Raw genomic sequence first — 72,089 nt, 5'->3', positions numbered from 1 at the left:
CTCCTATTATACTGAAAGACACAGAATGACGATCACTAAATTCACGCATTTTAGTTTTAAATGGAAGATTTGTCAGACACATTAAAGATTACTCATCATTTATTGCAATGAGGCTCATTCCCCCCCAGAAAGATTTTTTTTGGATTATCTCAGCGAGCTTACCTTACATTTTCCTAACTCTCACTGCCTCATATTTGTCAAGTTCATTCATTACTTGATTATGTTTTGGTTTCTCTCATTTTTGTCAAGTTCATGCATTACTTGATCATGTTTTGGTTTCTTGATTAGTTCAACAAGGTTCTTTGAGTGGCAAGGGTGAGAACTTCCTCTTTTTTTTGGACATTTCGATTATTGCTATGTACAAGAAGTTTTGAACAGATTCTCACAATAATTCGATCATTATGACTTAATGCAACATCATGAGCTTCTGTGAGGGAGGCACCGCATACCTAGCTAGGTACGATTGGGGGTAGGGGACCACAAGCCGTACCTAGCTAGGTATGCGGTGCCTCCCTCACAGAAGCTCATGATGTTATGAATTGTATGAAAAACACTGAAAAAGTATCCCTTTTCCTACATGAGTAAATCTTTTTGTGATTTTCGTTGACAGGTGGTTGCAGCAAGCAGCGAAGATTGCAGCAAGCAAGCGGGCGAGGACTGAAATCGCGCACATAGATTTGCTCCATGTATAAGCCACATTTTCAGGGTCAGCAACGACAACCACAAGGGTGCGCAAGTTTTGAGATGGCACCAAATGACACGCAGGCTGTGGGATTGTGCCCAAGCATGGACATGAGACGAATCATGAGCTGCAGATGCTACATTTGGTTTTGTGACTCCTCGTAAGCAAAGCGTCTCTAGCTTGCATGCAGCTAGGGTCCAAAGGGGCTCATTTATTTCACCGTTTCACAGGTAGCACACACGCAAAGCAAGAGATGGGAGGACATTCGGGATCTTGTGAGCAAGACCAAAATGGCCATGGGAAAATCACGTTGTGTGGGCTCCGACTTCTACGTGTAGTGGGCCATGGCGGGACCAAGGACAGTGAGCCAGTGTGCGCTGATTTGCAGCAACAAGAGCCACCGAGAGTGAGTGGTCCACTGGTTCAGCCTGCGTGTGTTGATATTAGGCCATTGGGAGCAAGCCAAAAAAAATGGTATCATGACGGGCTTCAAAAGTGAAAATTGACAGGGCATCCGAAGAATGTGAGAGATGAGGTGGGGTCCAAAAATATCATGGTTGTGTGTGTATATAGAGAGATTTTGTTGCACCATTATTGGCTCAATAGATTCCACAAGATTCCTCATGCCAAGCCTAAGGCTGCTGTTGCTGGCAATCATTATAAAAGCAACAATATAGAATCGAACTCTTCCTTGCACCATCCCTTAGGATAGACTTGTGCACTAGCTTGCCTTCTCTTTCCCCCTTGCCCAATGACGGCCCTACTTTGTTTTGCAGCTCCTTTCCCTTCAATGGGCATCCTCAAAGATTCGTGCCAATTTTGGATTTTTAATGATTGGCCTCCCTACCTACTCTGCCGTAACCAGCTGCTGATCGGCCATATTATTATCATAAAAGAAACACATTTGCCATCCTTCTCCCTGCCCTTGCGCTCTTCACTTGTCATGTGTAGGGCTACCCTTGCCACAACAGTCATGCGCACAATCTGGGCAGGACCATCGCCACTATTTCTTGCGTGTTTTTTTGCCCTTAGGGTTGCATCCATGCATCGTATCTTTAAAAGATTCGGCCTATTTCACGAATAAAAATGATTGGCCCCTTGTACTAGATTGAGTTAAAAAAAAATCTTTTAGAAAGCCAAAAAACCCTCCCTAAAGACCCTCGTCCGAGGGTTTTTTTATTTTAACTCAATATTTTTTAACTCTCTTAGCAACCTTGTATTCATTACAAAATCATTTTTTTCAAAAAAGCTTTCGAAGCACTTTGCATTCACTACCAAATCGTTTTTGAAACAAGGTGAAGAATCACGATGGCCTGCACAAGGTTAAATGATTGTGGAATGAAAATATTGAAGGTGTTGATAGGGAATCATGATGTATGTAGAGGAGTGATCTGACCAGTACATGAAATTTGTTCCTATTTCATAAGTAGAGATTGTGGAGGTAATTCAGATGTGGTCCAGGGATGATCCATGGATAGTTGTAACATCTGTCATTAATTGTTTGATGTCCCATTTGTTTAGTGTGGAGGACAAAGAATTGTATGAATTGTTTCGAGCATCAATGTCAATGTTGAAGTCACCCAAGATAATGATTGCAATTGATGCCTCATGATTTTGGAGAATTAGAGATGATGGATCGACCAAATTTGATAGGGGTGTTGCAGGGGAAGTGTAAAGAGAAGCGACCTCAATGATTATGGTATTCGTGATCCTAATATTTGCATGCAATATCTCTACTCGTGGACGAGAGACATGGCTAGATTTCAAGTGGCAAAGATTTTATCGATGGAGTAGCGAGACGCCCATATTTGCATTAAATTGGTGTTGCAAGTAGCCTGATATGGCATGTGGCAAGCTAGTTGCTAGTCGTGTTTCTTGCAAGCAGAGCAGGTGTGATGCCATTAGCATGGAATTTTCCATAATTTTTCTAATGTGTTTATTGAAAGACACGACATTTAGTGATTCAATGATGATATGTGTGTTTGAGTAATCTTCCAATGTCTTTTGGCTGGAGATCCACTTGGCTTGTACTTGTAAGCGATTTAATTCTTTGAGCACGATTTGGTCAATCTTGATATGGGAAGGTTGTATTCTTTCAAGTAGGTGAAGGTTTGAAGGGTCTCGGACACGTGATAGTACTGTGTATGTAAGGCCATGTGTTCGTATGTGTTTGGGATTGAAAGCTAGTTTTTGCAATGTGAGCCCTTGTGAACAGTGGATTGTTCTTGCACTAGCTGGTTGTAGTGAGAATTGCAATCGTGACATTGTAATTTTTACCAATCTGAAACTCACGCACCACATGTTCTATTGGAGTCCATTCTCTTGGAATGTTGGATGAGTATAATGTTCAATTTTCTTAGCATTTTTTCTTTCGAATGACTGGGTTTGCAAAATCAACCCAGAGGATTGTTTTGTTTATTGTTTTTGTGCTTATACTCACCTTTGGTGCCATTAACCAATCCATCGAGAATGTCCAAGTTTCCTGCACATAGCTCGACAACCATGCATGTTTTTAAGCTTAGAGTGGAGTGCAGCCCTCGAGCCAATTTGGAATCTGCTAGAATATTTATTGTTTTGTTGCATGAGGTGTTTCTTTTATCCATGGCAATGAAAATTTGTGCTTCTCCCTCTATTTGGTTGAATACTTGGAGGTTGTGGGTGTCCTTGTTTTTATTGCAATAAAATAGATGAGAAACTTGGTGGCTGTTTGGAACACATCTATAGTAGTTTTTGTTAAGGTATTCTAAATCAGCATCACTATGTTGCCCAACTCAAAGTCTATCAAGGATGTTTATGAATGTTGGATTGCTTTGTCGCATAACTATTGTGAGTTCGTAGCACTTTGGATATGTATGCCAATATGCAGGACACACAATTTCTAATAGTGTAAACTTTTTTGCAAAGATCCATTTATCCTTTATAGGTCTTGCTTGGCATAGGTCGCCACAAAGAATGACATCCAATGCACCAAATGGTTTATCATGGACTCGTTTAATTGCACGCTAGGGTGAATCAGCCATGGAGAACACGCTAGATCCGATTAAAGACACTTCATCAAGAAATACAACTTTTAGATCTTTGTATAGGAGGGAAAGTGCATCTAATTTTCGGTGCTTAAACTTGTTTGTGAAGATGCAGCTAGGGGCAAGTGAAGAGCAGAGTGGATAGTTGTGCCGCCGATATTGAAAGCTGTCTTTTTTGTGTAAGCCATTAGCAATGTCGTTGGGAAATCTGGATTTGGTGGAATTTTATGGTTATAGAATCTTTGCAGTCCTTCTACTAGTAACAACAAAGTGAAATTTTTGCATGTTCCCGCTCCTCTTGTGAGGAACAAATGTATTGCTTTGTTAGGATGAATTCATTTTTTGAGCATTACATCATCACGTATGTGGGGTTGTTGGGGGTTATGTTTGTCAATGCCTGCATAGTAGTCATCATTTTTCATTGCGAGGTACTTAAGTTGTGCAGATGCATTTGCATTTTAGAGCGTTGTGGCATGTTTAAGTCATTGAGAATATCGACTTGACCCGATTCTTGTTGATCGTTATTTGTTGAGTTAGTTGTGGTTGGAGAGAGAATGTGTTGTTTTGTTAGTTTTTCTATTAGCGTGCTATCTTTATTGAAATTTTTTTCGTTTTGTTTTATGATTTGTGAATATTCATCTTAAGTGTTCCTCCATGAAAAGATTCCTTTATATGTTGGTCCTCATTTGTGATCCAAGGGAGGTATAGCAAGCATTGTTCTCTATAGTACTCTTCTCGGCTTTTGAGTATATTATATCTTACAGATCATATGATCTTACCCTTACGTACTGTTTTGTATGTTTGTCCATCTTGTTTTATTGTTGATGCCTATTCAGCCAAGCATAGATGGTGGAGGCTTTCTGGTCTTTCAGATTAATTATCAAAAATAGTTTGAAAGAATGTGTCTTTGCTAGATGGCTCAAGGTTTTTCAAGGAGGATTTTCTTTTAAGGACCAATGTACGTTGATCGGAAGAGTTAGTGTTTATGTACATGAAGTCACGAGTTGCACTATGGAGTGGCAAATATAGTGTTATATAAATTGCTTAGTGTGCACTAATTTGTTAGGTGTTTAGAATAGTGTTGCCTATCTTGCACAATCTCTCAATAGTTGTTGCATTATTATCCACGCATATGTGGAACTAGGATTTAGTTCCTTGGATTAGTGTACTGTCCATTTTTGTCATGTATGATGTGTAGTATCTTGCTGCACCATGTGCATTCAAGACAAATGGAATGTCAGTATTTGCATACCATATTGTTGCAATTGTAGCATTGAAATTGTTGTGTACATGTCGTTTCAAGAAGATTGTTTGCAGTGCAGAGCATATCAGTTATTGTCAATGTGTATTCTTCGATCAAAAGATATTTGAAAGCTTTGTAACCATTTATCGAAAGGAATGTCATTATTTGAACTAGCAGTATCGAGGTTGTTTTTTATCCGTTTCAAAGTTTTTTTGCTGCTAGATTCGTTTTGTTGATCACTGGAAGTGGGTCTTAAAATAACTGTGAAAGGCATGGGAAACCTTGGAAAACCAAAATGAAAAGATTTTCCTTCTTTAAGGCAAGTTTTTATGTCTCGATGTCGCTGTACTTCATGAAGCTCTAATAGGAGTTTAGAGCTATCTGTACTTATGTGTTTATCCACAAATGTAGTGATGGTGCTATTTGTGTCATGATTGAATAAAGGAGCCTCTTCAACCCATAGAAGTCCATGATCATGTTGACTACCACGACTTTGAAACTTTGTGACAAAGAAGTAGTCGATGATTTTTCCGCAGATAGTACTATCATCGAGTAGTAGTCTTTTCATGGATGTGAAGCGGTTAAGATAAAATCGAGATGTTGTTATTGGATCTCCGCAGATTAGACATCTGTGGAAGGAGCTATCACTTTCGTTGTGCTCTCGTTCAAGTGTGAATATTTGTTGCAATGCATTGAGAATGTGTTTCCAGCTTTTTTCGGCTGAAGAGAATGTAATGAAGAAAGTTTGTGGACCTAATTGTCGAATCATAGCAAAAACGCAGTTTTTCAATGTTTGTGTCTCATCAAACTTCGCCACCGCACAATGGTACTCCGTCAAGTTTTGCCTTACGAAGATGTATCCAAATGAAGGATATTATTTTTTGTGTCATGATTTTCACAGACTTGAAGAATAAGTTTTCAATAGTGAGAGAAAAACGTCTATCTTTTGTGCATAAGCTCCCATTTAGCTATTGTTTAGTAATTGTTTGCTAAGTGATGATGATACTTTCTAGGATCTCCAAAGAAGATCGCAGGAAAGTTGAGCTCTTCACAAAACTCATCAGTAAATAAGCCAAGTGGGGTGTTGCCCTTTGATGGTGCAACATGTAGAATTTTATCGTTGTAATCAACTACTTGTTCAATGGTATTGATGCTTTGTAGCATAACATCGATGTAAGTATTGTCCTCATCCTCAATCTCATGCATGTTCTTTTGCAAGGAAATTGATGTTTTTGAGATTTGTTGCAAGTGTGTATGCAATTTATCATTCTCTTTTTTATATAGAGAGGTATTAAGAAGAGCATGTGTGGCCTTTAATGTCAATAATGGTCTCACGAGTCCGGACAAGTAGCAATGCAATGTTGGGGGATATGTGTTCGGTACGTGAGCCGGGCAGGCGCCGGGCCTCTGGCCGTGGGAGGTGTAAGAGAGAGAGAACAAGAACAAGAGTCTGGAAATCACCGTAATCATCAATTAATTGAATATTACTTTGAGTACAATGTAGTCCTTAGCCAAGGCGGGCTGTTAACAGCGCCGTCACTTGGATCAGCTACTAACTAGGAGTTTACTCTCTCGCTTTTACAGGATTAACTGGGCCGTTAACGACACCGGACTTAACAAAATGCTAAATCAATCTCTAGCTAATGACGGTGATGGTAAGTATCTCTTGTCGCTTTATCTGCTTCAAGTTCCATTAGATTTTGCAAGCTTCAAGTAAGTTCACTGCCTCAATTATTATCGATTATCTTGCAACTTCCTGCTCTTTATGCTCTGCACTTTAACTTCCTCCTGCTCTTCAATTGCTATTCGAAACTTTATCCCTTGCTGGGTCGATACACTTGCTTTCCTCTTCCAAGCTCATGTCAGCTTCATGCAATGCTCCGAGATCCTCTCCTTCTCAAGCACCAGAGAGCGAGAGCGCCTTTAGCTTTCTTTCTTATGTCCGAGAGCAATTTCTCGAGAGAGAGAAAGAAAGATATTTGCTCCTCCTTCATAGCCCTGCCTTCGTTCTCTTCTATACCATTTGCCAAGCTTGCCCTCGTTCAACTCCTTTTTCCGCTTCCCTCTTCTCCCTTCCTCCTTTGTTAGCCGAGGATGAGAGCGAGAGAGAGCAAGCTTTTCTTGTTTGCGAGCCCACGACAAGAGCGAAGAGAGTGAGAGCCAAGCTCTCCGGTTCCCCTCTTTCAAGCCGAGGTTACTTCCTTCTCCTCCTCGACTTGCTCTCAAGCATGAGAGAGAGAGAGAGAGAGAGATCTTCTCTTGCCCAAGCTTTGAGAGAGATAGAGCTCGAGATTGCCTTCGCTTCCCATGCTTTCCAACCTAAAACTTCCCCCTTCTTCTTCCCTTCGCTTGCTCCCCCCTTGAGCCCTAAGAAAACCCTTGGTTTCCTTCCCTTTCTGCTCGTTACTTCCTCCTTATGCCTTTGCTTTCTTCGCTTCATAACCTTTTTCATTGGTAACCCCCGATTTTTAGAAATAGGTCCCCTAATTATGCAACGACGGCACCGTCGTTGTGGGAACGGCGCCGATGACGTGGCAAGGCCTGGGTTTGACAAGCTCAAAAATTGACGAAAACGGCTCCAAAGTCGATCACCCTAGGCTGCTGCTCAATTTTTTCTTCATAAGCACGCTCATTCGACCCCCCTGGAGCCCTTTGCGAGCTCGCCTTTCCTATTTTCTGCGCCTCTGGCCTCTGGCCGCTGCTTGCACGCTTTTTTTTCTTTTGTTCCTTTGCTTTCCCACTTATTCACTCCCCCTTTTAATTTAGGGTGACCTCGGCCTGTTGGCCATTCTCTTGGGTGGCCTATGCTTCAAGGCTTGGCTTGGTTGGGCTCCACATTAGGCATACATATCGCTTTAGTGCATTGGTAAGTTTCCCAATGGCGGCATCCGGGTACACTTTACTGGCCATGCAATGGGTTAGCCCACATTAAGCATACATACCGGCAAGGCATTGACAGCATTTGGCACACTTACCGGCCATGCAGTGTCGGCTAAGGCATTGTCAAGCACAACATTTCGTATACATTTGGGCCAAAGCAGTGCCTAGCACGACATCTGGTATATAATGACAATGTCATCGTAAATTTTACTGCACATACCAGTATCTCGTATAACTCCAAAATTACCCAGCTAGCAGCCGGCAATTGTCATCGACCTCAAGCCTTATTATCTGATCAAGCGGAAATATGCCTGGCGATTTGTAAATCCCTGTAGACCTCTCGAGCTGCATAAAATGCATACAAACCCTACTGAGGCTATAAAAAATCGCAGATGGCACTCCGATCAAGCAGACCGAACTGGTACGGATCCGGTCCCCAGTGAATCTTTAAAGCCTAATATCTTGACGATCGGAACTCCGATCATTGATCCGAAAAGACCGATGCGCTCCACGAAGTTAGTACTTCAGGCCCATGCATTCATTTCAGTTCTTCCACCTCAGCTGCAATTGCCCAATCTGTTACGGATCTGCAATCGACTCAAATTTCAATATGCCATAACTTCTTCATCGTAGCTCGAATCCACGAGCCGTAAAGACAGGCCGGTAGAGCACTTCAAGCACTACAATTCTAGATCATAAACTCTCATATGTGCTCCCTTCAAGAATAATCATTTTTGACATCATTAAGACATTTGTTGGCCCTTTTAAGCCGCATCTGGCATACATTAATCATTAAACTTGGCCTGTTAACAAGCCCTCAACACTGATCATTAATCAAGTAGGATTCAAATAATCTTAGCTTGAATTTCTCCACTCTTTTTCTTATCATGGAAGCGAAGCTGCACGACATCCACTCCCTTTGAGCCTGCACAGCCTCCGGTCTGTGCCAACAACACTTCAATCTGCTACAGGTACCTTAAGGCTCCTTACCATCATCAGACTCACTTAACTGGTAAACATATGAAAAATGAAATAAGTCTTATACCCTATCATCAATGTTTTAGCTTAATCATTAGGTAGCTTCCCATCAAAAATATTTGAACTGTATTTGCCGTATCTTCAAAGAATTCAATCATGAATAACTTGTTTAGTGAACGCCGCCAGACTCAAGTGCTCCAGTTAATGATGCAGACGGATTGACCATTAAGCTCTCTTTAAGGAACCCCGTCAAGCTCAAGTATGCCTTACTCTGTCTACACACGGAATGGCCGTCAAGTCCTTTACTTCAAGTTTTGGTAGCAGAACCAACTTAAAAGATGTGAAGATACTTCATCAATTGTCCAAAGAAGTCAGTTGGAAGCCAACCATGTAATCTTATTAACTGCATAACCACAACTATTCTGATTTAGCATAGATCTAGAAAACAAAAATCTGGTACCATGCAACCTGCTACAACAGATAACTGGTACTCTTCAAATCAATAACTTGCACTTTAGTAGCCCCCAGGATCAAACGAGAACCCAATCATTTGTCCCATTGTGAGAATTCCTTTAAAAAATTTGCACCATCCTCCAGGATCATAGGGAAAATACAATGATTTCCAATCATTACAGCATAAACATACATTAACCCACAAATCTTCATACAAACCGCCTAGATCATATGGCATATAAGTCAATTGCCCAGGATCATGCATATACATGTCACCTCCTGGGTCAAAAGCTAGCTCAAAATCCCCTACATCATAAGGTAACATTAGATCCCATATAGCATCAGGTAGCACTAAATACTGCCATATCCTCTGTGCAGCTGGCTCATCCAATTGTCGATCATCAATCACAGGCAAAAGCATTGGCAGTTCACCTTCACTCTCACTAGTATTGGAATCCCAATCATGCATATCTAAATACATCAAGTCTCTGATAAAATCCTCTTCATTAGGCTCAAAAGATGCATCTGAAAACAATTCTCTATCTCGTAGAGGCTCAAAATCAAGTAGTGCATCATCTAACAGCTGCATAAGTTCATCATCTGTTGAATCTGAACAAACTGGCTCATGCATGATTCTGGATTGATTGGTATCCTTAGCATCTGTATTTGAGAACCCTTCCAAAGCTTCGTCTAGTAAGAACATAAGGTCTAGGTCTACCGCTTGAGAAGGTTTCTCAATCCTGTACATCTCAGGTTGCTGCACTAAACGAGGATTTCCACATATGACATGCATACTAAATACATCTGTTGTAAACAGATCTTTAAGCCTTTCATCCTCATCCAAATATCTTTTCACTTCTGTAGCACAAAGTTTAGCATGCACATTGAAAATTTTATCTACTGCCCTGTCTGTATCATCGGCACAATGAAACCAATCATATTCATCAACAAGAGACTGCACTTCACTATGCACTCCCCTCTAAATCAAGATCATCAAGTTCATGATAATCTTGCCATAGTGTCAGCCCTCTGTCACAAATTCTTAATAAAGAAGAAGTTTGCTCCTCCTCTAAATCACCAGCAAATTTAGGATCAGTCTGCCATATCGGTAGCTCTAGGTCACAGAAACTTTTCAAAGAAGGAGTCTGCACCCCCTCTGATTCATTATCATCACATTCAAGACCAATTTTTCACTTCTGTAGCTTTACTTCACAAAAACTTAAAAATGAAGGATTCTGCACCCCCTCTAAATCAGCATTTTGGAATCTTCAAGCACATACTCTTGCTTAGTCAAGTCCTCGAAATCTAGTACATCCAAATTTGGTAAATTTGGTATATCAAAAACCATGGTCCTGCTGCTCTCAACAGCAGCCCTGCTTTGACCTATAACATCTATATCATTAATCAACTCTTTGGCAAAACCTGTACCAGTATCTTCAATTATCTCTATGGTAGAATCTGCACCAGAAACATTTTTCTCTAATTCTGGTTCATTAGCAAAAGTATCAGCTATAACTGAATCTTCTTGCATGTCTACTTGAATTTGGATGCACTCATTTACCTGCAAAATTTCTTCTTGAGCTTTAGCCACTTCACTGCTTTGATCCCCTGATTTCTTTTCTTCAGGTACTACATGCATAGGTTCTTTCAAAAATTCACCCTCTGTAGTTTGAGGTTGTAGAGACTCACCCTCAAGGACTTCGACTTCATGCAAGGCATCTACAAAACCCAACTTTGCATACACAGCTTTGACTATGTCTTCATCATTCGCATGTAAGAAGGTAGCATCGTGCATAATAAACTCATCAATCACAGCTTCTAACTTTTATCGTACTTGTCCTCGGATATCTGCGTAGTCCAGTAGACTTGAACTCTGTTCTTGATAGATTTCATACTCCTCATAACGTTGTCATGCTGTGACACGTACATAGTGGGAACGCATGCTACAAGATCTATCTTGTAACTTTTTAGATACATAATTATCCTTCCTATAATTTACATATGCATATTTAAGTATAATAATAAGCCTTCTATCTCATCCTATTATTTTTCTCAAGGGTAACCTATCCTTACTTTACCATCAGAAAATACTATGGGAATAGCTCAATAGCTCTACCTCTTTAACTTGGGGCAAAAAGCATTGATTCTTTATTTCTACTATCTCATTATAATCTCACACCCTAGCTAGATCCTATATCTAGGGTAGACTCCAATATATATATATTCTATGTATTTTTTATACTTTTCTTATATTTCTTTTTAAATAGCTACTAGGAGGGAATCAAATCCTAGTGGGACACTAGGTGGCATGATTTCAAAGATACACTTATTTTAATGCATTATTGCAAGCATGATTACAAAACTTTGTCAAGGAGCAATGTCATGCTTTCATATGGCATGAGGTGTCCTTTGGAATTAAATGAAAGTCTAGGCTAAGGGGACCACGGAAAGACTTTTGCTGCCAGAAATGGACCCTATCTTGATGAATTTCTTACACAAGGTTCCAATCCGAATTGGAAAATGATTTTAAAATAAACATCGTAGCTAATGAGCTGAAGTTTCTTCCCATATTTTTACTTTTTTATTTGGAGCCACGGTTGAGGAGATATGATCAAAATATTGGACCCCAATCTGTCCACATCATGCAGGGACATCTGATTTCCAACTTTTCCAATTCCTATTCACACTGGCTCCTCTCTTCTTGTGTAAACCCTTGGGGGTTCCCTTCTCCTTTAAAAGGGGACCTCTTCTTCTTTGAAAAGGAACTCAAGAATTCAATCCATTGATGAGAGGAATTCTTGAGAGAGTGAGTAGTAATGCCTAATTGTACTTAGCTCCACTAACATAAGCCCAAGCCTACACTTTCTCCTAGAGGAAGACTAGCCATTCTTGTCCGCTATCCTTGGAAGATCAACTCTAATAAAAGAAGGTTTTGTACTTGGCGTATCAATCAACGTTGAATTTTCCCCTCTTCTTCTCTCTCCCATCAATAATGGTGCCGAAGGGTTTCAAGTAAGATGTGTTCTACATTGATGTTTTCTTGATTTCTTGTTGTTTTCATTTTCATCTCTAATCCAACATATATATATGTATCTAATCTCATCTCCTTAACCAAACCTATCTCTCTCATTCTTAGTAATTCATCCTCTCTAGGTTCTCTTTGCTACAGGTACATCTCTCCCGGCAGTATCCTTATTGCCTACGGACAAGAATAGGGCTTGGGAGGGAAACTTCTCATCTCTTCACTTCTCTCATATCTACATTTCTCACATACTATCCTAGATGAATAACCCACATGATGATCATTTCTATCACTTTCACTCTGTACGATCTATTAGAATTAACGTATGGATTAGCCGAAAAATACACTTTCAACAACGTATAGTGTTTCTCTTTGGCCCAAAAAGGCTTAATGAAATACTTCTATCACCGGATCCTATCATACTACCTTTCATAGACTATAACATTTCTTTTGACGTAAGCGTAGTTATCTTGCTATGAACCAAGAGGATTTGTACACACAATTAATCTCAATCACTAGACAAAATATATATATTATGGTAAGCACAAAACTACAATTCCAAAGAACAATTCGTAGCCTATTTGGTCAGCCAAGATTGAATGCCATTAACTCATCTATTAACCCTTTCATATTACCTATGATACGATATGACCATAGCCTTGATGTTTTCATTTTCGTATTGTTTTGACATTTTCTTTTGTGTTCTTTCTTTGTGTGTGTGAGTGCAAGAGAGAAAGAGTGAGTCTTCTTTGATTGCACTTATTTCCAAACCCTAGTCTTCATGACATCTATGGTTTAACTCCTTCATATAGTTTTTGTTGAGTTCTCCCACAAACTCTCACAGCCATAAGCCCGGTGCTTTCCTGGCAAGACCGCAAATTTCTCGACATATTTTTGGTGAACCCGACGCGAAACTGCCAGGGTGAGATTTTGTGGATAACCATGGGTGATCATGTTGAGCAACAGAGTATGCATTTTGACCCAGCAACAATGCAAATGTTTCAAGCATTTGCAATGTTCATGCAACAACAACATGCCATTGAAAGAAGGGAGATTTCAGCAACGAAGGCCATACAAGCAGTCGTCAATAGAATGGATCAGTTCAATGGCAAAGATGTAACCAAGTACTTACGCGAGTATGTGAAGGAGATGGAGCTGCATTGCGTGTCAGAAGGTGAGATGATTCAAAGATTTGAGCTAGTTGTTGCTCCAGAAATTAGAGAGCATGTTAGGGTAATTAAAGATGGGCATGGGAGAAATTGGAAAGAACTCAAAGTAGCTTTAAAAGAGGAATATTTCGTGGAGGACTCTGACAGAGTGACCAAAAGGACATTCTTAGAATGGGTAGTCAAGCCAAAGCAAGGACTATCAATAACAGAGCTACTTAGGGAATTTGAGCGGCGCTATACACAACTCACCAGGACAGAAAGGGCCACACTAGATGTAGAGAAGACAGATCTTTTCTTACAAGCTGCAGGTAAAGAGTTTCAAGAAAATTTGGAGCTTCTTCTTGAAGATAAAGATGCTGAGCAAGGACTAAAGACCAACTGGAATGAGGTTGAAGGTGCTGTCTCACTGCTTGCCAAACGACAAAGAAGAAGGGACAAGATGGTAGTAAACACTACAAGTCCTTCCACCTCAACTTCTGACAAAATGGTAAAGCCATGGTAGATGAGTCCATGGTAGATGAGCTTGTGAAGGGAATGCGTGACTTGAAGGTGAAGTTTTGAAATCTTGAAGAAAAAGGCCAACCATAAGGGCCACTTCCTAGGCAAAGACAACAGCCCAAAGAAGGGTTTGTTAATAGATGTATTTGGTGTGATAATACAGACCATGTAAGAAGGGATTGTGATGATTTTAGTGATGATTTGTCAAAAGATGTTGTCTTTTTTAAGGATGGTAAATTTCACTTAAGAGAGACAGGTCTACCTTTGAGAACTAACTTTGGGAAGGGGGGAATGCAAACCTTAGTTGAAGATATGGCAACTAACCGTGCTAGCTCTTCAGTTGAGGCAGCTACTTATGGAGTAAAAAATGAGCATTTTTGTGATGAAGAGGTGATTGACCATCATGGTCAAATTTGGCCAAATTTCATGCAATTAGCTAAAAAGGGAAAGCTTACAAAAGAGATTATACATGAAGGAGGTGATTGCATACGTCTAGAAACAGGATGGAATGATCTAGTGGACTCATTGTCAGTGCATGCCTACATTACAAAATGCCAACAAAATGAGGCAGTTGTAGAAGACAAGCGCAGACGTGAGAATGCTGATGAAGGACCATCAAGAAAAGCTTCTAGAAGTGGGGGAAGAAGCGACTCAATGCCTTCTCAAACACCCTCAACACAAGGAGCATCTCCACCTGAAGTACTCATGGAGGAGTCTACAACAAGAAAGAAGAAAGAGCCAACGAAAGGTAAGACAAAAGGCCCAACTTATAAACTACAATCTAATATTGAGGTTGCTACAGATTTAAAGAAAGTCTTGGAGGAAAGGATCTTGAATAGCAAGATTGAGTTTACTCTGGGAGAAGTTCTTGGCATTGCAAAGCATGAATTCCATGAGGAGATTATTGACATCATCAAGAGGAAGAGGCAAACCCTTGCTAAAGTTTCTCGTCCACAGGTTGAAGGGGAAAACTCAAAGACACAAGGGATGCAACTGCAAAATAAGGAGAATGATGGAGTTGTGGTAGGATTCTACCAATCTAGTGGGAGAGTGAAGCAAGTGCATTTCTCAAATGATGATGAAGAAGTTAAAGATATTCCTAAGAGTTACTATTCACGAAGTCATTGGGGAAGGGCTACTATAGAAACTTTGGTCAAGGTAGGTGATCTTGAAGAGCCATTTGTTGCCTTGATTGACCTTGGTTCAAAAATAAACATAATGCCAAAGAGTCTCTACAACAAGTGCAAATGGCTGATGGACACAGATCATGGCTGGATGGTAAAAGTGGCAAACAATTCATCCGGCAAATTGTATGCAGCATGTCCAGGTGTGAAGGTAATAATAGGTGATGTAAAGATTGACCAAAACTTCTTTGTACAGGATACATCTTCATATCATCTCATCCTTGGACAGCCCTACATCGTGGGAGTTCGAATGGAAACAAAGGTAATGGATGATGGTTCAGCATATGCTAGGATACGTAGTAAAGATGGTAAACGAGCTGTCCAAATTCTCACAGTTTGTGTGAACCATGAAAGAAATTCTGACAAACTCAGAGAACATCCTCTACCAAAGGTGAGCAAAGAGTTTCACGATCATAGAGAAATGATAGGTTTTGGCCAAGTACCATTGTAAAGCGAGATTGCAGTGGTATAGAAAGAAAAAGGGTCTCGCCTGATCCAAAAATAGGTGAAGCGTTTTCAACGAGCTCCTTGGTAACAAAGAATGGATCAGTATGTTTTACAAAACTTGAAGATTTGAAGAGATGTGAGAGGCAATATGTGCATCATGTACAAATAGGCATGAAAAAGAGTGGGTTGCTAGATCCTACTGAAAATGTTTTGGGTTTGTGTGAACAAGTTTCTTTTGTAGATACTATGGGTGAGCTTGATGCAATAATGGGGTCTAATTTGCATTTTGAAAATGAAGTTGTGGAATTTTTCTCTATGGAAATGTATCAAGTAATAGAAGCCTTTAGAGAAAGCCAAACAGTTAGCCCAGAAGTCCATGTTGAAACTAAATACAAGAGTGTAGCAAAGAAGGTGAAACCAGTAGCTTCACCCTTACCACCCAACAACAGGGAAAAGATTGAATAGGCTTCTTTACAACCAAGTTTGAGGAATCCGAAAAAGATTGGGCATACCTTCACAAAGGAGTCTTTCCAAGACTTGCAGATTGGTCGCAAGGAGTTTCTAACACAGGAGGAGACAAAGTGCTTCAAAGAAATTCTTGTAAAGCATGGTAAGGCTTTTGCATTTGAGCCACATGAGATAGGATGTGTTGATCCTTCTATTGTAGCTCCTATGGTAATTTTTACAGTACCTCATGTGCCTTGGAATCTGCGGCCTATTCCGGTTCCAAAGGCTCATTTGCCAAAGTTAGTAGAGCTACCGAATGAGAAAATCAAAATGGGAATCTTGGAGCCTTCTTGTGCTCCATACTCAAACAGGTGGTTCACAGTTCCGAAGAAGAATGGTTCTCTACGCTTCATCCAAGATATGCAACCAGTGAACAAGGTGACAATTAGAAATGTAGGTACAGGTCCAATTGTGGATGAGTTTGCAGAGGCATTTGCAGGGAGGGCAATCTACTCAATGGGGGATCTCTACTCAGGGTATGATCAATTTCAGCTTGCAATTGAAAGCAGAGACTTGACAACCATGAGGACACCTTTGGGTTTTGTAAGGATGTGTACATTGCCACAGGGAGCAACCAACTCGGTTGCACATATGATGAATGGGATGAATAAGGTCGTACGTGAATTTATTCCTCAAATCACAATGCCTTTCATTGATGATTTGCCTATCAAAGGATGTGCAGAAACTGACAAAGATGAAGCTTTGGATCTCAAGGGATGTCGCAGGTTTGTGGTAAATCACATCAATGATTGTGATAAAATTTTGTCTATGCTGGAAGAAATGAATCTTACATTGTCAGGGAAAAAGTATATGTTTGGTGTCAATGAAGTGCTTATTGTGGGGCACATGTGCAGGCCATATGGTAGGAAACCTTGTCCAACAAAGGTAGATGCCATCCAAATAATGAAAGAAACGTGCACTAGCATCACTGAGGTTAGAAGGTTTCTGGGAGCATGTGTCTTCTATGTTATTTGGATTCCACATTATGCACATGTAGCTGATTAGAAAGAATCAGAAGTTTAAATGGACAGAAGCACATGTAAAATCCATGAAAGAGCTAAAGGAGTTGCTCCAGTTGGCAACAACTTTGAGAAAGGTAGACTATGAGTGTCAAAGGCCAGTAATTGGACATTAGACACCAGTCCTACAGGGATTGGATGGGCAATAGGGCAAGATGACAAAGAAGGACACAGGTATGTGGTAAGATTTGGAGCAAAGGTGCTAAGTGCTCGCCAAAGAAACTATCCACAGCTAAAGAGAGAGTTATGGGATATGGTTACAGCCTTGAAAAGTGGGAAAGAGTACCTAATTGGTGCATGTGTGGTTGTAGAAAGATATTGTCTACCACTTCTTGGGATGATTACAAGCTGCTCAACTCCAGACATTGCTATGTTGCGGTGGATTGCCTACATTAAGTCCTTAAATCGTGAGTTTAAGCACATTGCAGGTAAAGACAATACAGTGGCAGATATGCTATCAAGGGCAAGGTATGAAGATGAGTCACAAATGATTGACGAGGGAGATGATGTAGGCACAAAGTTCTATTCTATCTCTCATGTCAAAGGTAACAATGTCTGCATGACTAATCTACTTGAATCATTCTTGAAAGAGCTTTATGAAGGTGATTGGCTTCTTATTGGAAGCTACTTGAGTACTCTAACAAAACATGATGATTGGTCTGAACAAGAATTCAAGAGGATACGCAGGAAAGCATATGGGTACTTTTTGAGGGATGGTTACTTGTGGAAGCATCCTAAACAAAAGGGTGCTACACCACAAAGGGTTATATGTAAAAAAGAGACTCAGGTAAAGCTCATGCAACAGTTACATGAGAGTCTATGGGATGGACACAGGGGTGTATGGGCAACCTTCTCCAAGTTGAAAGAAAAATACTGGTGGAAGGGTATGTATAAAGATGTATCTCAGTTTGTAGAGACATGTGTAACTTGTCAAGTGTATTCAAATGTTCGACATCGTGATGGATTGCACCCTACATATCCACTAGCCATGCACTATAAATGGGTTGTGGATCTAGTCACAATGCCTCTAGGACTCTGGCAGATGAGATACTTGGTTCTTACACGAGAGGACCTAACTAACCAGGTTGAAGGAAGAGCATTAAGAGCTAAAACCACAGAAGCTATTTGAAAATTCCTTCTTGATGAGATGATTTTCCCTTATGGTTGTGTGGGAAAAATCACTGCAGATAGAGGTGAACTGGATGCCGAAGAATCAAGGGAGTTCTTTTCTTTTCCTATCATCAAAGCTTTGGCCAAGGCTTCAAAGGAAGAGTTGGTGAGTGGCCAAAACTGTTACCATATGATTTATGGGCTGATCGTACAACACATAGCTCAGTAACTGGCTACATGCCTGCGGAGCTAATGTATGGTCAAAAGCCAGTGATGCCGATTGAAGATACAATTCCCACATGGAATGTACTACCTTGGCAAGAGGGGCTTAGCAGGGAAGATCTCCTTGCACTGCGTATAAGGCATCTAGAGAGAAGACCTAGAGACATTGAAGCTGCAAAAGAAGGGGATAAAAAATGCACGGTTGAAAAATAAGGAATACTTTGATAAGCGACATCGACTCAGGTGCAAAGCAATTGACAAAGGTGACTGGGTTTTGGTGTATGATAGTAGCCTTGATAACCAGCACACAGTCATGCGTAAGTTTTCAAAAAGATGGTTTGGACCGTATGTTGTAAAGCATGTGCATGAAAATGCTACTTACAGCTTGTCTGAACTAGATGGTACCGAAGTAAAGATTCCCATTGCAACAAAAAGCATCAAAATGTTTAAGAGAACAGGAGACAATGATCCAGAAGATGTTGATGAGAAAGAAGAGCAAACCACAGGTAAAGATCAAAGTGAAGATGAATATTTGGAATCATCCAGTGAAGAAGAAAGCAAGGAAGATGTACAAAAGGGCTGATCTTACAAAGAAATAATGTGGCACATACCGGAGGATGTGCAGGTTTAGAGGGGGTGGATGTCGTGCTGTGACACGTACATAGTGGGAACGCATGCTACAAGATCTATCTTGTAACTTTTTAGATACATAATTATCTTTCCTATAATTTACATATGCATGTTTAAGTATAATAATAAGCCTTCTATCTCATCCTATTATTTTTCTCAAGGGTAACCTATCCTTACTTTACCATCAAAAAATACTATGGGAAAAGCTCAATAGCTCCGCCTCTTTAACTTGGGGCAAAAAGCATTGATTCTTTATTTCTACTATCTCATTATAATCTCACACCCTAGCTAGATCCTATATCTAGGGTAGACTCCAATATATATATATTCTATGTATTTTTTATACTTTTCTTATATTTCTTTTTAAATAGCTAGTAGGAGGGAATCAAATCCTAGTGGGACACTAGGTGGCATGATTTCAAAGATACACTTATTTTAATGCATTATTGCAAGCATGATTACAAAACTTTGCCAAGGAGCAATGTCATGCTTTCATATGGCATGAGGTGTCCTTTGGAATTAAATGAAATTCTAGGTTAAGGGGACCACGGAAAGACTTTTGCTACCAGAAATGGACCCTATTTTGATGAATTTTTTACACAAGGTTCCAATCCGAATTGGAAAATGATTTTAAAATGAAAATCGAAGCTAATGAGGTGAAGTTTCTGTCCACATTTTTACTTTTTTATTTGGAGCCACGGTTGAGGAGATATGATCAAAATACTGGACCCCAGTCTACCCACATCATGCAGGGACATCTCATTTCCAACTTTTCCAATTCCTATTCACACTGGCTCCTCTCTTCTTGTGTAAACCCTTGGGGGTTCCCTTCACCTATAAAAGGGGACCTCTTCTTCCTTGAAAAGGAACGCAAGCATTCAAGCCATTGATGAGAGGAATTCTTGAGGGAGTGAGTAGTAATGCCTAATTGTACTTAGCCCCATTAACATAAGCCCAAGCCTACACTTTCTCCTAGAGGAAGACTAGCCATTCTTGTGCGCTATCCTTGGAAGATCAACTCTAATCAAAGAAGGTGTTGTACTTGGAGTATCAATCAACCTTGAATTCTCCCCTCTTCTTCTCTCTCCCATCAATAATGGTGCCGAAGGGTTTCAAGTAAGATGTGTTCTACATTGATGTTTTCTTGATTTCTTGTTGTTTTCATTTTCATCTCTAATCCAACATATATATATGTATCTAATCTCATCTCCTTAACCAAACCTATCTCTCTCATTCTTAGTAATTCATCCTCTCTAGGTTCTCTTTGCTACAGGTACATCTCTCCCCGCAGTATCCTTATTGCCTACGGACAAGAATAGGGCTTGGGAGGAAAACTTCTCATCTCTTCACTTCTCTCATATCTACATTTCTCACATACTATCCTAGATGAATAACCCACATGATGATCATTTCTATCGCTTTCACTCTGTACGATCTATTAGAATTAACATATGGATTAGCCGAAAAATACACTTTCAACAACGTATAGTGTTTCTCTTTGGCCCAGAAAAGCTTAATGAAATACTTCTATCACCGGATCCCATCATACTACCTCTCATAGACTATAACTTTTCTTTTGACGTAAGCGTAGTTATCTTCCTATGAACCAAGAGGATTTGTACACACAATTAATCCCAATCACTAGACAAAATATATATATTATGGTAAGCACAAAACTACAATTCCAAAGAACAATTCGTAGCCTATTTGGTCAGCCAAGATTGAATGCCATTAACTCATCTATTAACCCTTTCATATTACCCATGATACGATATGACCATAGCCTTGATGTTTTCATTTTCGTATTGTTTTGACATTCTCTTTTGTGTTCTTTCTTTGTGTGTGTGAGTGCAAGAGAGAAAGAGTGAGTCTTCTTTGATTGCACTTCTTTCCAAACCCTAGTCTTCATGGCATCTATGGTTTGACTCCTTCATATAGTTTTTGTTGAGTTCTCTCACAAACTCTCACAGCCATAAGCCCCGTGCTTTCCTGGCAAGACCGCAAATTTCTCGACAATGTGCTTGCACAATAGCTTCTTTGAAATACACTCAGTCATCGTTGCAAGCTCTGGTAATCTCTTGAATATGCTCCTTCACATCTGAACTCACTAACTACTCAAACGATTTAATCATCAACTCTTCTGGTATCCCTCTTACCTTGGTCTCCTGCTCATAGCACTCTAGGTAGCCCTCTGGATCGTACCCATCAAAGAGTTGTCTTTCTTCGTATACTGCATCTAAAGATTCATCCAAAGCTTCATCGATTTGATTTTTCTTCTTTACGGTCTCTATTTCAAACAGAGCTCCTTGAACCAATTGAAGCATCTTCGAAAAATCTGGAAATATTGACTTATCATCAAAACCGTTCGCACTTAATTCTGCAATCATGTTCATCATCTGCTCTCAATTCTCCCTCTTTACCTCCCACCCTCGCTCGTTTCGCATCGGGTTCACCAAAGATGTCGGGGGATATGTGTTCGCTACGTGAGCCGGGTAGGCGCTGGGTCTCTGGCTGTGGAAGGTGTAAGAGAGAGAGAGAATAAGAACAACAGTCTGGAAATCACCGGAATCATCAATTAATTGAATATTACTTTAAGTACAATTTAGTCCTTAGCCAAGGCGGGCTGTTAACAGTGCCGACACTTGGATCAGCTGCTAACTAGGAGTTTAACCTCCCTCTTTTATAGGATTAACCGGGCCGTTAACGACACCGGACTTAAAAAATGCAAAATCAATCTCTAGTTGATGACGGTGATGGTAATTATCTCTTGTCGCTTTATCTGCTTCAAGTTCCATTAGATTTTGCAAGCTTCAAGTCAGTTCACTACCTCAATCATCAAGCCTCAATTATTATCGATTATCCTACAGCTTCCTTCTCTTCAATTGCTATTGGAAACTTTATCCCTTGCTAGGTCGATACACTTGCTTTCCTCTTCTGAGCTCATGTCAGCTTCATGCAACGCTCCGAGATCCTCTCCTTCTCAAGCACCAGAGAGCGAGAGCGCCTTTAGCTTTCTTGCTTATGTCCGAGAGCAAGTTCTCGAGAGAGAGAAAGAAAGATCTTTGCTCCTCCTTCATAGCCCTGCCTTCGTTCTCTTCTGTACCATTTGCCAAGCTTGCCCTCGTTCAACTCGTTTTTTCGCTTCCCTCTTCTCCCTTCCTCCTTTGTTATCCGAGGATGAGATCAAGAGAGAGCAAGCTTTTCTTGTTTGTGAGCCCACGACAAGAGCGAAGAGTGAGAGCCAAGCTCTCCGGTTCCCCTCTTTCAAGCCGAGGTTACTTCCTTCCCCTCCTCGACTTGCTCTCAAGCATGAGAGAGAGAGAGAGAGATCTTCTCTTGCCCAAGATTTGAGAGAGATAGAGCTCGAGATTGCCTTACCCTCCCATGCTTTCCAACCTAAAACTTCCCCCTTCTTCTTCCCTCCGCTTGCTCCCCCATTGAGCCCTAAGAAAACCCTTGGTTTCCTTCCCTTTCTACTCGTTACCTCCTCCTTGTGCCTTTGTTTTCTTTGCTTCATAACCTTTTTCGTTGGTGGCCTCCAATTTTTAAAAATAGGTCCCCTAATTATGCAAAAACGGTGTTGTCCTTGTGGGAACGGTGCCGATGATGTGGCACGGCCTGGGTTTGACAAGCTCAGAACTTGACGAAAGCAGCTCCAAAGTCGATCGCCCTAGGCTGCTGCTCAGTTTTTGCTTCATAAGCACGCTCATCCGACCCCCCTGCAGCCCTTTGCAAGCTCGCATTTCCTATTTTCTGTGCCTCTGGCCGCTGCCTACACGCTTTTTTTTCTTTTGTTCCTTTGCTTTCCCACTTATTCACTCCCCCTCTTAATTTAGGGTGACCTCGGGCGGCCTGTTGGCCATTCCCTTGGGCGGCCTATGCTTCAAGGCTTGGCTTGGTCGGGCTCCACATTATGCATACATATCGCTTTAGTGCATTGCTAAGTTTCCCAATGGCGGCATGCGGGTACACTTTACTGGCCATGCAATCGGTTAGCCCACATTAAGCATACATACCGACAAGGCATTGGCAACATTCGGCACACTTACTGGCCATGCAGTGTCGGCTAAGGCATTGTCAAGCACAGCATTTCATATACATTCCGGACAAAGCAGTGCCTAGCACGACATCTAGTATATAATGACAATTTCATCGTGAATTTTATTGCACATACCAGTATCTCGTATAACTCCAAAATTACCTAGCTAGCAGCCGGCAATTGTCATCGACCTCAAGCCTTATTATCTGATCAAGCAGAAATTTGCCTGAGGAGTTGTAAATCCCTGTAGACCTCTCAAGCTGAGGCTATAAAAAATCGCAGATGGAACTCCGATCGAGCGGACCGAACTGGTACGGAGCCGCCCCCCGGTGAATCTTTAACGCCTAATATCTTGGCGACTTGAACTCCGATCATTGATGTGAAAAGAACGACGCACTCCACAAAGTGAGCACTTCAGGCGCGTGCATTCATTTCAATTCTGCCACCTCAGCTGCAGTTGCCCAATCCACTACGGATCTGCAATCCTCTCAAATTTAATATGCCATAACTTCTTCACCGTACCTCCAATCGACGAGCCGTAAAGACAGGCCGGTAGAGCACTTCAAGCACCACAATTCTAAATCATAAACTCTCATCTGTGCTCACTTCAAGCATAATCATTTTTGACATCATTAAGACATCTGTTGGCCCTTTTAAGCCGCATCTGGCATACATTAATCATTAAACTTTGCCTGTTAACAAGCCCTCATCACTGATCATTAATCAAGTAGGCTTCAAAGAATCTTAGCTTGCATTTCTCTACTCTTTTTCTTATCATGGAAGCGGAGCTGCACGACATCCACTCCCTTTGAGCCTGCACAGCCTCCGGTTTGTGCCAACAACACTTCAATCTGCTACAGGTACCTTAAGGCTCCTTACCATCATCAGACTCACTTAACTGGTAAACATATGAAAAATGAAATAAGTCTTATACCCTATCATCAATGTTCTAGCTTAATCATTAGGTAGCTTCCCATCAAAAATATTTGAACTGTATCTGCCGTATCTTCAAAGCATTCAATCATGAATAACTTGTTTAGTGAACGCACGACAGCGTAAACTCCAACTTGCATTTAATGCCTTCCAACATTAAAGCCTTATCTTGGATAAACCGAGGTAGAACTCATTGTGTTTTTTCAATGTTTGGGAGAACATTAGCAACACTCCCACATAATCCATATTGGCCATCATATGTTAGTTCATGAATCTTTACGAATCGTATATGAATAGAGACAAGCCGTGCTTTGATAGAGTTAAGTTGTGTGACTGGTGGTAAAGGCTCATTAAAGCCTAACATCTGCAATCTCTCGAACGGTATCTTAGAATGGTTTGTTTTGCGGTTGCATGCACAGCAGTAGTATTTAGAATATTCTCTCTTGCGTTTTTTACTTTTATTATGTGGGCATATTGGATGGCACATTTGTGCCACTTGCGAGCGAAAAAGCAAGCCTCCACATTTTTTGCACGGATAGATAGGCGTGTCATTTAGTGCCTTCATTATTATTTTAATAGACTTGAATTTTTTATGTGGATGAACAAAAGGATCTTCGCTTGATTGGGCACTTTGCAAAGACTTTAAGTTTCTTAGTCATTTTAATTTTGTTGTAATTGCAGAGTGTGTATGTTGACAAAGTGGTTGGTTTTCGAGAAATAAATTTACGATTTGACTTGTTGATTTATTTATGTTCTCTCTCCAATAGTGTATTAACATATCACAGTCTTCGGTTTTCCAATGAATGAGCTTACGTTGTGAATGCAAAGTTGTGAAAGCATAATATATTAAACCCATAGTTGATGTATCTATAATTACAAGGCCTTTTTTAAAACATGCAGGTGATTTTTTTATTGTTTTTTAATTTCTTTCTCCAGTTGTAGCATTATGAAGGATGACAATACGCGCTTTTTTGAATTTGTGAGTAAAAATATTAAAAACTTCCATTGCTAGACTCATTGATGTGCTACTAGTTTTGTACAAAGCATTGAATGTCGCAATGATTTTAGTTGATGAGTCTAGTTGTGATGCAAAGAACAATGGGCCAATAGGTTTTGTTATGAAATTTGTCGAGTAGTTCTCAAATAGGGCTTCCAAAATCGAAGTGTAAATGCCTCGACACTTATGCCCATTTGCAATATATGATGTAGTACTAAAAATAGTTGCTGATTGAAAGGATTTGTTTGCATGAAGGCTATGTCAATGTTTATGTCACTTGGGATATTTAAATTAAGAGAATTTTCCATAATTATGAAAATCTCATGTTTGTGTATGCATGATTGTTTGTATGTGCGTGCATATGAGAGAGAGAGAGAGAGAGAGAGAGAGAAAATCATTTGTTTTTTTCAAGACGTTACAATAGTATTCATGAATGTAGCAATAGTGTGTATCGTGTGTATATGGCTTTAGATAAGAAGGTAGACGTGTACTTAGAGATGAGGAGAGAGAGATCGACTGCAATTCTTTGAAATCTCAATTGCAAGTACAAAGATTAAAATATTTAAATGCACAACCAAAAGTGTGCACATGTATGCTAGAAAGTAGTGAGCATGATAGGCACATAGATCGGATTCAAACATATAGATATAACAAACACGCAAGTGAAGATAGTTGTAGATGATATGCGGTAATCCAAAACACTAAGGTCCAAGCTCATATGCAACTACGTGCCCACTTGCATTAATTTTGAAATGACCAACACGTGAGCTTGCTGCCAGAGTATCTTGTGTTGAGATGTAGAGAGAAAGAGAGAGAGACGAGACAAGAGACACACCATATACACTCCCAAATACTGATTCATATTGAGGACAAGATACAAATATATAGGTGAGACCAAGTTGAGTAGAGTGAGCCATATATAGCTCCAACACCCCCACTCAAACAAAGGTCTCTAGCTTTGGATGAAAAAACCCTTGGGGAGTTCAAGGGAAAAACCCAAGCCCCTATACAATGTGAAAATATGAACCAGCGATAATGATGTGAAAGTGAATTGTGCATCTATGTACTAATATTCAAGTGACTTAGAGATCACAATGTGCAAATGTGGAGTGTGCATAGTGCATGGTACCTAAAAGATTACAATGTCGTATGTACAAAGCTATTACAATAGCAAAGAAGCTAATCTAGAAAGAGTGAGGCCGAAGCAACTCCAAGCTCCAAGCGCAAGAGGATACAACGTGACTCGTTGAGGTCTTTGGTCAAAATGTCTGCAATCATCTGGTCACTTGGACAGTGTTCAACCATAATGGATCCTTTGCGTACTTCATACCTGACATAATGATAATGGACAACAATGTGCTTTGACTTATTATGTTGAACATAGTCTTTTGCAAGACTAATAGCACTTTGGTTGTCACACCGCAAGGGTGTGCTAGAAAGAGGAGAGTGACCAATATCAACCAGCATTTGTCAAAGCCAAATCAACTCACAAGCTGCAAGTGATGCCGCAACATATTCTGAGTCAGTCGTAGAAACTGCAACACAACGTTGTTTCTTGTTGGTCCAAGAAACAAGACAACCATTTATAAAGAAGCAATTTCCACTAGTAGATCGCATAGATAGATGTGAGCTTGCCCAGTCTGCATCTGTGTAACCCAAAAGAGAAAGAGATTGCAAAGAATCCGATGTGAGTTGTCGTCGATAGACTAAACCAAAATCTGTAGTGCCTTTCAAGTATTTCAATACACACTTTGCAGCAAACCAATGCTTAAGAGAAGGACATGCAAGATGTTGTCCAAGATAATTAGCAGCAAACAGAATATCAGGACGAGTGTTCATGCCAACAAACTGAAGACATCCAATCAAGTTAGCATAAGGTTGATTTGGGACAAGTTCACCACCATTGTCAGAAGTGTTCTTCGTAGAGCTCGCAAGACAAGGTGTGTTGGATGAATGTGCAGATTCCATACAAAATTTTTGAATAGTATCTGCAATAAACTTTGACTGTCGAAGGAATAAAATACGTTTTGTACGGTTCCGTTGGATTTGAATGCCAAGACACGAGTGAATCTCTCCAAGATCCACCATATCAAATGCAGAAGACAATAACTTTTTCACTTGCTGAAGAAATCCCAAATCATTGGAAACAAGGATAGTATCATCCACATAAAGAGCAAGAATCACAAAACTGCTACCTTGGCGTTTTATGTATAAGTTGGGGTCTGACGAGCAAGAGATGAATCCTTTAGAGGTGAGAAAAAGATCAAATTTTGTATACCAGGCTTGCGAAGCTTGTTTGAGACCATATAGTGCCTTGTGGAGTTGAGCAACAAGGTCTTCTTTACCTGGAATAACAAACCCTTCTGGTTGTTCCATATAAATTTCCTCTTCCAAGTCACCATTAAGAAAACAATTCGCACATCCATTTGATGAGCTTCTAAATCAAATTGAACAGCAAATGCCAATAAAACTCGAACACTTGTAATGCGAACAACTGGTGAAAAAGTCTCTTGATAATCAACACCAGCTACTTGGGAGTAACCTTTTGCAACTAAACGTGCCTTGAACTTGTCAAAAGATCCATCTTCGTTTACTTTTGTCTTATACACCCACTTACATTTAATAGTTGTACGACCAGGAGGTAATTTAGTTAGTATCCATGTACCTTTAGAGATAAGAGAATCGTACTCCGCTTCCATAGCCTCTTGCCATTGATCCTTTTGTGGTGAAGAGATAGCTTCATCATAAGTAATGGGATCTTTGGAAGTAGAAAAAGCAGTATCAGCAATATCGTCATCATAAACATGACATGAGCCATGTTCAAAATCAATAGGCAGATGAACAAAAATATCCATATCATCATTGGCAACATTCGGAATGGATGGCTGTGAAGAGGAAAGTTGCTCTATAGGAAGAGTTTCATCTTCTGAAAGAAATGGAAAAGCCTGAAGCAATGATTTAGTATCAACAGAATCATCCATGGACCATGAGCCTCCCATAAGTTGTTCGTTAAAAGTAGCATCACGATTCACAATTACTTTCTTGGAGGAAGGGTCATAGAATTTGTAGCCTTTGGAAGTGTCAAAATATCCAATAAAAATAACTTTAAGGCCAGGAGCATCAAGCTTTGTTCCTGTTTCTTTCGGAACATGAATATAAGCAATACATCCAAAGGTTCGAAAATGAGACACAGAAGGATTGTCACCTGTCCATGCTGTGATGGGTATCTTACTAGAGGGTGCATTAGTAGGAAGATGATTCTGAATAAATACTGCTGTCAAAGTAGCTTCAGCCCAAAAAACACGAGATAAGCCAGAATGAATCAGCATACATCTTACAGCATTGAGAATAGTACGATTCTTTTGTTCAGCAACATCGTTCTGTTGAGGCGAATATGGAATAGTGTGTTAATGATGAATTCCACTGTCAGCACAGTAACTCACAAACTCTCAAGAAACATATTTGCCTCCATGGTCACTACGAAGCTTCTTAAGGCGACGACCAGTTTGAAGTTTCGCAGCCTTGTGGAATTGTTTGAAAACAGATAAGGCTTCAGATTTTTGTCTAAGTAGAAATACAGTCGTATACCTTGAGAAATCATCAATGAAAGTAATGAAGTAGAGATATTGTGATCTCGAAGAAGGTAGAGGTCCACATATATCAGTATGAACAAGATCCAATATGTCATGAGAATGAGTTGTATTTGAAAGAGAAAAGGGTTTACGATTGTGTTTCCCAAGAGCACAAAATTCACAAATTCCCATATGGGGATGGGCTTTAAGATCCATGCCATGAACAAGATCACGACGTTGAAGATCAAGCAGTTTTGAGAAATTAGCATGAACAAAACGGTGATGCCATACTTTGCAATCATGATCACCTGGAGCAGTGAAAACATATGCTACAGCATCGTTGAGAGAGAGTTCAAACAAATTACCGTTTCGAGGAGCAGTGGCTATAGTCTGTCCATCTTTCTCAATTCGGCATTTGGTATGATCAAATCCAACAAACAGACCAAGATCAGCAAGTCTAGCAACTCAAAGAATATTATGTTGAAGATCTGGTACATGTAATACTCCTCGAAAAATTCGAGTGGAAGAAAATAAGGTACCAAGATATAAGTCTCCAATACCCTTTACTTGACAAGTAGTATCATCAACAAGATAAACAACGCGTTGAACTGGCAGTGGATGATAGTTATACAGCCACTTAGACTGATATGTCATATTTCCTGTAGCACCAGAATCGACAATAAAAAGTGATCCATCACGTACATGAAGTATTCTGTCTCGAGCAACTGAACATAGGACGTAGCTTGTTTCTAGTACAATGTTGTTTCGATGTTCAGTAGCATATGCTCTATTCCAATCTGTGTCGAATCGACGCTTATAGCTCATATGAGTGGGATGATCAGATCGTCCACAATATTCACAAGAAGAAGAAGAAGAGTCTCTGTATAAACGTAGTTGTTTTGTGGTAATATTGTGTTCTTCATCATATTGACGTGCCCGACAATCATCTTCAGTATGGCCATTTCTGTTGCAGTAAGAACATTGCTTATTAGGAAATTTGAGACGAGAGAAAATATTACTGCGACGGCCACCTCTGCGGTTTCCTCGTTGAAATGGACGCCTTCGAGCATAAAAAGCACGTTCCATCTGTTGTGACTCAGTCTCCCATTGTGAAATCATAGCTGTATCATGACCAGCATTACGACGTTCTTGAAGTTGAGAGTATTCAATTAAAGACATGCAGGCTTGGTCAAAATCAAGACCATCTTTATTAGAGAGAATAGTAACAATGTTATCATAAGAAGAGTCCTTCACCGTATCAAGGAGAAGTGTAATCAGTTTCTTTTGTGGAACAGGATCACCGACAGAAGCAAGTTGATTAATAATAGATTTGAAAGATTCAATATGTCCCGTCATGGCGGTACCAACTTCATATTGTAACTTGTTAAGAAACCCTCTCAAATAAAGTATTTCTGTGACAGATTTATTCTGAAAGTTTGCAATAAGGTACTTCCATACGTCGTGGGAAGTAGGCAATTCATACATATCAAGAAAAAGGGAATCAGTAAGAGCAGAAAGAATATACCGATGAGCTGCTTTATCACATCGTTGCCAATCCGTATAGGCAACATTCCAATCTTCAAATATAGGTCCTTCGATGATAAGCACGTTATCATTATCCGTATCAACAGGCTGAGGCGGACAAACATGATTTCCAAGAACAACATCGGAGAGTTCATCGTCTTCAAGAATTAACATCATCTTTGCTTTCCATCCTGGAAAACCTTGACCTTGGAAAGGAGGAACAGAACGCTGGCCACAAGGAATTCGAAAGCCGTTGACGAGAATATTCATAGCCATATCTTGTTGCGAGAAGACTTATAAGATAAGATCGCAGAATATGCACACCATACATGGTGAAGGCCGCCATTGAGAATGAGAGAGATATAAGGACCATGTTATGTCAACGATAAATGTAAGAAGGATGCTCAAGGAACGTCCAAAGATGTGAGAGACGTCACCCAAAAAAAACAGGATAAAGGAGACGTTAATAATAAAAGAGTCCTCAAAATAGAGTGGCGTGAGACGCAAGATTGACGGCCACAATACAAATAGCAAAAAGCTAAATCTTCTCGAAAAAGTTAACGCCAAAATAAGAAAAATGATCGCGGACGCTTCACGAAGAAGTAGGATGAAGAAAGCTGCGTCAAGCTCAATTGCAGTAAAAACAACATAACTTTCTGTTACGAACTCCAATTGACGCAAACCTAGAACTCAAATCAAAGAGCTCGAGGAGATGAACAAGTTTTGGATGAAAAGTGCCAATGCGCTATGCTCCATTTCTCTTTTTTCGTTTCTCCAAATTTTGAGCAGAACAACAAGAAAAATTGAGATGAAGTTCAGGGTGTCATCAACAAGAAAACGTAATCAACGATTAGATTGATTAGAAATAAACACCACATAAAATACTAATCATATTCTTCTTAACACAAAACAACCACAGTTAACAAGAATCAACTCTCAAAAATAAAATTTGTAGCAATTTTGAATCTTACATGCGAATCGCATACACATATTGTTGTGTCACCATGAATTGAATCGGCGCGTGATCGTTACCGCTCTGATACCATGTTGAGATGTAGAGAGAAAGAGAGAGAGAGACGAGACAAGAGACACACCATATACACTCCCAAAGACTGATTCATATTGAGGACAAGATACAAATATATAGGTGAGACCAAGTTGAGTAGAGTGAGCCATATATAGCTCCAAGATCTCGTGCCTCAGGAACGGAGTCGAGATAAATCTCGTTGAAGCTTCTATCCAATGCAAGTACCAAATCTACTATTGCACCAACAAGATGGACATCAAAAACTTTGTTGTCTTTATTGTGATACGTCCCTCCAACTTTGTAGTCATGATTATAGTGGTGGTATTGTTACACAATCGACAACAAGGCCCTCCCCTAGTCCTATACACTTTTTGTGGATCCACATTTCGTACAATGCTTCTCCACTAACACATTAGTGATGCTCACAAAGCGTAAGGTACCTACAACCTAAACAAGTTCACTTTGTTAGAAAATGAGAGAAATGGTATTCAATGTATCAATTTTTTTAATGAAATATCACCTCTCAGTTGTAGCCCAAGTTTTTGGTTTGAACTTCGAAGACAATAGCAAGCTCTTGCCTAAGCCGTGCGCTACGAGCCGGCACCAAAATTGTAATATCCAATACAGACAAAGTGTTGGGTTTACCAAGAAATGGACCAATATTCCTTGCAACGCACATTACAGGATTATTAATAACCATTTACTCGAGCAATTCCTGACACTCGTTCTTACGAGAGTTGACAAAACTTACCTGCAAGAGAGGATTCGAAACGTGGAGAAAGTTAGAGGGAGCAACAAGCAATCAAAAAAGGTTTCAAATCAATAACAAAACAAAATGAGAAGAAGCTAGATAGAATCTTACAAGTAACCTATCTGATGGAATAGGACCATCACCAACCAAAAGATCACCAACAGATCCTCCAAATCTTGAATGTGAGTTGTGCTTTTGTAATATAACAAAAGCAAGAGTGTCTAGTTGAGGACGTCCACTAGAAGGCTGCTGCACACTTACATCATCAAGAAACTTGCATTCAGGAGAGAATGTAAGAGATATAGGGAAAGGTTCTGCAGGAGTCACACAGTTGTGGCATCAATGTACAATGAGTACAATGCAGAGCCTCCATATGCCCTATTTCTCTGCTTGAAAATTGGGCTATCAATAAGAACAAACAAACCTGGGTAAAGCTTATCAACATAGAGCTCTATGTATGGGTCATTTACCACCACTGTAATAGTGTCATTGCATTCTATGTCAACTAAGTCGACTTTCAAGAAGCGATTGTATCTTGATTGATCAAATCCGATTTTGTAGGTTCCATACACATGCAATACCTTTCCCTCTACACAAAATTGTGGACTTGAGTTTGAGATATCAGCAATCAAGAGTTGTGGAAGAATATTTTCACCAAATGGAACAATAGCAAGATTGCTACTCTCTCTATCTAGATGAGATGGTTCACCCACTTCATATTGACTAGAAGGTTGGACACTAGGCTCAATTTCAGTGGGGCTTGGACCATTTGCAATGTTTAGAGGTATAATGTCAATATGATCCAAGAGTATTGTGCCTTGTTGTGGTAGAGAAGGCTCAATATGTATGGCTCTAGTCTCATTCACTACACGAAGTGGAATACGCAATTCAATATTCGTCTCCTTCTAGGCATTTATGGATTCTTCTACCACTCCCTTGGCTGCGAGACTCAAGTAAAAAACAATTAGCATACACCTCTACAACTTCATGAAGAAAAAATAAAAAAATAAAATGTAATGTCAACATTATTATCTCACTTGCAAAGTTCATGGACTTATCCAAGCTGAATAATTCGCGTGAGACAATCTTGGAAGGCTTGTCAAGTTGGTCCTTTGACCTTTTCTATTATGAGCATAAAGCGAGAGAAATGGGAGAGTCAGCAAACAGTCTTGCCACTTTGGTGCGGAGAGCCTTCCGTGATTCTTCGGAGCTTTGCATGACAAAAAATGTGAGGATTGAGCTCTTAGAAGTTCATGAAACTGAAGCATAGAACAATAAAACCACATCACAACTAGCAACAATCTATAGAATAGCAACAACCCAAACCATGCTGTGGTGCCGTCACCTCTTCAACAACAATCAAGTACAACATTGAGTCAACAAGGCCATCATAGCTTCAACCTCCACAATTTACTTTTGTTATGATTAGAATAATCCTCAAGTTTTGTTGGAGTTGACCAGTAGTAGTTACGATTTGCATACTGAATTTACGAATAATAAATGAGAGAGAGAGAGAGAGAGAGATTCTCTATAAAATTTGGAAAGAATCTTGGAATTTGAATAATATAAAATTAAAACTACTCAAGCAAATTGGAGAGAGAGAGAGAGAGAGAGAGAGAGAGAGAGAGAGAGAGAGAGAGAGAGAGAGAGAGAGAGAGAGAGAGAGAGAGAGAGAGAGAGAGCGATTTGAGCATGGGTCTCCTCAAGCTACACAAAAACTACTATATGCACGTGTACGGGAAAACTCTGAATTTCAATTGAAGAGAGAAAAAGGGAGCTAGATAAAATTTGGAAAGAGCCTTGGAATTTGAATAATATAAACCTAAAACTGCTTAAGCAAGTTGGAGAGAGAGAGAGAGAGAGAGAGAGAGAGAGAGAGAGAGAGAGAGAGAGAGAGAGAGAGAGAGAGAGAGAGAGGGGGAGAGAGAGAGATTTGAGCATATGAGTCTCCTCAAGCTACACAAAACCTGCTATATGTACATGCACACGCAAACCATGAATTTCAATTGAAGACAGTGAAAGGGAGCTAGATTCTACAAGTTGAGAGCTTGAGGACACTATGCATACACAATAGAAAGTTGGAATTGATCTCAATCACACCTAAACGCTCACACATGAAACCCAGAAGCACTGTTTGCAAAAGCAACGTCTGCAATAGTATAAGCAACAGTCCCAGCCATGCTACAATACTGGTCGGCACAACAGCATCCAACATAACATAGTTAGAATCAGTAGCTTCAGTTTCTATTGCTTGCACCCAGTGTCCGACACAAAAGCGAAGCAAATGTAGCAAAGAGTAACCAACAACATCATTTTTAAATGGAGTCATTGGAGTCTTAATTCCACTTTCGACCAAAATAGCATAATCAATCCAGCAAATGCACAATAATACTCACTATTTGTATCGCTTGCATCCAATATCTGCCACAAAAGTTAAGCAAACGTAACAAAGATTAACCAACAGCATCAATTTTAAGCAAAGTAATTAGAGTTTTAATTCTAGTTTCGAAAAAAGTAGCATAATCAATCCAGTAAATACACAATAATACTCAGTAATAATGTCCGACACTATACAACAACTGACCTTCTTCAAAGTTCATGCTCTCCGTTCCTAGAGATTCATCACAGCTCACATACCACTCCTCAGCACTGGGACCAAAAGGACCAGTAGGGAGTTTAGAACCCATTGCAAACAAAATATTACACACAACTCCTCAAGCTCTAAACTATGTATTCACATAAAAACAAAGGCATTTTTTCCACTTATAAAGAGGTGATATACATATTCTTAAATTTGGATCGATCAACAATGTTAGATGTTTATCCATACAAAAAGAGCTACTCATTCATCCTAATGTCCAGACTCCCAAATATACCTACACTACATATTGTGATGGCTCATTGAAAGAATCCCAAAATTCCCCAAACTCTACCATCATGCAGTACACAAAATGTCAATTTTTGAATGCATACAAAAGCCTTTGCGCAAATTCCCACTGCCACATCGTATCAGCATTGCTACTCTCATTGACTACATTCCAAAAGGCTCCAATCTATTTCTTTGCAATGTAGAAGAAATGTCAAATCCTGCATGCATACAAAAACAAAATTGATGGCATTGCCCAAATTTGCAATGCACACAATACATCAATCTGATAATACTTTATTGTCTCATTTAATGCATAACATGGAAACTCAATACATCAGCATGACAATACTACACTGGATCATTTAATGCATACCAAAAGGTTACAAAATTTGTGACTGCACTGTAGACGGCGATAGCAGACAACGACACAAGAACACGCTGCACGAACACCATCACACTTTCCTTCAACAGTCCATCGACTACTTCACAAGACGACACTGCAACATTCACACCTTTCCCGATTTCATGAAAGTGATAATACTCCTTAGAACACCTGCAACAATGTCTTACAAATATCAATTTCACAAACATTTAACATTGCCTTCCGAATGGATTCGAAGAGGGAATTCTGGAAGAAGAGCAAAAACATAGGCATGGCAAAGTACGACAGAAATGGGAAAAATAAGTCTCGGCTTAATATCATGCCGTTTTCAATTGCAAAACTGCCAGTTGAGGGAAGGGGGAAAGGATAAATTCCACTTCAAAATAGAGAGGAATAGTGAAAAGCCTAGGAAAGACCCCTAATTTTCTAAATTTTTGTCTTTGTAACCTCTGTGAGCAGTTGCTATGCATGACAACATGATGTGACACCTACGGACAACATCATGATGTGCCTGCAAACCATAGCTTGAGGGTCAGATTGCCTAGATTTGCATCATTGACGTGGTACCTACGCACAACATGAGATCATCACAGGTACCGACCTCGGCCTGGACCTTGCAACCTCTGTAAATCGCATGATTGACTACGTGGACAGTCACCCACTCCTAGGCAGGTGCGGTCGAGTGTGCATACACACACACACACACACACACACACACACACACACACACACAAAGAAATCGTTGCACTCACCCCGTACCTGGCTATTGTAGCTGCTATGCTTGCAATGCCCGCATTCAAGGCACGCCAAATGTGGATGTGGTTGCTACGACCCTCCATGCACCTGCTTGCATACAACGCACACAGACGCTTCCTGTAGTCCTACATTCCGTGCGTGTTTTCAACACGACACTGCACACCATCGACAGGGACCTGGAAAGAGACCTAAAAGGTTTACAAAACCCTTCACTGCCACGCGTCAAAAATCCATAGCTCTATAATGAATAGCCCAAAAAATGCACGATTCTCCACCCACTTAGCTATGGCCTTCTACACGCCAAAAAACTCTTAAAGAACTTTGTATTCACTATAAAAAAGATTGGAATTAAAAAAAAGGCTTGCAAGGCCTTGAAGCGTGGTGGGGCTCTAAGAGGGGATTGTGGTAGGGCAGAGTGTAGGTGTGCCTCTATTGGAGGATGTTGCATGGATATGTCAAGTCGCAAGGTCTCTGGGTGAGGTGTCGGTCAACCTTGGCTTCTTGCGGTTTCTTTCCCTCATCTCCTCCATATTTTTATCATATGGGAGGCATCACCCCTCCTGCCTCCTCATTGAAAGGTAAATGGGCGGACTGGCTACTATTTCATCTCGGACCTTCTCGATTTTTCATTTCGAGTGTTCATTGCTAGGGCAAGGCTCCCTTTAAATAGCTTGTGGTTTTGACTTCAAGATGAGTGTCGACTCTGATCTTGGAGGATTCTATTGCTTTTGATTGGTTGGCTTGTGCTTCCGGCCTTTGTTGTGAGTAAGGCTCGATCATTCGTGGTTGTCTTGACAGACTGCAAGTTCAGGGTGGTTTGATTTGCTTTGCATCATCGTAGGTGCTCTTGTACAGATCTTTTTCAGCTGCCTCTAGTGGTGGATTTCATCGGTCAATCTATTATGTCGGCTCTATTTGGAGGTTCCCTCTCTGTAGGCGGTTTGTTGGTGGAGGCGCCGTCTTGGTGGCAACTAGAGATGCCTCTACTTGTGATGGGAACTGTGGGCCCCACATTTGCAACATGCTAAGTGGATTAGTTTTTTGTTTGTTCCGGGTTGGCCTCCCCTGTTTTGGCTATTTTGTTAAGGGTCATCTATTGTCAGATGGTGGTTATTAGAGTTGTTGATTTAATTGTCCGTTAGGCCTCCATGTAAAAGTTCGTGATCTTGTTGATGTTTTGTTGTGCTACTCTGATGCCATGGCTCATTTTAAGCATGGCCTTTTATGTAGCTCTTTTTTCTACTTACAATAAATACTACTCACTATTGTGAGTATTCAAAGAAAAGTGAAGAGTGTCCTTTTAGTGTGTGTGTGTGTAGTAAAAACTTCTCCCTACACCAACGAGGGATTTTTTTTAGTAGCACAAGAGCTTTAGAAATGTAAAAGTGTATTCAGTTTTACATTTCTAAAGCTCTTGTGCTACTAGAAAAATTCCCTCAAAGGGTCTCCGTTGGTGTAGGGAGATGTTTTTTACTACACACACACACACACACACACACAGAGTTGGATTGAGCGATTGCATTTATTGTTAATGAAAATTTGTGATGATTAGCAATTTTGATTCTCACCCTATCTTTCACCAATAGTAGCCGACAACTAGCAAGGCCTCATTGTGTTACACCCACAATCACAATCTTGTCCTACCTCTCCAATATTACCACACACCTTTAAGAGCTAGATGGAAACACTTTCTGCCACCTACTCCTCACATGTTTTTCAGAAGCACGCTAAAAGAGAGAAAGAGAGAGAGAGAGAGAGAGAGAGAGAGAGAGAGAGAGAGTTGCCTCTAATATAAAATAAAATTGGTATAGCCCTTGCCCCCTACAATTTTTGCATTTGAGGATGCTGGTGGCACTACTAGATGTGGATGTGGTGGTGGACACAAAACCTTGGTGAAAAGGAGCATGGTCTTTTCGTGTTGAGGCTACATAACATGAATTTCCAAGTACCTCTTGCTTAACATATCCATTATTAAATTCAATTGCCATCTTCAGGAGGTCTAGGGACAATTTATTTAGTCTCTCAAGTGAAGAAATGAATGACTTACCTAAATGAGTGACTTACAGGAACTCTTGGCTATGTATGTTTTCATAAAGTGCCTCTCATCAACTCGCTGGATTTTATTATCTCTGAAAAAAGTTTACTCAAAGTTTGGGATTCCTCGTCATAAAAAAATTTGACTACAAGTCCAAGTCTAGAAAGTGTAGATACAAGAAAAAGTTTGAGTCTTGATCCCAGGTCAATACAATGCATCAACAAGTGTGAAATAACTGCCATTTAAAGTAGTAAGCACAATCTTTCCAACTCCCTGGACAGGATAAGAGGCATTGTTGCACAAGTGATTGAATTCCCAAAGACATCCTCAAGAGAGGTAACAAGTCACGATGAGAGGTAATCAGATTTGTAGCAACACTATCAAAGTACCACATATGAGCATACGCAACAGTTGACAAACATGCATCATGGACAAAAGGATCATAAGTATTAGCCTCTTTCTTCTTAGCCTCTTTGGCCTTCAACTTAGGACACAGTGTTATTGTTAATGTAGTTCTCTCACGCTTGAGCTTCATTTTGCTTTGGTGGTTTAGAGCCGTCCTTGAGTTCACTACATTGAATAACGTTACATCACTGCATGGCATACCATCATGGCATAAATCTCCTAATCCATGGAATAATGGGAATACATCTTCTTTTTTTCCCTTTTCACCAGAATTTTCAGACGAATTGCTGCGAGCAAAATCATTAGGAACAAGTGATTTACCACTCGTAGAAAAACCATGAGAAATGGCTACATTGCTACTATCACCTTTTCTTTGAGCAGCAATAAAGGCTTGTTCAATTGCACACTATCTAGTCTTATTTTTTTTGGAAAGTGAATCTTGAAACAACAATGTACATAATGCATCAAACTTGACTATTTTTGGAAGAAGGTTTTCATATCATCTTCCTCATGCATAATCTTCCACTCCAACTCTTTACGTAGAAATGCAATTTTTGCCTCATTACGACTTGCATAAAGACCAGCTAGAATATCCCAATCCTGTTATTTAGATTTCATTGAAGGAATGTGAGGAGTGAAATCGTGCTTCATAGACAACACAATCAATGCATGAGCATGCACATCTTTTACATTCCAACGAGCTTGCTTAGCTATAGGCAAAACAGCTTGACAGCAACAATCCTGCCACCAAAATCTACAACATCCTCAACATTGCCTACATCCTTCAAACGAGTACGTATATCAATGCCCTACACAATGTTCCAAACACCATTTGACACTAGAACATGTTGCATCATATGAGACCACATAGGGTAATTATCCCCATCCAATCTATCCTCATCAGCAAACATTTTGAACACATATGTGGTGTTGAATGCCATGGTAACTGCTGCACCTGATGTGAAAACTACCCAAAAAGAGGAGAAACAAAACGGGAACAGCACGTGCTATATAGCACAAACCATAAAAGACTGCAAGGGACCTGCTATGCAAAAAATGGCACTGACAAAAATTCTACATAAAATGATAAAATAGCCTACATAGTACTATCTGTAGTGGAGATGGAGGCCAAAATGAGCCCGAATAAAAATATGAGCAGAGGTGTGTTGGAGCTGCTGGTGACTAAGCCTGAGAGGATGCAACGTGCTCTGATACAAATTGTTGGAATTAGGGTTGCAGGAAAACACACATAGCTTGGAGAAGACGAAGGAATCTCAAGGTACACAACAGAGAGTCTATTACTTAGTGTGCAATGGAAAGATAGATAGACCTAGAGTGATGGACGTATATACAATGCATGGAGGGAAAAACCTCCTAGTGAGGGAAAAAGTATTCAATGGTCCTAAGTGTGTTCACACACATCACTACCACATGTATATGGTAACCAGAATGAGAAAAGTGGAGGGCTTCTTTGGCCTTGAAATTTTAAAGATGCATTTTATATAGCATAGATTATTAGGAGATTCCCTTTTTTTAAAAAAAATTCAAAGGAAAGGTAAAGGCAAGCGGGATAATGGTTGGAGAAATGATTTGTGGTCGATTTTTGTGTGTGTGTGTGTGTGTGTGTGTGTGTGAGAGAGAGAGAGAGAGAGAGTGAGAGAGAGAGGGAGAGATCTATTGCTTTTTGGCTTTCTAAAGGAAGCCTTAGAGCAAAGGTGATTTAGGCATACTTTCAATGTTTTTAGTGATGATTGAAACTTACCTTAAATGTTATTTCAGTTTTAAAATATTAAATGGAAATTTTTGTTTCACTTTCATTTCACATCGTTTTTTTTTTTTTGCGAACTCACAATTGTTAGTGATTGTATCAGAAATCCACCAAAAAATTACAAATTGCCTCAAACTCATGTCTAGCCTTGAGGGACATAGCATGGTTACATCAGAGAAGTATCTACTAACGCACTTTTACATAAAGCCCAATCCTTCACACCACAAGGTTTGAGCGCATGGCAAGGGTCTTCGCTAGCCGCTCTACACCCTAAACATCTATTGATCCGATACCACATGCCTAAATATTGACGCCTGTCGGAAAACCCCCCCACAACACCTTTCACAAAAATACCTTCATAAAATACAGCCATTGTGGATTCCAAATGTTCTTAGTGACCGCATCCCATAGAGATTTCGGCCATTGATTCTTCCATTGTTTGTTCAGAGGAATAAACCAAACAGCCTCGTGCATTAACACTTAGTAGATGCCCTTGGTATGAGGTTTAAAGATATGGCCACCCAAGGGCCATTTCCAAGCTTTCCATTCAAAAGTAGATTCCCATATTGCATTAGAATGTTGTCCACGCCTTCTACCAGTCTGTTGACAAACAGCTTCTCCATGCCATTGAATTGAAAATGGGCATCCAATTGGTCAGAAAATTTCCAATACTTGTTGTTATTATCCCCGAAGTGGATCAACCATTGAAGTCCTTTAATGTTCAACCTTCTCGAAATTTTTCTCGAATAAGGGTTCAAAATTACATCAGTGGCTTTAGACAGCCAAGGGGACCATTGCAAGATGGAGTTCTCAAAGTATTTGGTCAATTCACCCCACTCCAAAACCCTTGTTGCCCTATTACACTTTTGCACCAGCTCAACCATGAGACCACTTCGAGGCAAATAGTTTGTCGTGCACCTCGATCTCTTTCCACTACTCACCTTTCGAGAAAACTTTTGCCTTGTTATTCATATCCCGGATCATGAAATCCCAAGAGTGATCTTGTTTTGCAGTTGAGACCATAAACTTGGCACACAGGGTCTCCACATGAACAGTAGGGTTGAGAATTCCAAGGCCATCTTGAACCACCGATCGAGCTATAACTTCCAACTTTTCCCATTGCCATGGCAAAGAGACTTTAGTGTTGCTCCTTCATAAAAATCTTTTAATATGTTTCAAAAACTCCTCCTAGTTACATTTGGCTATTTTGAGGAGAGGCATTAGGCAAAATTTGGACTCGCAAAGGGGCCCTTTAAGGAGTTTGACTTTACCTCTCTCTACCAAAACGGGCACATGGATAAATTTTTGCAAACAAACTCCAAAGTTGGCAGAGATTTGACAATTAGAATGTCCTCTTCAAGCTCTATCTACTGATATATAGGACGCCATGAGATTCCTCATATTTTAGAAGATTCTTGTTTTGATTCACCTATGATATGACAACTTTGTCGGAATCTAAGTGGATCAAAAACAGAATCTTCTAAAATATGAGGAATCTCATGGCGTGCTATGTATCAGTAGATAGAGCTTGAAGAGGACATTCTAAATGTCAAACCTCCGCCAACTTTGGAGTTTGTTTGCAAAAAATTATCCATGCGCCCGTTTTGGTAGAGAGATGTGAAGTCAAACTCCTTAAAGGGCCCCTTTGGGAGTCCAGATTTTGCCTAATGGATGGTTAAGAAAATATAAGAAATCATAAATGAATTAATCACTTTGACCCGACTCGAGAAGGGAAGCAACACATACTACCACCTTCTCATTTTTCTATAGATCTTCTACAGGACCCACTGGAACCTTTGCTTGTGTGTAACATCAATCCCCAAGGGGGGGCCTAGATGTTGAAAAATCCTTCCTTTAGACACGATCTCCCCTCACAAGATAGAGGATCAAATGAGTCTCTTTTCATCATGGATATCAATCTAGACTTCTCAATAGTGCACTTGGATCCCAAAGCCACATCAAATGTCTCCACAATCTCTAGCGCCTTCCTCAATACTTGAGGGCACGCTTCCAGAAAGAGGAGAGAGTCGTCTGTGAACATCTTGGCTAGGAGATGGTCATTGCCGGGAAAAATTAATCCTTCAATTTCACCTCGAGTAGCAGCAACTTCGAGCATTGTTATTAGAGGATGGGCGCTTGACATGTCTTAACTTTTGTTGCATTCTATTGTTTTAGAATGCTATAATGAAGCTTTACTTTGCAAAATTCTAGTAAATTCTATACATACATACATACATATATATATATATATATATATATGTATGTATGTACACACACACACATACACACACACACACACACACACACACATATGTGTGTGTGTGTGTGTGTGTGTGTGTGCATACATATATATATATGAGTTCTTTTTGTTTCATCTTTCATTTGATAGGGTCACATGGCTTGACTTTTCTTGCATTCCATAGCTTGATTCCAGTCAGTGTTCGGGAAAATCTCTTTTATTAAGAGGCCTCTAGTTTCCTCCTCGCAAAGATGAAAACCATAAATAGTAGCAGTTTTTTTAAAATTTGTAGGATTTTTGAACTATTTTCTCACATATTTCATCGATTTTCGTCTCGATTTTCAATCAGCTTAAGGCTAAGTTGAGGCAATCCTTTATCGAACATTGAAATTTCTTTTTGAGCTCAACCTAATGATTTTATCACTTTCTTATCGTTTTAGAAAGCCAACATGACCGTTTTACTTGTTTTAGTGTCTCTTTGTGCTACTCTTGGGTTGATGAGACTTTGTACATGTTGTATATTTTTGAAATGTTGTATATTTTTGAAAGTGATGGTGTTGTATGCTTATGTAAGCTTTTCCACTTGGACGTCTCAAGAGTTAGCATTGGGGTCACTTTATTGTGGGTCACTATAAGCACACACAATAAATGCACTAGATTGTGTAAAGCCTAATATTCTCATCATTAGACCCCTTAATTTGAGAAATTTGTCCTTCCTTGGTTGTTTTCGCGTGCTTTTTTGTCCAAGAAGCGGACTAAAAGAAGTGAGAAAAACTGTTCGATCTATCAAAATATGATGGACGAAGGGTTTTCTTTTTTCTTTTTTGACAGACATGATTTTGTTTTGTGTTTTTTGAGCCTACATATTTTGGCTCTACTCTTTTTGTTTTTCATTAGATAGAATCTTCACAAGATCCCTTAAGATCTCCAATTAGCATGTCCATGCACGTCACCATGTAAAACCAACTTTAATGAGTAGCATTTGAACTCATCACGTAGATACTACGAAACTCAAGCTAAACCACTAAGCTATACGTCTTGCGTGCCCTTAGGCCTCCCTTAAGCACTAAAAGAAACAAATACCACCCCCCCCCCCCCCAAGCCCCCCACCCTTCCCTTTTCCTTTCTTCCCCCCCCCCCAAAACTAATTAATTAATGCCTTTGTGAAAAAGTTGTTTCGGGGACCTTCTGGGTCTAGCCTCGTTTCATTAATTAAATTTTTCAGAGATTCCTTCGTATTTTAACTTTCAAATCAAACGCCTGACTTGGATGCGACGCACGCCCGAGGTGGCCTGGAAGGGAGCTGCTGCGTCCCCTGTTCCATGCGGGCCGTCTCGCGCTCCTACAGGCGCCTCTCTCTATGGTACCGCCACAACCCCTCCGTTGGTCTGCATTGCATGTGGGTACTGCATCTACTTGAAGGGGACACACACACATTGTCCACATACTGTCACCCTCGCCCACAAAACGCGCCGGCATGGAGTCCTCAACCCTCCGCCTGCTCCCCCCGAGCTCTCTTCCTCCTGGTCGGCCATTGCACTCGCTTCTCCCTGCCTCTCGCCGCTTTTTGTGCATGACAAGGTAACTCCACCGGCCTCCTTTCTCACGACGAAGAGCCTCCTCCCTACTGGCTCCTCGCAGTACCTACGCAGCTACAATAGGAGTCCTTGACTCTCTGCGCTATTGGTCCTGATCCGTATGCAGCCGATCTCTCTCTCCTCTTGTGTGCGCGACTATGTGTCTCCTATGTTGCTCTCTCGCCTCTCTCTCTCTCTCTCTCTCTCTCTCTCTCTCTCTCTCTCTCTCTCTCTCTCTCTCTCTCTCTCTCTCTCTCTCTCTCTCGCTAAAGCACAGCTGCAACGCAAGGTCGCTTGTCTCTGCGGGCGCATCTCTCTCTCTGCTGTCCACGTTCCAGCTCATAGCTTGCAATGCCTGGCATGTCTCTCTCTCTCTCTCTCCACGTGCCGGCTTTTCGCCTTAAACTTTTGGGAGCATCTCCATAGATTCAGATTAATCTGTCCTACTGTCAAGATTGGGACAACATACTGATAGTGATTGTACCTGGTTTTAAATTGCTTCTCGTCTTTTTTTCCACCTTTGACGGTCACTCCATCTTACTCGTAGATATGTATAAAGAGTGGGCAATGCACCACTGAAACCAAAACTTTCTATCGCATGCAGGAAGAACCTTTCAAAACAGTGTTAGAAAAAAATAGGATCTAGTGTATTTTACCCGATTGAAATCCAAAAATCCCGGTTAGATTTTGAGCTTGCCTTGAAGAAAACCTGGAAATTTCACAAGTTTAAGTGTAATTACCGGGCAAAAGCTTCAAATATTGACCTAAAATTGAGAGGAATTCAAGGTTGCCATTATTTTCTTCGGTTAGAAAAAATGTATTTTTCTAGCCCTGTGATTTAAAACACAAATATTTTACTTTTTCAAACTACGATGAATTGGGCCCTGGAATCTCCACCTCTTTTAGATTGCTTGTCAGCCTGGCCTTGGTGAATTGGTCCAAGCCTTAATTTGTTAAAGAATTGACCATGTAAGCCCTTCACTAGCAAAACCTTAACGAGATAGCCCTAGCTTGGAAGGCATGAAGTCTTTATTACATATTTATAGGCCATGATTTGACCTTAAAAGCCTTGCAGAACCTTATAAGCCCTGCAGCAAATATGGCATGTACTACCAATGCGTTCACTTATAAGTAAAGATTATGGGTTTTTTTGGCTCTCAGAGAGACCTAAAACGTTTATGAATCAAAGGTTTTCAGGTTTGGACATTGTCAAGGAGAGAGTTTGAAAATCAGGTCCATGAATGGAGGGATAGCTTTGTGTAGGTTTAATGAGTTGCGATTAGAAAGGAGCGCCGGAGCGGCACAACACAACAAATTGACTATGGGTCACTAGGTGATGAGGTCGGCCTACTTTTATGTGCAACTATTTTATCTGGTGGTGAAGGTTGAATTTGCTGCTTGAAAATAGAATCCCATTAGGTTCTATATAATGGAATAGCAAAGTAGGGCCATTTTATTTTATTTTTTCAAGTTGATAAGCAAGACGATACATTTAAATTTTAAGAAGTAGCTTACAGTTTGTTAAAATTACCACCAAAGGTAACCTCAAGCTAGGGAGGACCACACTTCTTCATATGTCTTGTTGAATTCCAAGCAATGATGCCAATTGTCTGATGCGCCAAGATCAGTAAGAGCCAATTGCACCTCTTAGCACCAGGCTAACTGTTATGAAAAAGATATTTTACTATTTATTGCAATTGACAGGGTGAAAAAGGCTTGACCAATCTAATCCTATGTGAACAAATATATATAATATACATTTAATTATTCAAGTACTCTTTGATGAGCTTTGGCCATTTATGACCGGCCGGTCAGATCTACTCACTTTGACCATTCAAGAAATCTATAAATCAAATACGTACAAGAGGGAAATGGTCACTCTTGCACAGGGGGGGGGAGATTGCACCCAATGCTTGTGTCTTTCTTCTCCCCTCTCCCTCTTCTCTCTCCTCGTGCCAGCGTAGCACTCCGCTTTATGAGGTGCGCCTGCACGTTCTCTCTCACTCTATTTAGCTTTCTATCTCTCTCTGTTCGTGTTGAGCTCGATTGTGTGTGTGTGCGACAATTCAGGTATGCCGATTTATCATTTTATGGTATGTATTGTGCTATTTTGATTATTTTGCAGGGCCATTGCGCATCTGTTTGTAGGATGGTATCAAAACCCAGAGCTACGTTCTTGGTAAGAATTAATCAAAGAGATCCCAAAATTGGCACCAAGCATAGAGCTATGCAATTAAGCACCAAAGATAAGTGCATCTACCCAATTTTTTTGTATTTTATTTAGCTTTTGCATCCTTGATATTATTTTTTTACTCGTAAAACTTTGAACTACTTACCACTAATCCTTTTTCACTTGAAGGATAAGTAATTAGGATAGTAGAGATCATAATTTTTAACCATTGATAAATTTATTTAGTATTAATGTATCGAGATATATACATACATAAGCACGATCAATGCAAAAAAAACTTGTAATGACAGGATGTATGTGTATTACGCATGATAAAGAGGAATACTTAATTAGATCACAGAATCTATCAGGCAAAAGAAGACTATAGAAGATGATGAAGAAGAAGAAATATCATGAGGATAGATTTTTTTAGGTTACACGAGAACTTTGTGATGCTGCCTTGTAAGAAGCAACCCCAAGGGACCGTTATCCCTTCGAAAGGATGGGGGAAATGGCCCCAAGAGATTTTGTCTCTATTTTGGAGTAGAAGGAGAAGAAGACGACTTTTTTTTATAAAAGTAGTCAAATTAGTCCTTACAGCTAGGAGTGATTTATTTATTTTCTCTTTCCTTGGCCGTGGGACACTTCCCTAAGAGACTTCAAAGATCTCAAGAGGGAAAAAAAAAACGAAAATAAATAAAAGACGAAACTTGTTTGTCATCTTCTGCTTCTGTTGCCGCTACATTGTAGCCTAGCATAGGGAATCAAGCCGATAGAAGCCCTGCCAGAGACTCCTCTCCCTCTCCCTCTGTAGCCCAGCCAGAGACACCACATGAGTGAGGCCCTTGCTGCTTCGAGAAGTGCCCTATTCCACACATGATGTCAACAACAGCAGCCCAAAATGCCCAAAAACATGTGTGTGTGTGTGTGCGCGCGCGCATGCGCATGGCAAACACAGTAGTGGCATCCACCCGTAGGCATGCAAACCACTCTCTCTCTCCCTCTCGCTCTCCCTCTCTTGTATGTTGCTCACACCATGCAGAGGGCGACAATCTCTCCCTCTAACTCTCATTTGCTGGTAGACCACCCACCGACTCACTATCTATCTCTATTTCTCTTGCATAGACAACAGTTCCACTGGACGTCTTCAATCCCACCCTCTCCTCACTGGTGCTGCTGATTCTCATGGCATGTAGACCACACGCCATAACCAACCGGCCCCCATTCTCGATCATTTCTTTAGCGCCAACCATCCTATCTCAACCATTGTTTTTGTTTTTCTCACCCCATAACCTCAGCTGCAACACTCTCTCTCACTCGCTCTTTCCCTATCGTCCATTGTCGGCTGACCAAAAGCTACACAACCACCCACCACCCTCGGTGTTTTTCTATCTCTGCTTTGTGGGCGCCAGTTCCACTAGATGCCTCTTTCTTACCCGGGCCACCAACCAATCCGTGTGTTCTCCATGCACGCTAGTTGAGACCACCTCCAATTTTACCCACTCTTCGCATTGCTTTATTTGCACCCGAGCACTTATCTCTCTCTTTCAGTGGCACCCACCTGCAGCTACCAACCACCTACACGTTCCTTCTGTGGCCACCACTCCACCAAACCCTCCGGCTTCAACTCCTAGCTACACACTGTACACACGTTTAGTTGCATGCACATCTCCAACGAGTAGATCTCTCTCTCTCTCTCTCTGTCACGATCACACGAGGCCCTCTGCATCTGTGCCTACCCCAACTCTCATTTTTTCTCCTCGCTTCTCGCCTTCTCAGCCTCTGGTTTCTTCCCTCAAAGCCTCTATCCGACTCTCTCTCTCTCTCTCTCTCTCTCTCTCTCGTCCAGTAGCTGCCATGCAACACTAACTTCTCAAACTCTTTTTCATTGCTTGCCTTCAGGCAAAGAGTAGAATATTGGGCTTACGTCCTGAAGGTGGGCCACTCTGTAGTAAAGCTTGCTGGTGATGTTGATAGCTTGCAAGGCATACATTCTGAGGCGGTCCGAGAGACAGACTTCCATGTGCTTAAAGCTGCAGCAACTGATCTCTCTCCCCCTTGTTTGCTACATTTGACGACCACAACACCTCACTGATCGGCCCCCAGGATACTCGCGGAGATGAAATAATTTGAGCAAGCTCTTCAACGAACGATGCAACCTGTGGACACTTTGTGGGGGGTCTCGCCTCCCTACTCAACGGTATATGGACATTAATGGAGATCTTTATGCTCCCACCTCCCCGATTGTCACATGCTGCTGTATTGGTACTCAACAAGCTGACCTCTTTGCAAGTTGTATCCTCTAGACATACCTTCTGTGCTTGGTATCGGCTAGCTCCCTAGCCCACTTCTGGTTACGCACCTACAACAATTCCTTGACTTCGAAACACCTTTCTTATGGCCCCCCACGATTTCCATTTTGCAAAATTTGGCCATCGGCAATGACATATGCTAGGGACACAATGAAAAGAAATTCTATGCAATAACCCCCACAATACGCTCATCATGTATGATACTTACCTTAAACCACGCATGTCTGCGGACTTTTGAGACGTCTGCATTGGAAGTCAATGGGATGACTACTCACCCTATCTATCTGACCATCTATCGAAAGAAAGGGTCAAAATCCACGCACGTGAACACATCCCCGATACCGATCCTACTTTACCTAATGCTTGATCCGAGGACCATAAACCTTATTGGGTGGATGCATGAATAGGTAGCCCGATTTTAACCGGTTGAAAGTTGCTTTTGGAGGCTTAAAATTTAAGGGGTATGAAACTGGTGTTATGGGCAAGAATTTTTTTAATTAAATAATCGTGTGGAGGATACAAAATCGTTTGAATTTAATAATCATGTTGAGGATTCAAAAACCCGTGTGGAGCCCACGTCAGACGAACGTTTAGTCGAATGTTTGCATGACTGTACTTCTCCATATCTTTGTGCCTTTTTCCTTCTGCGCCTTTCTCAGTTCACTCTACAGCCCCCTGTGCACGTTCTTATCCTTTTCTAGGGATAGCAAACTTAGAAAGAGCCCAAGGAATGCAGCCCCACAGGTCTCCCCCACAAAGACCCGACTTTCTCCCACGAAGGTATGTCACCTCTCTCTGTCTGTCTCTGTGTTGTGTACAATGGACCTGTATGTATAGTAGAGTATTGAGGTGTGGATATATTGAGTAATGAATATGGATTAATTCTTTTCATAGACAGAAGTTACAACATCCTCCCAAAATCATCCTCTTTGTTCACCCCAAGGATGTGGAGGTGTCATTAAAGGCATTTTGGACGACAAAGGAGGATTTTCACAGGGAATATGGGTTATGTCTTGAGGGGAAAGATGTTAGGAATTTGACAGATGCAGTTGAGCCCATATCCGAATGGATGAAATTTTTCACATGTCTTTCAATGAAGGAGCAAAAAGCGCCAATAAAAACAGCAAGGCCGGATCACTACAAGGCACTCTATCAGCTCTACAAGCAGGTGTATCAATCCAAACCACCAAACTATCTGCTGGGAGTCAAGTTTGCACGCGGATATGTTTATTTCGTATGCAGAGGTCCGGTAAAGTGGGTTGAGTTTGCATCTGAGGTGGTGAAGAATGTGACCAATGAAGGTCACTTAGATAGGAAAAGAGAACAATGGAAGTTAGAGACTTCCCAAGTATCCACGGGAACCCAAGTGGTTTTGCCATCTTGTTAGTAAATACCCCATCCGAAAGTACACCAGCCGGAAGTGGGATTTTTGCGACTAATCACTCTACGTTTAGTATTGAAGTATCCACTTCCTTGCAAGAACTACTTGTTGAGGTTAGAAAATCTCATGACAATGTATCAGCCGAGTGTCAAAAGGCTAAGGATTTTGTGGTCAAATCTGTTGTTGATGTGCACCGTTGCAAGGGTGCCCTTGACACCATCTGAATTCACTTCCCTGACTATGCCAATGTACCAGTAGGCTTGCTTGACAGCCTCCAAGAAATCTTTGACCAAGCAAAAGCCACCCTATAGCAGACACATGTATGCTTTTAACTCCATCTGACTGTTGTATAATACCTGCAAAGTACTGGTTTGGATGTACAATATAATATAGTCTATATATTGTTGTGGAATGATTACATAATAATACCTATAAAGTAGATTGATTACTATAAATAATGGTAGCATACCTGCAAAGTAATGGTTGCAATACCGGTATTGGTATTCTATTGGTGAACATGTTACTATAAGTTCTATCAATGATCACAATAACGGTATGAAAGAAACATAATACAGGTATAACATCAAAATAATACCGATATAGTAACAAAACAAAAACAATAGTTTAACACTAAAGTAACGGTATGATTATAATAACCATATTGTACTCAAACTCTAATAGTGAAAATGGTATTATAAGTTTTACAATAACAGTATTATGGCTCTATCAAACCGGGATGGATTGAATGTGGTACCGCAAAACCGAATAATAAAAAAACATAATAGTATGACAATCACATCAATTCCGTAAGGGTAGATGACAATACTGGTATGATGTTATCATACCGGTAGGATTATATCCTACTAGTATGATTACATCCTACCGGTATGATTACATCTTATCGATATGGTTATATCCTACCGGTATGGTTACATCCGAACGGTATGGTTAGATCCGACTAGTATGATTACACCCTAACGGTATGATAAAATCCAACCGGTTTGATGTTATCCTTCTGGTATAATGTTATCCTACCGGTATGATGTTACTGGATGTTATCCTATCGGTATGATGTTATACTATCGAGTATAATAACATCATGCTGGTGGGATAACATCATAATGGCAGGATGTAATCATACCGGTATGATAACATTATTATACCGATCTTCAAGCATTCATAGTGATTTTATACCTATTTGACATTGTATGTTAACAGAGATCTCTTTCCTACAGAAAGAATTATCCAAATGCTTGGAGCGTGAGGAAACCTTTGGTCTCTATGTCATGTTTGTGACAGACATGATTAGTCAACCAATGCTACCTAAAACCATAGTCTTGCCTGCAGGAGTTTCAACTCCTGGACATAGTGTTGTTCTCATTGATATGTGCAATGCTTGTGGTGTAAAATTCATGATCACAATCGCTCAAGCCATGTTGTTCTATTGCCTTGTTCACATGCATACCATGAATTCTGCTATGCTCACTTGGCTGAGAAAGGAACGTGCCTGCTTAAGGATAGCCCCGGAGTAATTTCTGCAGAAGACCAATCCCTTCTAAAGAAGAAGCCACTTGAACCATGCCCAATAATAGGTGAGAAAATTGTTTCAACGGGTAAGAAACACACCATTGTTTTAATCAGGTGGTTGATTTTTGTCTTCTCTGTTGTTTTTTCAGAGTCAAACTGCTTCAGAACTACTGCCGATAAAGACACAGGGAATGATGGAGTGACGTCTACATGCAAGACACCTATGGAGGTTTTCATTGATGAAAGTGTCCCTGGTAATACTGAGAAACCTGTTTCAGAAACACCAGAAGAAGAACAAAACTTTGAGGTAAAAGAGCAGAGTACGACTGGTGCTGAAGAGAAAACCCAGAATGAGGAAGACAATGTGTTCCTAGACACTGGCATGCGGGTGACAAGATCAAAGACCCCGAGAAAACGAGGCCAACGTGGCAAGAGTAAGTTTTTTCATTCATTGAGGCTCTAATAAGTGAACTTTTGATGTACAACTTTCTAAAAATGATGGTCGTGTAGATGTTAGGCTGGAGGGAAGTCCCGAGGAGACCCTTGCTCAGCATATGAGAAAGGAAAAATAAAATAAAACCGAGAAGACTACAGATGAGAATCCGGAAATGGAGGAAAAAAGCAAGGAAGAGGAAGAGACCCAAGGGCAGCCAGAAGAGGAGATGGACATAGAAGACACTAAGGAGATGCAGAATACTGGCACAAGTTCTGACCCTAAACCCAGAGCCTGCAAAAGATTATAGTTTGCCCCCCCTATGTTTCTTTTTATGTAACCACTTCTAAAATTAATATAACTTTCTTTCCCATTTGACGTCTCTTTCATCTTGTGCCTAATTTTTGAACATTCTGTATTTTTATTGTATGATTTCAATTTGTAGATATGTCTTAATTGCATATTTAAATTTGAGTCTTGTGTAATTTTTCATCTGCAGATATGTTTTCAGTTGAAGAATGGAGCCTTGCAGATAGGTTCAGGGCTAACAAGCAGAATGGCAGGGATGACATTCATGCAATATGGAATTGGGTGTTGTCTCTTCAGTGCTCATGTTTCCTCTATGGTACAGACTGTGTAAAAGAATCCCATAGATATGGCCAAGGCCACCACCTCCGTTGAGCGTCCAGCGTAGGATTCTCATTTTGGACCTTAATGGATTACTATTCAAGGAATTTGATGTAAAATATGGTGAAGAATTACCCTACTCGCCAGAAATGCTCCATGTTGTTGAAGGGGATACAGAGTTTTGGGTAAGGCCCGATACATAGTGTTTTTGAATTTTTGTTTCAGATGGTTCAAAGTGTGGATATGGAGCTTCTACGAGTTTGAGAAGCTCAAACGCACACTAGCCACAGTGTTCCTAGACCACCACAAAAGATTCAGTAGAGTGGTAAGTCAAGCGCAGTGCACAAGGACCCCTTTTAAAATGGGCGGGACAGATAAATCGGTGTTCCACAAGAATCTCAAAAATTTTCTTGACCTACCATCTGACACACTTATCTTTGATGATTCTGGATATAAGCTAATTTTTAATTCATTGGGGTCATTTCTTGTTTTTCCCAAGCTAGAAAAGCAGTCTAAAGAAGTGCGCGTTGTGATCTGTCAACCACTGTCATAAACTGGTTGACACACTGGTTGATCTCTAAGGACAAAATTGAGTATACAAAGAGGACTGTAATTTGTGAAGACGGACAACCTGAAGACGCCTATGTGCGTCATTTTTATTGGAAATGGCATGGCGGATTGATTTTTTCCAGAACAAAGGAATATATTTTTTTTGTTAAAAAAAAGCTTCATAAAGTATGTGAAGTGGGAGACTTTTGTCGATGTATTCTTTTGTCGATGGATGTAAATGGAGAATTACTCATCCTTTTTGTCAATCAATGTAACAGAATTCATGTATAATACATTTACAAGCAAGTTGCACGGAAATACGTTGTATTCTATATTTGAAGTATCTTGCGAATAAAAGGAGAGAGAGAGAGAGAGAGAGAGAGAGAGAGAGAGAGAGAGAGAGAGAGAGAGAGAGAGAGAGAGAGAGAGAGAGAGAGGCTGATTAGGGTTTTTCAGAGAGTGCATCTTCTGGCGAAGAAGGAGGAGAAGCAGGCAGCAGGAAGGTTGGCAAGCAAGTTGTCAATGTTGCATCTTTCCTGGTTAGAGTGGACTCACAGAAGCACATTGATTTTTCTCTGTCCAGTTCTTTTGGTGGTGGGCAACTTGGTCGTGTGAAAAAATGAGAAGAGTCAAATAGGGACTTGTACGATACCGGTATGATACTAAGAAGTGTCTGGTTTCAAACATAGTTCAGTTTACAGTTAAAGGCAGAGTCAGAGAAAGGGATTCTGCCATCGTGTTTGTACTATTATTGTATTTATACTGTAATCTCCAACTTGTATGATACCATTACAAAACCATTAAATTGCCGCCTTTATAGAACCAATTTATTTAAAACGTAAGGACATGTAGTGATTCAAAGGGATAAACAAAAACATTGTTTTATTTTAAAGAGCAAGTTTGGACAAAAAATTCAAACAAACTGATTGCTACAGCTCAAAAGGCATACTATTGTAGATAGACTCACTGACATCAAGTGATATTGTATGTAGTTTTGAGTTACTAGGATGGGGTATCATGGGGATTTTGATTGCCCGAACACGATTTGAATATATGAACACCTCTGACTTTTTTTCCAAAAGCTCGTCTCCTCCACTTTTCCTGTTTACATGCACTACAGAAACAAGATAGTGAAGTGTTCTCAAAGTAATTGTATCATGCTCTGAATATGCAGAAACAGAGTGCATTGAGCAGGTATTTTTTACAGCCTTCACATCCCAATTTTTTCCCCTTTCGAAATCCCCCAATTCAATCACCCAAAAAGTCCTGCTTACATAACGGGCGTGGGATGCATAAGTGGTTGTAGCACCATCTGACAAGGTTTGTCTCAATAGTGGCACAACATCTGCAACATAGTCTATCTTTGGGAAGTTTGGATGCAATTGGTATTGAGTTAAAGACCTTTTTATCACTGCTCCTGCACCGTCGTGTTCTCCCTTACCGTGGCCGGATCCAAAAAAGTTCCAAGACATTATCCATCCCATAAAAACACTGTATCTGCATTTTATTCAATGGATAGAAGAAGATTAATATACTCTTGGCACGATAAAATTACCAGAAAAAAACACGTATTATAATATTACTGATGTTAGACAAGAATTTTATTACAACTTTAATGCCAATATTATAGGTCTCTATATTAAAACCACCTTTCGATAATGTTTGTTAGAACATGGTATACCTGGCAAGGAAATAGAATGGTCTTCTTACTTTGAATTGTGAAGCTCCTCCATCAGACCATACCCAATGACACCTTATGTTTAGACCAAATTGCTTTAGCCATTCTGCATGTTTCAGAAAACAGCGTTGCTTGTCATCTGAAATGAAGAAGTGAATTGTCTTGTGGATGTCACCTGCATAATATTAAAATCATAAATTATTGAAGGCTTAATGCAAAAGAAATAATACTGATCTAGGGTGATGTCGTTACCTACAATTCGGAAAATGTTATGTGCACAAAAATAGTTACTTGACTTGAATACTAGCTAGTGCATGGACTGAATCTCATTTTGTTCTTTGAAACTATATTCAGCAAAGTCAACAACTGACACAACAACATCTTCTGGAAAGCTTTGTATACATTCCTTATATTATTCTGCTTGCCATCTATACACAAAATTATGCATTATGTATTTCTTAAGATGGTCTTTGAACATGACTGAGAGATCCTGGCATGATATTTCCTTATGCGACAAAACTTTCCTTTTCTTCTTCTTACCATCACGCGCAGTTCCTACTTCTAGGTCCTCAAAAATCTTCACCACAATCTTTTTAGAAATAAATGCAGCCTCTGCAGCACAAAAATCTAACTTAGCCGGGGCACACCTTTTACATTGACCACTCAAGAAGGCAAGGGCATGGAAGGTGGTCACCAAAGTGTAATGGGGTTGATCAGGAAAGGTATAGACAGATTCTGCATATTCTCTGATAATTGCCTAAGACTTAACCAACCACCAATACAGGACTACACAGTATGTATGCACTTCAAACCTTCAGATACTTCATCGACAAGATCAAAGGGAATACATATATCTCATATTTATACTCAAGATTTCATCAGTTATTCATCAGACATAGATCAGAATCAGAACAGACAATAGACAGATAGATATAACTGCCGCCTTCCATTTTCCATCATCATCACACACATCAGCGTCATCCCCTTACTTCCTTACATCATCGAAGATCACAAAAGATACAAAAGCCCCTACAAAAAGTTACATCCTTTCACATAATGTCTTTTCCCACTTACTTCCTAATAGGTTTCTGATTATCTCCTGAGTTGACTCTGACCTGATGACTTCCTGATTGGAATCTGAAGTCATCCTGACAGTTCCCTGACTGCATATTAATTATGGTAAAGGTCCCCTTTACCAGTATCTGATTTTGGACACAGTATAGAGTCTAATAAGGCTGTTACACTCTTGATACGGTTTTTTGGTGCCTTGCATCCACCATTGTCTTTGCATATGTTGCATTGACATTGGCAAGCTTTTCCATGCAGACGAAATACAGAACTTCGCATGTGATTTATGGCATCCTTTAGGAAGGACATTTGAACATGTGAAATGCAGCATCAAGTATATCAATCGCTCAATTTCTGCACAAAATATGGCTTCATGTACTCAAACGCACGCTGCCTTATTACAATTTCAGGGTATTGTTCTTTGAAGTTGAGAAAGAGATCCACCTACAATGAAAAACATATATGGTTAAAGAACATTGAAGAAAACTGTAGGTTTTTATTATCTTTGAAGAAAACTGTTACATTACTATAAACCAATATTTTTATTTCAAACCAGTATGTTTGTTCACTTAATTGGTTAAGCAAACCAGTACATATGAACACATGTCCTTGGTACGTACCAGTGGTATATAAGTGTCAACCAGTTCAAATGTTCTTACTGCTGATGTAAACCAGTCTTTTCATTTAAAACCGCTATGTTATTTACCTAACCAGTACATGTGAGCACTTGACCACGATGTATACCAGTGAGAAATAAGTGTTAAATTTTTTTTACTGGATATGTAAACCAGTATTTTCCTTTCAAACCGATATGTTTTTAACCTATCTGACATGACAAATAGTACATGTGAATACTCGACTAGTACATGTGAACACTTAACCACGATGTATACCAGTGAGAAATAAGTGTTAAATTTTTTTCACTGGTTATGTAAACCAGTTTTTTACCTAACTGGAATGACAAACAGTACATGCGAACACTCGACCAAGATGTTTACTAGAATAAAATGTGTAAACTGTTTTAAATCTATTTACTGGTTATGTGAACCGGTATTGTAATATCAAACCGCTATTAGTTTTTATATAATTGGTTATGTTAAGTAGTATGTCTACTATATACCACATATACACTTGACTGAGATGTAAACTACCGTGAAAATGTGTTAACCAGCTGAAATTAATTTACTCGTTATATAACCGGTCTTTTCATTTAAACCGGTATTAGTAAGTGCATAATTGGTCGGGTTAACTAGTACATCTTTCACATACCACATATATACACTTGACCAAGTTCTATACTAGGGGGAAAAAGTTGTTAACCAGCTAAAATTAATCTACTTACTATGTAAACCAGTTTTTTCATTTAAAATCGGTATTAGTTATTACATAACTAGTTAGGTTAACATGTACATCTTTCACATACCATATCAAGGCTTGTTTAAGATGCTTATACTGGTCATGGAAACCCATATCCGATATTTATCTACTTTTAACTAGGACCAAATACATATTCAATATTTCCATTCATAGTTTTTTCATGCGACAACCATACTGCATACACATACGAGTATGAAAGTATGGTTCAAGTATGGTAAAACTTCAACCATACTTTCATACTTGACCTCAACCACTTGCGTATTAGTAAATGAAACTGCATTCGCTCAGCCCTTCCGATCTATTGCATCAATTTCCACACTGCAGATGTTCATGACCCATTGCATACAGAGAACCTAGTGCTAACCTGCAAACTGTATTCGTTCAGCCAGTTGCATATAGAGAACCTAGTACAGACCTGCAAACTGAATTCGCTACTAGTGCTGACTCGGAGCTGTCAATATTGGGTGGCAACTACCATGTGGAAGAGATGAGGCAAGGCTACGAAGCAAGGAAGGGCGTACTATGAACGCTATGCAGGCAGGAGCAGACTCGCAGAGTACAATCGCTAGGAAATTTGGGATTTTTAATTTTAGTCCCATTTGTTTATACATATCATACGCGTGTGAAAGTATGTGTCTGCAAATGTATGTTTCAGCAAACATACGTGTATGATAAAAACTATGTTTCCATTTACATTCTCCTTCACATCCAATATCTATCTACTCTTAATCTAGGACCAAATATAGAGTCCCCTTATTTCCATTTATAACTTCCTTCATATCCGATTTCATATCTACTCTTATCAACCCAATTATAGTGAATACAGGTCATGAATGCAAATATTAGAAAACAAAAATGGATATAGTGAAGCAAGTTATTACCTGAGATTGTTCAAGAAGATGCAAAGGATGTTTGACATATGAATTTCTTCCAATACTCTTTCTGCACACATCCTTCTTATTGGGCAAAACACGAGTGTTAGACATCCAAAAAGAGAAGATCAACTCTTTCTCATCAGGTGTTATGAAACCACGATCCATGGGCTATCGAGCAAACAAAGAGATTGGAAAATTGTTATCACTTGCTGCCCTCAATCGCTTCTTTGCAGCTATGAAGTTCCTCTTGTGCAAACTTAGCAATTTAGATGCACCTGAAACATTCAATTTTGAGGTAGATGTACACTCAACATTCATCATCATTGTGGTGATGAATCTTTTAAGAAAGAGCTCCTGTTCTCTCTTGGGTAATTTGATTGCATCTATTGTGTTGCATATGGCTTCAACAAAGGTTGTTTGTGCCTTGGGCATTTCAAGGTCTCCAAGAGAAGGATGATTGACAAACTTGCACAAAATATCTGAGTGTGATGCAACATTGAGGGTCTTTGTATGCCGATTGAAGAGCATAACAAGGTCATTGCAAAGTCTTTGACACTTTGCATCATCAAAACCATTTTGATCATTATCTTCCTCACGTGCTACCTGCTCAAGCTTGTTCTTAGCACGCTGCTCCCTCTTTCTCCTAGCATGACATTCCTTGACCTCATCAATAGCATACCTAGCACATACTTCACAGTGAGGCTGAGAGTAGTCACATAGAGTGTGAGATTCCTTCTCCATGCTAGAGAAGGAGAGATTGAGCGAGGTGATAGGCCTACAGAGAGCAAGAGCATTATATGACAACAATAGATGTGTGATAGGCCTACAAAGTAAAACAACAATCTATGCTCCTATACAGAGAGTTCGAGAGAGAAAGGAAAATGAGAGAGCGGGAAGACAAAGAGTTGGCTGACGTGCATAGTTAAGAGCTACAGAGCCGTCTTCTATATTTGAAAGAGAGGTGTGGAAATAGTAATGGTGTAAAGAGCTGGCTGACGTGCATAGTTAATGTTGAGATGTAGAGAGAAAGAGAAAGAGAGAGACGATACAAGAGACACACCATATACGCTCCCAAAGACTGATTCATATTGAGGACAAGATACAAATATATAGGTGAGACCAAGTTCAGTAGAGTGAGCCATATATAGCTCCAACACCCCCACTCAAACAAAGGTCTCTAGCTTTGGATGAAAAAACCCTTGGGGAGTTCAAGGGAAAAACCCAAGCCCCTATACAATGTGAAATATGAACCAGCGGTGATGATGTGAAAGTGAATTGTGCATCTATGTACAAATATTCAAGTGACTTAGAGATCACAAGGTGCAAATGTGGAGTGTGCATAGTGCATGGTACCTAAAATATTACAATGTCATATGTACAAATCTATTACAATAGAAAAGAAGCTAATCTAGAAAGAGTGAGGCCGAAGCAACTCCAAGCTCCGAGCGCAAGAGGATGAAACGTGACTCATTGAGGCCTTTGGTCAAAATGTCTACAATCATCTGGTCACTTGGACAGTGTTTAACCATAATGGTTCCCTTGCGTACTTCATACCTGACATAATGATAATGGACAGCAATGTGCTTTGACTTATTATGTTGAACATAGTCTTTTGCAAGACTAATAGCACTTTGGTTGTCACACCGCAAGGGTGTGCTAGAAAGAGGAGAGTGACCAATATCAACCAGCATTTGTCGAAGCCAAATCAACTCACGAGCTGCAAGTGATGCCGCAACATATTCTGACTCAGTCGTAGAAACTGCAACACAACGTTGTTTCTTGCTGGTCCAAGAAACAAGACAACCATTTATAAAGAAGCAATTTCCACTAGTAGATCGCATAGATAAATGTGAGCTTGCCCAGTCTGCATCTGTGTAACCCAAAAGAGAAAGAGATTGCATAGAATCCGATGTGAGTTGTCGTCGATAGACTAAACCAAAATCTGTAGTGCCTTTCAAGTATTTCAATACACGCTTTGCAGCAGACCAATGCTTAAGAGAAGGACATGCAAGATGTTGTCCAAGATAGTTAGCAGCAAACAAAATATCAGGACGAGTGTTCATGCCAACAAACTGAAGACATCCAATCAAGTTAGCATAAGGTTGATTTGTGACAAGTTGACCGCCATTGTCAGAAGTATTCTTCGTAGAGCTCGCAAGACAAGGTGTGTTGGCTGAATGTGCAGATTCCATATCAAATTTTTGAATAGTATCTGCAATAAACTTTGACTGTCGAAGGAATAAAATACCTTTTGTACGGTTCCGTTGGATTTGAATGCCAAGACAAGAGTGAATCTCTCCAAGATCCACCATATCAAATGCAGAAGACAATAACTTTTTCACTTGTTGAAGAAATCCCAAATCATTGGAAACAAGGATGGTATCATCCACATAAAGAGCAAGAATCACAAAACTGCTACCTTGGCGTTTTATGTATAAGTTGGGGTCTGACGAGCAAGAGATGAATCCTTTAGAGGTGAGAAAAAGATCAAATTTTGTATACCAGGCTCGCGAAGCTTGTTTGAGACCATAGAGTGCCTTATGGAGTTGAGCAACAAGGTCTTCTTTACCTGGAATAACAAACCCTTCTGGTTGTTCCATATAAATTTCCTCTTCCAAGTCACAATTAAGAAAAGCAGTTCGCACATCCATTTGATGAGCTTCTAGATCAAATTGAACAACAAATGCCAATAAAACTCGAACACTTGTAATGCGAACAACTAGTGAAAAAGTCTCTTGATAATCAACACCAGCTACTTGGGAGTAACCTTTTGCAACTAAACGCGCCTTGAACTTGTCAAAAGATCCATCTGCTTTTACTTTTGTTTTATACACCCACTTACATTTAATAGCTGTACGACCAGGAGGTAATTCAGTTAGTATCCATGTACCTTTAGAGATAAGAGAATCGTACTCTGCTTCCATAGCCTCTTGCCATTGATCCTTTTGTGGTGAAGAGATAGCTTCATCATAATTAACGGGATCTTCAGAAGTAGAAAAAGCATTATCAGCAATATCGTCATCATAAACATGACATGAGCCATGTTCAAAATCAATAGGCAGATCAACAAAAATATCAATATCATCATTGGCAACATTTGGAATGGATGGTTGTGAGGAGGAAAGTTGCTCTATAGGAAGAGTTTCATCTTCTGAAAGAAATGGAAAAGCCTGAAGCAATGATTTAGTATCATCAGAATCATCCATGGACCATGAGCCTCCCATAAGCTGTTCGTTAAAAGTAGCATCACAATTCACAATTACTTTCTTGGAGGAAGGGTCATAGAATTTGTAGCCTTTGGAAGTGTCAGAATATCCAATAAAAATAACTTTAAGACCAGGAGCATCAAGCTTTGTTCGTGTTTCTTTGGGAACATGAATATAAGCAATACATCCAAAGGTTCGAAAATGAGATACAGAAGGAATGTCACCTGTCCATGCTGTGATGGGTATCTTACCAGAGGGTGCAGTAGTAGGAAGATGATTCTGAATAAATGCTGCTGTCAAAGTAGCTTCAGCCCAAAAAACACGAGATAAGCCAGAATGAATCAGCATACATCTTACAGCATTGAGAATAGTGCGATTCTTTCGTTCAGCAACACCATTCTGTTGAGGCGAATATGGAATAGTGTGTTCATGATGAATTCCACTCTCAGCACAGTAACTCACAAACTCTCGAGAAACATATTCGCCTCCATTGTCACTACGAAGCTTCTTAAGGCGATGACCAGTTTGAAGTTCCGCAGCCTTGTGGAATTGTTTGAAAACAAATAAGGCTTCAGATTTTTGTCTAAGTAGAAATACAGTCGTATACCTTGAGAAATCATCAACGAAAGTAATGAAGTAGCGATATTGTGATCTCGAAGAAGGTAGAGGTCCACATATATCAATATGAACAAGATCCAAGATGTCATGAGAATGAGTTGTATTTGAAAGAGGAAAGGGTTTATGATTGTGTTTCCCAAGAGCACAAAATTCACAAATTCCCATATGGGGATGGGCTTTAAGATCCATGCCATGAACAAGATCATGACGTTGAAGATCAAGGAGTTTTGAGAAATCAGCATGAACAAAACGGTGATGCCATACTTTGCAATCATGATCACCTGGAGCAGTGACAATATTTGCTACAGCATCGTTGAGAGAGAGTTCAAACAAATTACCGTTTCGAGGAGCAGTGGCTATAGTCTGTCCATCTTTCTCAATTCGGCATTTGGTATGATCAAATCCAACAACAAGACCAAGATCAACAAGTCTAGCAGCTGAAAGAAGATTACGTTGAAGATCTGGTACATGTAATACTCCTCCCAAAATTCGAGTGGAAGAAGATAAGGTACCAAGATATAAGTCTCCAATACCCTTTACTTGACAAGTAGTATCATCAGCAAGATAAACAACGCGTTGAACTGGTAGTGGATGATAGTTAAGGAGCCACTTAGACTGATATGTCATATTTCCTGTAGCACCAGAATCGATAATAAAAAGTGATCCATCACATACATGAAGTATTCTGTCTGGAGCAACTGAACATAGGACGCAGCTTGTTTCTGGTACAATGTTGTTTCGATGTTCAGTAGCATATGCTCTATTCCGATCTGTGTCGAATCGACGCTTATAGCACATATGAGTGGGATGATCAGATCGTCCACAATATTCACAAGAAGAAGAAGAAGAGTCTCTAGATAAACGTGGTTGTTTTGTGGTAATATTGTGTTCTTCATCATATTGACGTGCCCAACAATCATCTTCAATATGGCCATTTCTGTTGCAGTAAGAACATTGCTTATTAGGAAATTTGAGACGAGAGAAAATATTACCACGACGGCCACCTCTGTGGTTTCCTCGTTGAAATGGACACCTTCGAGCATAAAAAGCACGTTCCATCTGTTGTGACTCAGTCTCCTCTTGTGAAATCATAGCTGTATTGTGACCAGCATTCCGACGTTCTTAACGTTGAGAGTATTCAATTAAAGACATGCAAGCTTGGTCGAAATCAAGACCATCTTTATTAAAGAGAATAGTAACAATGTTATCATAAGAAGAGTCCTTCACCGTATCAAGGAGAAGTGTAATCAGTTGCTTTTGTGGAACAGGATCACCGGCAACAGCAAGTTGATTAATAATAGATTTGAAAGGCTCAATATGTCCCGTCATGGCAGTACCAGCTTCATATTGTAACTTGTTAAGCAACCCTCTCAAATAAAGTATTTCTGTAACAGATTTCTTCTGAAAGTTTGTAATAAGGTACTTCCATACGTCATGGGAAGTAGGCAGTTCATACATATCAAGCAAAAGGGAATCAGTAAGAGCAGAAAGAATATACCGACGAGCTGCTTTATCACGTCGTTGCCAATCCGTATAGGCAACATTCCAATCTTCAAATATAGGTCCTTCAGTGATAAGCACGTTATCATTATCCGTATCAACAGGCTGAGGCGGACAAACACGATTTCCAAGAACAACATCGGAGAGTTCATCGTCTTCAAGAATTAACAACATCTTTGCTTTCCAGCCTGGAAATCCTTGACCTTGGAAAGGAGGAACAGAACGTTGGCCAGAAGGAAAGCCGTTGACGAGAATTTTCATAGCCATATCTTGTTGCGAGAAGACTTATAAGATAAGATCGCAGAATATGCACACCATACATGGTGAAGGCCGCCATTGAGAATGAGAGAGATATAAGGACCATGTTATGTCAACGATAAATGTAAGAAGGATGCTCAAGGAACGTCCAAAGATGTGAGAGACGTCACCCAAAAAAAAAAGACAGGGTAAAGGAGACGTTAATAATAAACGAGTCCTCAAAATAGAGTGGCGTGAGACGCAAGATTGACGGCCACAATATGAATAGCAAAAAGCTAAATCTTCTCGAAAAAGTTAACGCCAAAATAAGAAAAACGATCGCAGACGCTTCACGAAAAAGTAGGACGAAGAAAGCTGCGTCAAGCTCTATTGCAGTAAAAACAGCATAACTTTCTGCTGCGAACTCCAATTGACGCAAACCTAGAACTCAAATCGAAGAGCTCGAGGAGACGAACAAGTTTTGGATGAAAAGTGCCATTGCGCTTTTCCCGTTTCTCCAAATTTTAAGCAGAACAGCAAGAAAAATTGAGATGAAGTTCAGGGTGTCATTAACAAGAAAACGTAATCAACGATTAGATTGATTATAAATAAATGCCACATAAAACACTAATCATATTCTTCTTAACACAAAACAACCATAGCTAACAAGAATCAACGCTCAAAAATAAAATTTGTAACAATTTTGAATCTTACATGCGAATCGCATACACATACTGTTGTCACCATGAATTGAATCGGCGCGTGATCGTTACCGCTCTGATACCATGTTGAGATGTAGAGAGAAAGAGAGAGAGAGACGAGACAAGAGACACACCATATACGCTCCCAAAGACTGATTCATATTGAGGACAAGATACAAATATATAGGTGAGACCAAGTTCAGTAGAGTGAGCCATATATAGCTCCAACAGTTAAGAGGTACAGAGCCATGTTCTATATCTAGCAAAAAGCTGTGGAAATTCTATATTTTATTAAAAATCTATTCAAAAGAATATATCGAATTGAACTAATATAGATGGTTTTATGTACCAATTATAAAACCTCTATCCGGGACAAGGTTTTTGGTCCACCTATTCATGCATCCACTCTACTTTTCTCGCTTTGGATATGGCCCGTGGCAGTCTCAAGAACCACAACACAACCGCTCTGACTGGAAAGAAATGACTCCAATTGCTGCAGGTTACAATTGGGAGGCAAAGGTGCACTCTATCTATGGTGACAAAAAGCCCATCTAATGTTTTTTTTCATTTTTTTCTAGATTTTTTGTCTATGCTGTAGTATAATAGACATCAAATTTGAATTTTCATATCGACATTGCCAGCTCACAGCAAATGATCATCTCTTCTGATTAATTCTTTTGCCACATTGATTAGTCTCCAGATGTACAAGAGAAAGTGTCTTTGTGGTCATTACTATTTGCACTTTTAGTTTATTCATCATCTTTGTGTCTGTCTTGATTGACATTAATCTAGTGTTTTCTTTTATCATGATTGTCATTTGTTTTTGTTTTACTTCTATAACTCATTTAAGGATTCACGAAGATTTATGCAGCCATATTGCGCGACACTCACGTAAGTCATCTCCTTACCTTGTTTTGCAAACTCATGTTAAAAGCTTCAGATTTTGCAATATCTACCTTCTTGGTTAATCATTCAAGTATCTTAATTAATCCATATCTTACTGCTTACTGGTTGACTATACTAACATTGTCATACCAGATTGTGCCAAACTCCTAGAAGTATTTTCTTATACCATTCAAAGAGACAACACAACTCTCTCGACACACATACATAGATACCCATTCAATCTCCTGACGGTATGTACAACAAATATATAAGTGTTCTTTTTATATTTGTCCACATTGTCTTCTAAGCTGAATACTCTTACACTACTACAACCATGGTCTCTTATTGATTTAAAGGATTTTTCATTAAGATCATTTGTCATTAAGCTATATAGCTACTCATGTGAGCTAAGGTGCTCTACAATAGTGAACAATAGTTTTTAAGTACCCTCCTACTCAAACATGCTCCAAATTGGTCTCACACATGCGATAAATGTTATATTTTTATGCCTATCCTAATCCATGGGTCACAGACACACAGATTTGCCAATTTAGGTAGTGTGTAGATACTCATCTTGGTGCAGATCTGCCAATTTAGGCAACACATTGATAAATTAGAGATTCATTATTTTTAAATAATATCAAATGCAGATTCGCCAATTTAGGCAACATTAGTGCATATTCGTCGATTAGGCAATAGGTCTTATTGGTGTAGACTCGCCCATTGAGGCTACACCGATCACAAAATCGTGTTGCAGTGGCTGGCCACCATTGTAACTGGTATGATTTTTTTACCCGGGTATACAAAATGAAGGATATTTGGATTTAGATTTGAAATGGGTACATGTTGGCGGATGTTTGGATTTGGATTTGGAATGGATATATGATGATTTTCTATCACGATAATGTTGAAGTTGAGATTGATGAGCATTAATTATTGAATGATGAGTGTGACCAATGATATCCTCATTCATCAAGGTATGACATATACTGCTTATTCTCATGGTATGGGACACTAGAATAGTTAGTATGTGGATGACTGCAGGCATAATCCATGTTGTTTCGTTTCATAAATTTTTCACTTTACAATGTGCTATTTCTAACAAAGAATACTAATGACTCTTTTTGACAAGTATGGTTTACAGATTCTTATCTTCGCAATTGAGGACAACTGCTTTTTAACGGAGAGGTATGTTATGGAATTGATATTTTACTATTTATTGCAGTTGATAGGTGAAAAAGACATGATCGATCTAAACCTATGCGAAGAAATATATATATTGTACATTTTATTATTCGAGTGCTCTTTTATGAGCTTTGGCCATTTATGACCGACCGGTTAGTTTGTACTCACTTTGACCATTCATGAAATCTAGAAATCAAATACATGCAAGAGAGAAATGGTCACTCTTGTATGGAGGTAGATTTCACCCAGTGCTTGTGTTTTTCTTCTCCCCTCTCCTCTTTTCTATCGCGTCATGTCGGCGTAGCACTCCCCTCTAAGAGGTGCGCCTGCACCTTCTCCCTCGCTCTATCTCTCTCTCTCTATCTCTCTCTGTTCGTGTTGATCTTGATTGTGTGCATGTGCAACAATTCACGTATGTCAATTTATCATATTATGGTATGTATTGTGCTATTTTGAGTATTTTGTAGGGCCATCGTGCATCGGTTTGTAGCACTAACAAAGCCACTTATTGTTAGGATCTAAACCCACTTCCATCCTATGCCTATTTGAACAACCCCTTATGGTGCTACTCTTATACACTTTAGTGGTAACCATGTTTACACCTAGCATGCGACATGGAGCACACACTTGTTCTAAATCTCCTAATGCACATTACACATTGCTACCTATGTGAGTGCATTAGAATCTGCCACCTCCACTGCTTACATGTATTACTCCATCTATAAATGGAGAAGCATTGTACAAATAATAAACTGATCAACCTACGTATTTTGTGTTATTTTGTACTTGACTTGCTTTTGTCATTTTAATTAGCATGCTAGCTTAATGTTCTAATTATGAACGCAACTAACTATTTTCTTCCTTAATTAGAGTCTTACAAGTGGTATCAGAGTGTTATTGTGAGGTTCGTCATAAATACTAATATTATCGTTTATTGTAAGTATCATTCTATTGAGGTGTCTCCTTGTACAAAGATGCTAGATACTAAATACTAAGCATTCAATAAGTTTATTTTGTAAGACAAGTGGACGTTTGCATGGTTTTTTGACTTGTGCTAAATTAAAAGATCTCTTGAGTGACTCCATTGTCAAGGTCCCATCATCACCCAATCTGCCATTTGCTGTTTTTTGCTTGCCATTAGCTACCTGCTCGCCCCATTCGCTTGCACCATTTGGAAGCACCACCATTAGCTCGACAAGTAGTGGAACTACCCGCTTGAAGTAGCCACGTCATCATTGTCCATCCCTGCGAAACTACAACAATTTGTGATCTTCACCCTCGGACTCACACTGTGCTATGCTGGTGTAGCCTCACAGCAAGCATCATCGCAAGGACGTCATCTCCAATTGAAAACCTTACAAGTGGGCTCTCAACTGGCGTACAGCAAGCCCACAACTGTCCAAAGCCTCTTCAACTTTTGTCCAACCCACACCCACACGTACAGAGACAAACACACACCTACAACTCGCCATAGCCAGCAACCCCCACCACTTGTTGTCTGAGAGCCACAGACGCTCGCACACATCTGTGCGCTCGCACCGATTTTCCATAAAATTGTAATTTGTTGTAATCTGTCATTCTTGCACATCAATCCCTTGCATTAATAGGTTTGGATTCCCACCGGCTATTCAGTCTGTCAACACACCCGTGTTTGAGGTAAAGCTACCAACCTTTGCCATCAAGATTGATTCATGAAATGGGTAGCATATGTAGCAGACAAAAGATCACTACACATTTTTTATATTCAAATATAAGAGTGATCATTATGCACTTACAAAGCACAATGGAATCCATGCTTTGGGATCTATGCACACTTTTGTAAACGGGTCTAGACATTGCCTACACATCATGTATATTGTAAGATGGCCCGTCAACATTAGCAAACACAAAATGCGCACCACGTTTGCTATGTATGTGTGTCCATGAAGGTCGCATCCTTGACAACATCACGTCAAATGCTGACAAGGAAGCTGAAAACACCAACAACAACCAACATCCAGACTACGACATGACAAATGAAGGTCACATTATGATAAGGGAGATCATTAATCCCTACACACTAAAAATCCCTTGTACACTCGCATGATGTATCAGAATGTGAGCAAAACATAATGTATCCAGTATAAGAACCATGTTCATGCATCCAAATGTGAATCCATGCACCTACCTAAGGACCTCTTGTATGAAGCATGACCTATTGCATGCATTGACATCTATGAATGATGTATCTTAGGCAATCCTAGAATGAAATCAGGTTTAAGGGGGCGATTGTAGGGATCTAAGCCTACTTCCATCCTATGGCTATGTGAGGAACCCCTTATGGTGCTACTCTCACACAGTTTAGTAGGAAACATGTTTACACCTAGCATGCCACATGGAGCAGACACTTGTACTAAAGCTCCTCATGCACATAACACCTAGCTACCTATTTGGATGCATTAGCGTCTGCCACCTCTAGTCCTTTCATGTATTACTCCATCTGTAAATGGAGAAGCATTGTATAAATAGTAAACTGATCAGCTTACATATTTTTTGTTATTTTGTACTTGGCTTGCTTGCATCATGTTAATTAGAATGCTAGATTAATGGTCTAATTATGAATGCAACTAACTATTTTCCACCTTAATTAGAGCCTTCACTTGGTTTTCAACCCAAAAATTGTAATTTCATCCCATATTTGAATGTGAAACCCCTCATGTCCGAATCTTGTAAATTTGGTTACTCTCACGGAGAAAGAGCTATGAGCTTCTAGATTGTAACCAATTATTACCTAGACATGATCTCAAGTCACTTTCTATCCCAAATTTGAGTCGGTTATCATTTTAAAACCTTGGCTAAGGTATAAAATCCAATTTTTATAAAATAATTCTAAGTTTTTAGATAATAAAACATATGTCATTGTCTCTAACTATGTGTAATCTCTCTCTTTCTCCCCCCCCCCCCCCTCTTTCTCTCTCTCTCTCTCTCTCTCTCTCTCTCTCTCTCTCTCTCTCTCTATGCTCATATCTCCCTCGTAGATTCTACGTTTGGAGTCTTGTTTGCTTCTCTAGATTCACATGTAAAAGTTCTATGTAACAAAGTAAGTATCTCATGATGGTTATATGAATTATTTGTCACTAATTCTCTTACCACTTAGCTCCTCATAATTGAAGATGTAAACATAAAAACTATATTACAATTGTATAAGAGGTATCAAGAAATCAATGCTAAGCTTCTAGATGCATTCTCGACCAAAATTGACTAGGTCCAATCTTCCTTGTTGATAATAGTTTAATTTTTAATAAGTGGCTCAAAAGTGGATTTGAGATTGTATGCACATATGTTTAGGCTTTGTCTACGTGTCCTATAAAATTGGTATTGTTTGGAGATCTGTAGCTTGATAAACCGTCAAGATTTGCTTCCCAATGTGATGACTAGCTTTTGTTGTCTAGCATACAATTGAGTGTTGCATTGAGTGGATATTCATTGAGTGCTGCATTGATTGGATTGGGATTGAGTGTGTTTTCCAAGAGATTAACAATCACAGCATGTGAGCTACGTCCCACAGATTGACAATTATGTGTGTGGTTCTCACTACGTCTAATGAAATTAATAGATTGAGGCTTGGAAGCCGAACCATACGTTTGGTGCCATTGTCGGGGATGAAGTGATCTAAACTAGGGAAAACATTACCCCTTGTATATCATTATCCAACACTTCCTCTAGGTTACTTGGAGAAAAACATCATCTTTTAGAAACTGCATAGTTGAGGAGTGTCGTCTTTAGCTTTGTAGAGGTGTCTTGAGAGTAGTCATACTTGCTAAGGACCTTTTAAGCATAAGTTAGGTTGCTTTTGGGTTCTTGATGAGTTAGAATATGGTAGAGTATAAAAATTGATACCCATTTCATAAGAAACAAAGACAAAAGTGTGTTTTGTGGACACTTTCACTACCCTTGTTGTGTGGTGATTAGAACCAGGTTAAGTAGACAACCTGGTGGATTTCCTATCTATCTTGCTCTGTAAACGACCCTTAGTGAGTTGTTGTTTGAAAATAAAGGGTTTTTAGGTTCCACATACCTAAGGGAAGCTTGAAAGGCCACCAAACAATGTTTTAGGCCAAAATCTGATCTAGTGAGAGTTGTATAAGCATTGTGATAAGTCAAAGCCATCATCAAAGAAAATTTTTAAAGTTTGGCTAAAGTAGAGATTATTAACTCTTGTGTAATTTATACATGCAAATCTAAGTAAATTTGGCTAAGAGTGCTTGTACTTTTTTGTAAAAAGACTTGAACAACATTAGAATCTCAAAAAAATTATAATTTCAAGCATGTAGATAGTAATTGCTTCTAAGGTTGAAATTGGACTGTTAGGGGTTATTTTGTCAAGGTGAAGTCAGAGACTTGAGAGCTTTTGAGCTTATTCATGTACAAATTTCATGCCACATCTACTTCCATCTCTGATCAATAGGTAATTGAAGGTAAGTATCCCAAAACTAATCCAAAGTGGTTGAAAACTCTGATAAGCATTAAAACCTTTTATACTCATTGTGGAAACCATCAAAAGCTAAAAATATTGCAAACTTGGGCATAAGGATATTAATCATGCTTATTATCTCCTACCCTTAAAGTGAAACTTTTTTATCATTGGATCATATCATAGGCTAGACCATAGTGTATTGAATCTATGATTCAAATCTGGAGTAATTTGGAGCTATTGAGTGTTAGCTAGACGTAATTTACTCTTAATCCATTTGCAAATACAAATTGGGCTAGAAACTTGAAACTTATTGAGACCTCTTAATACTGGTTAAGTCACTTGCCTAAAGTCTGTACATATAGTGTAGATCGAGAAACTGGAGAAAGTTTCTGGCTAAGAGATGCTAATCGCGCTCATGATCTCCTGCCTTGAAAATTTATTTTTTGCACTTTTCCTAAAGGGATTTTGATATTTCATAGTGATAGAGTGCATATGTCAAAGTTCATGTGGTTTGAAATAGTTTTGACTAAGATTAACACTTGTATTATATCAAAGTTTTCCAACCACTAAAATTGTATGTTTTTTTGCAAAACTGAACCAAATTTGTTACAAACTCATTGAGAGCTCTTTGAACACATCCTCAACTAGTGGGCACTATCAAAAGTGCAAACATATGCTTTTCTATGCTAATAGATAATAATCAACCTTATTATTTGTTATTAACCAGAGGAGGATTTTTTAAAACCAAAAATTCCAAGGGTAGAACATCTATCCCACAAGTGGCTTGAAAAATTTGGAGTCATTTGGACATTGCATTAGGGCCAATTTGGATGGAATAAGGGTTTTTTAGGGTTTCTCTATTCTTGATCAAAGGGTCAAGGAGGTGCCACATTTCCAAAAGTATGGTACTTTTGTACACGTGTCAAGATCTTCTTCACTTGCTTTTGGAATATTTTGCACTGTTTTAGCCATAACTTTTGCATATGAACTCCTGATTTAGTGCTCAAATGGTCCATGGGTGGCACTTGATGAGCTCTATCTAATGAGTACCCATGTTTAATATTTTTGGTAAGATCTTCATGGTGTTTTTTAGGTTGCCTCTTTTAGGATCCTTACACAACCCTTTTTTCGTCCAAATTGGCCCTAATGGTTTGCTACTCGAAACTAAGCTTTTAGAAATTTACGGCTACAAATTGGTATTTTGGTAATTTTTTGCAAATTTAGGACTAAAACATCCTTGCCAACATTTGTTGTACATACTTATAGCTAATAGATTGACTATCAAACTATTTGGTTTTGCAAGACTAGTTGAGATCAAGCTTGAAGTAAGAGGTAGTTCAAAAAAAAAAAAGAATTGTGACAA

Source organism: Adiantum capillus-veneris, chromosome 5, assembly GCF_014529385.1.
Source record: "Adiantum capillus-veneris isolate H3 chromosome 5, ASM1452938v2, whole genome shotgun sequence".
Classification (NCBI taxonomy): Eukaryota; Viridiplantae; Streptophyta; class Polypodiopsida; order Polypodiales; family Pteridaceae; genus Adiantum; species Adiantum capillus-veneris.
The sequence above is the reverse complement of the archived record's forward strand: the minus strand, read 5'-3'. Positions refer to the sequence as shown.